Source organism: Lepidothrix coronata, unplaced genomic scaffold (genome assembly GCF_001604755.1).
Source record: "Lepidothrix coronata isolate B3197 unplaced genomic scaffold, Lepidothrix_coronata-1.0 Scaffold0, whole genome shotgun sequence".
NCBI lineage: Eukaryota > Metazoa > Chordata > Aves > Passeriformes > Pipridae > Lepidothrix > Lepidothrix coronata.
In genome coordinates, this window is record NW_016690180.1 from 6,507,845 (window position 1) to 6,579,933 (window position 72,089).

The window sequence follows — 72,089 nt, forward strand, 5'->3', positions numbered from 1 at the left end:
TTCTGCTTTGGTTACTGCTGCCTCACCTTGCTCTTCTGCTCTCTGAAACATTTCAAACTAATAAGTCTCCTTCTGGTTTAATGGGGAAAAAATTGGGGCCTTGGAAGAGTTATTAACCTCAGATAAGGTAACAAGGCAATGGTTCTCAAATTGCAAACTCCAGTTTGAGGAGGACTATTTTGCAAAGGTCTGACTGCTCTTGACAAGCAGCAGACAGAGTTCACGGGGCTAGTTTCCTGTGGAATCTCACTGGTACCAGTAATTATGTCCTGAAAGGCCCTGGAACCAAACAGGATAATAAGGAATTGGTGAAGTGCTGTCTTCAGCTGGGACAATCTCATATACTCCCAGGGAAAGATATATCACTACGTGAATCCAAGGCAACCTCTGCACCCTGGAAAGCCATCCTGCTGTCCCAGGAGAATGGACAAGTCTTCAAGATGACCTTACTCAGCTGTGCCTGAGATTCAGGAACTGGCTGTGGCCAGGTGGTTTGTCCAAGCCCTCCCTCACTGCTACATCCACATCTGTTGTGATAACCACTACCTGCACAGGATGAGCAAGGATAACTTGGGCAAAGAAGGTTAGTGTCACACTATATGTGCAGGTCAGGATATCATGCAAGTTGATTTCCACCAAAGTAAGCAAAGCCAGGACATGATAGGAGCTAAGGGCCTGGTTAAAATAAGTGGGAATTTTGCCTAAGTAAGGTTTGTAGCTCAGGCCTTTAATACAAACCAAGTCAAGAAAAATATATTTGAGTCAGCACTAGACTAGCTATTTAAAAGCTTTGAACAACACCTCTGATGTGAGTGACCTTGAAGAAATTTTGAATTCTTTCTAAGGCTTTGAAGGGTGGTTTCCTAGGAAATTTATAGCAGTAGTAGCAAAAGCAGCAAAAGCAATTCAGATAAGCAAATAAATAGATCCGGACCTGCATTTTTCAGTGGAAGTAAATTTTAGAGCCAGAAAAAGAGCAGAAAAATTCCGTTTTACCTAGAGTACTTATTTATAGGTAACATATCATTAACACATTTTTAATTCCTGAGGGACAATAGATAGTTCATAACTATAGTGTATAACAACCATAGCCACTTTTACTAATGAGCTTCCACTTGCCAGGAGGACAGATTAGATTAACGGCTGCTGTGTATTCTCTCCCTCTTGCCAGCACATTCTTGTAGGCTTTCTCCATTTCCTACAGTGATACAGGCTGCTGCCCTCCCTCCTGGCCTCTGCAGCCACCCACTCTCCCCCCACTCCACCACTCCTGCCACTGCAGGATTCGGGCTTTTCTGGTTCTGCTGCTCATCCCTTACCTCACTGTTCTGTTAATCAAGTCCCTGACATATCTTTCAAAATTATGAGTTAAACATACCTTTGTACAAAGAAGAGCAAAGAAATATTCAGGACTTGTTCCACCTCCAAAGCAATTTCAGAAAAAGCATCTGCAAACACTGGCAATGTCCCCCTCATGGGTTTCTTTATGGACTCATTGCCACCAATGTATTTATTCCAGTTACTCCTGCACGAAGGTGTCAAACTTTGGTAATGCCTTAGAAACCACAGGAAGATTTCTGAAGGTTTGCTTTGCCCCTGTCTCCCTCCTCTTCCTTCCGTGGCCATCCCTGGTGCCCTGTGAACCCTGGCACCTGTGGCCTCAGCACCAGTGCTGCCTGATGGACTGATAGGCAGTACAGGAAGTCCAGAGGGAGGCTGAGTTCATACTGATTCTGGGGCTTCTGGGTGCTTCAGATAACCCCACCACAAGTTCAAACTGATTTTTGCTGTGGTGGTGGCAATGCTCTGTGGTCCCCATCGCCCAGCTGTTTTCAGCACCGTTACTTGATCTGCAGGGTGATTTACGATCTGTGCTGTATTCAGCACGAGCAGCATGACTGATAAAAGGTCAGTGTCAAGGGTCTTTTAAAGAGACAGATTATCATAGCCCTGTGACAAAAGTCTGAAGACTTTGAAGACTCTGAGGTATCAGATATCATCCTAGGAACACACTGACCTAGTCATTTCAAGATACGCTGCCAAAGAAAATTAAATACCTAGTGCTTTTCCTTGTACAGTTCTGTAAATATTTCATATTTATGTTTCCATAGTTTCATATTTTCCTGTGACCACATATAGTTATGCCTCCTCAGCAGTATTAAATACATCACTTGTTGCAGTTACAGGGCCTCAGAGCATTATCCAAGACTGACATTTTGTTGATCTTCAAAATCCTCTAAGTTTTGGATATAGGATCTGTTTGTAGCATCCTTCAGTTTAATATGTCAAATGTGAGGTAGAAGGTAGAGACACTGACTGGAAACTGGAAACACAAATAACTGGGTGCCCCATTTCCCTTTTTAAGGAGGTTTAAAGACCTCTTGGTTTCTGCAGAAATTTAGGCACCACAACCTCTCTTTGCAAAACCTGAATGTGTCAGCATGCTTGCAAACGAGATAGTGTGCAGACTTCAGAGAGGGCCATTTTCTAGGGAGGCTCAGCTCATGCCCTACAACAGGGGAGCAAAGGGGCTCCTCTTCAGTATCCTTAATATTTTAGTGCTAGCTTTTGCATGCATTGTTCCCCATGGGTGCCATGGCCTCTCCTCTCACTGTAGCAGAGCCTGAGGGCCAGCACATCCCTGACGCCATGCTCAGGGATGTGACCAAAACCAGCCTGGATATCTTTGAGGGCAGGTATGCCCAACGCATGGGATGGAGAAAGCCAGGAGAAATGCCCAAGACACAGGCAGATTGAAATTCAGATACAGAGGCGGGTTAGATGAGGTTGAAAGCAAGACAGATGAATCATTAAATGAATAGCAGCACAGTGTCTCTCTTTTCATACCCTATTTACAAAACAATGTGATTTTCTAATGAGAAATCATGGGACAGACCAGAGTTGAGCCAACAAGTGACTTACATAATAAGCTCACATTAAAGGATGTGATGCCAAAACACCTTGTAGCAGGGATACTAAAGACAGTTTTAATAACATGTTCCAAACTTCCTGAGGTTGTTTATACCTTACTTCAGATTGATGAAATGCTTTTTCTTACATGTGGACTGGTGTGAAATACCTTTCAGCTAGTGCTAAAGAATCTGGGGATAGAACACAACACAGCACATACTTTCTCAGCTAAGGACAGAAGAGTTGCTTATGTACCTCAAGAAAAAAAAAACCAGTCACTTAATTAGAAGATTTGGAGTTTATTCCAAAACCTTTCCTTCTATAAATTAGCATCTCAACCAGGAGATTAACTGTTATTTTTAGAGTAATTTTACGGTGTATTTGTTATTCTGCAGCTTTTTCTTTCTCAGACGTTAGAAGGGTTCTGGGGATCGATGAAGAGCTGTTAAATGCCACATGAAAATAATTAGCCTGACCAGAAAGAGGACCAGATTCAGTTCTGCACCCAGATGCATGCTCTTGAAAACAGTATTGACAGTGGCACAAAGTTCAAGAGTTATAACCATGAATCAGACTCAAAGTCATTACAGATTGAAACTAGTTACTAATGAATGACTTATTTGGTGAGCCATATGAAAAAAGATGGTGTTTTCAGTACAGATCCTAGAAGACAGATGTCCACATTTCAGAAATTACTTCCAAACTGGCACTACTTGGCACTCTCAGAAGAGAGAAAAAAAAAATTAAAAGAACACTCTTCATCTAAAAGCGTATTTATGTCTGAACTATATTTACCCACTATGGCCTGTGAAATTTTGAAGGAAAGTCTCAGTTCTGCAGTTTTGTGTTGATTGGGCCAATCTTTAGACCTCAGAAATACTTGAATGAATCTCACCTGAACTGATAAATGCCAAAAAAGCATACAGTTATTCCTAGTCCTTCCACCCCTACAGGGTGTTGCAGCCCTTTACTCAAGGATCTCTCCACTTGTTTCCAGCTCTTCTGATTTACTGAATTTCCCTGAAATTGCCAGGTGAGAATCCTAGTATAAAGGATTTAAAATGTCCCCTGCAGGCTCAGGCTTCTTGAGCAATTTTCGTGGTCCTTTGCACAGCTCAAAAAAAAAATTTCCACACTCAAAGGGGAACTCCACAGAGTCTCAGGCTTGGCCCGTTTACAGAGTGAAGGAAAACCCAATTCTACTCTGCTTTTCTCTGTACAGGGAGATTCGTAACTGCATCCCTTCCCCAGGAGGCTGTCTTATCCTTGCAAACTGTCATGCAGACCGAAAGGCTTCATCAGTCTCTCCCCTTGTTGTGGTCTTACTTTGCACATTATATTGAGCATGAATTGCTCCAGAGGGTACATTACAGGGCAGTGATTAGGGCACCCAGGTGGCAGCTGGGACACACAGGACCATCATCACTAATAAATATTTAATCTTTGTATGCAAAGTGTAACAGCTTCAGCGAGAGAGACTCTACATCTGCCAGCACTGCTCAACCCAGAGCCTACTCAACCAAGGCTGCAGGAAGACGAGGCTTCAAGCAGATGGCAGAGTTGAACTTGGATCACCCAAACCATAAGCATGTGCTTTAGTCAATCTGCACGTTCAGCCCAATTAGTAAATAGTGCCAGATCTACAAAAGCCACATTTTTCTCACGCTAAACGATTGATCAAAACAAAAGAAAACATCTCACCCAGGCTCACCAGTCAGTCTTGCTGCTGATCACGGCCCCACAGGCAGTGCCAGTGTTTCACAACAGTCGCTTTCTTCAGCTGTCAGCCTGCATCCTTTAGACACCAGCAGGAAATAAAGCACGAAACCGGAGACAGGAAATTGTTTAATGACAGAAGCTGGCAAAGACAGGTGTAATCCTCAAGGCTCATTTTAGGAAATATGCAGGTATCATTTTGACAGCATGCCTTTAACAAAAAAAGGTAGATATTCCCATGGTAAGATGTGGTCTTCTTAGAGGACCCAGCCCTCATTCTGTTGGTAAATCGAGTGACAGCTTTATCACAGCTGGGATGGGAGTTTTTGTGAAATCAGTCTAGAAAAGGACATTTTAAATTCAGCTTTCAGTGCCATTTAATACTGTTGTTGAATGACAGCTATGGTGTGATACAGACTGAAGGAAGTCTATTAGTATCTGCCCTTGATTTCACAGCCTCTCTATAAATACCAATTTTGCCTCTGATATTGCCGTTTCCTCAGTTACAAACTGCTGCAAACTTTGAGTCAGGTTTAACTTTGGTTCATTTAATCTCTAGCACCTTCCCTGCCTGTGGACTTGTCTCTGCTCTTTTCCTGCCTCTTCATATTAGCCTAAGACACACATTTTTTCTTCTCAGTTCCCCATTCCTCATTATTGTGCTTTCCAAGAAGCAAAAAGTGAAAATAATTATACATCTAAAACCGCAGGAAGTACCAAATTTAAACCAGGGAGCTGATTTATGTCCTGAGAAGACTTCAAGGTCACACTCCTGTACTGCTCCTCCATTGCAACCAAGAGACCTGCAGCCTCCTTGACATCTTATGCACACACAGAGAGAGCAGCTGTAGGAAAAAAAAGGACAAACACCACCCCTCTCCAGCTGTGCCTTCACATACACAGACAAATCCTGCTAGGAAATGACAAGGAGCAGCTAAAGGAAATGGACTTCAGAGTTATGAAACGCTCATCACTGCTTCCCTCAGAATGGATAAGATGAAAGAGGAAGCATCAAATCCAAACCAGACCCTGCACTTACACCTGTGACTGTGTACACACAACCATCTGAACCTGCAAAGATGAAAAACAGATGAACAACTCAACTTGATAAGAGAATATAGGTATTTATGTTATTACATGCTAATGACTGCACATGAGCCTCTGCCTCTGTGGAAATGGGGGAGGTAAATAGAGGTTATTAATGGCTTTCTTACAGTTCTGCTTTATGGATGTGAATACTTGAGATTGAAGGTAGGACCTGGATCTCCTATTCAGTACAGCTCTTGAACTTTCAGTTCTATTCAGATTACTGCTAATTATTAAAGCTCAACAGACAAACTCGAGAAATATTTAGCAACAGATTCTGGGATTCTCATTTTTAAAAAGTTATTAGCAAAATGAAAAAGACAAGATGATGGATTTTTTTTCCTGCATAAACATGTAACTGATCCCAAAATACTACCTCATCAGCTGACTGCTGGTGGTTTTCCCAGAGAGCAAATTTCTGGAGGAACCCTATAATCTGTGAACTCCTGTGGATTTCTGTGCTGGCAGAAAGGAGAGTTGGACTGGTGATGTGCTGTATCAGATTACTCTTCCATGTCTTTATGTTGGATGGTGAAATCTCATCTGCTGTAATCACAGCTTCTTCCCTTTTATTTGTACACAGTGCATTGCTAGCTCTCATTGTTATAGGTAAACAGCGTCATGCAAAGCAAGCACAACTTGAAAGTCTATGAGTTGGAGCTGAAAGAACTCAGTGTCTTTTGTCTTGGTTTTAAATCTTGCCTTTGAGGATCGGATTATGAATCTGTTATTTGGTACAGCAATGCTTCAGGTTTTTTTCTTGAGCACCATCATCATTTTGCCTCCTAGACATCTACGGTCTTAAGCTCTGCCAGTGGAGATCTAGGCTGGATATTAGAAAGAAATTTTTTACAGAATAATCAGACATTGGAATGGGCTGCCCAGGGAGGTGGTGGATTCACCATTCCTGGAGGTTTTTAAGATGAGACTGGATGTAGCACTTAGTGCCATGGTGTTGGGTCAAGGTTTGGACCTGATGATCTCAGAGATCTTTTCCAACCCAGTTGATTCTATGATTCTATGACTCTGTGATTCTATAAGGTCAGCCACTGAGGAGCAGATTGCCCACTATGTGATCAAGACAGACTTTGAGTCAAAATCCTTCTACGTGAGTAGTAATATTTCCAGACTTGTACAAGAAGATGAATAGGGATGAAACAGCACAGGAGGACATTTATAATAACCCTTCGATAATATTTTGGAAGCAGAGATGGAAATGGACCTTCATTTACAAAGGATTGAAGAGTCATGAATTGAGGATCTGGAGATCATATTAGGACACTGGTGCATATTGTCCATTTATTGTTTTGATAATACTGTTTCTCTGCTTTTCTGTCTCTTCTCCAACTGGCAGCTCTTGCATCAAAGTGCACATTTTTTAAAGAGACAGTCTCACTGAGATCCTGCACAGTTACTTACATGTATGGCCCTTTGAAATCTGTAGGTTTTAAAGCAAAGACCAATCTGGGATTTGAAGTATTGCAGTCAGCATGGAGCAAAGTACCACAGCGACCACTGAGCAAAGCATTCATGTCCTCTAGAACAAGGTTCAGGCAAATGAGTCACAGCACCTGCAGGGAGGGAAGAAGGAGTCAAACTGATTTTCCAAGGTACTGACCACTGACATATCATGGGGGAATGGGGCCTAAAGGGAGAGAAAGGACAAGAAAGGACAATAGTGTTGCTAGTTTGTGACTTCCGTAATGATACGTTTGCAGACCTAAGAGGGAGGGAGGCAGGAAAGGCAAGGATTTATCAGTTACCACTTTCTGGTTGTTGCATGCTAAGGAACCGTTCTGCCAATTTTGTTGCAAAAAGAGCTGAGCTTGCTAAAACCTAACCTGGGGGAGTTATACTGGGACAGAACACATTGGCGACAGGGCACAGGCAAGCACAGCCATTTCACAGGTAGTTCCTGCTCCTCCTGCTCCCCTAGGACCCTCTCATTACCTAGCATCCTTTGTTTTCATTACTCCATGCAAAACAATAATTTCATTTTCATGCAAAGTGTTCTCTGCTTAGAAACCATGGCCTCTTTGAGTAGATGTATTTAACAGAATTTATTATACAAAATTACTGACAACTAAGATCATCTCCAAAGGTTGATAAGCTAAAACTGCATGTCTAGATTTGAGACAAAATTCAGCAAACCATTTTGATGTAGTCATGATAATATAATGAAAAGTTTGAAAGATGTATAACTTCTACAACAAACATTCACTTTTGCTTTGAATTGTTAGTACTTATGTGTAGACTTTGAGCACTTCCAATCACAGAGCTCCTAAAACCGTAAGAATTAAGATCATTAGCAAGAATGTTATGTCTTCAAGATGTGCCTGCTCTACTAAAAAGATTTGATCTCAGCCTAGGCTGTGGGTCACATAAGGTAGATAATCATTGATTTTCCATTGTTATTTTTAAAACTCATTATATAATTTTTAATTTTTATTTTTTGCTAATTTAAATAGCTTTTCATCTTGTTTTTTCCATTCATAAAAAAAAATGGAAAACTTGCAAAGATTCCCAAAACCTTCTTGTAGGTATTTTATGAAATTAAAAAAAAAAAAAGCAAAATGTGTATTTCTATTTCATGAAAAATACAAAGGATATATTTCAATGCACCAGGTGACTGACATTTGGAGTGTTTGACCACTCAAATAGAGAAGAAGGTGCGGTTATGTATATATATAAATATAGACAATTCAATCTCATGACATCAGATCAGGTTGAACAATATCATAATATAAAAATAATAATTTGACAGTATTTTAGATGCTGCATGGCTGCTTGATGTAAAAGTCTAGGTATAAAGAAGAATGGGTGGTTTGGGCAGTTGACAGAAGGACCGGTTGTCAGATGTTTAGATCTAGCCCAGGTTGCCAACAGCAATAGTGATAGTAATGGAACCACCTCTGCTATTACCTTCCAGCAGCTGTTTGCCTGAAGTAAAATGAAACAGTGGACTACTACCACCTTTTTAGGTTACTACCACCTTTTTAGGCCAAAAAAGCTCTCAGACCACACCTTAGAAGAGAGGTGCCAATGCACAAAAATGAGGGTATCTTGAGTGATGGTAAGAACATATAGAAGTAAGAAGCCTTACGCAGAATCACAACGTCCTCTGAGCCTTAAAAGAGCCTCCTTCAGTGCAGTGGCTGCTTTTATGGTTTTGTGATGGTCTCCTGGTGATTTTCTCAAGGCTAAGACCTTAATTGTCTCTCCTGGTGATCCCAGAGTGTCACACTTTTGGACTTACTGGTCTTGACCAGATTCTTTCTCAATATTCTTCTGTGAATGAGAACAGAGGTACTTTGTCCTGGGCATGGTGACAGGGTTTGATCCCTGCTAGGACTGTAAAGTGTGTTGTATGAGGACATTTACCCTGTCCTAGTGCTTATATGGTCCCGTTCCCTCTCCTACAACATAGTCAAACAGAGATCCTTCTACCTCCCCCACCAGTAGCAGATCCAGTACCACCTCCTGTTATTGGAGAGGTCTCCTGGGACACAGCTACTGTTCCCCCCACGGCACAAGTCAGACAGGTCTCAGCAGAAGGGCCAGCAGTATGTGTGTGACTGAGGGATCTCAGCAGGAGCCTGGGGAGAGCATGATGGACAAGCTGTTGGGGCCAGATATATGGTGCTGAAGGGAGGAGAAGACAGGAAGGCAGGTTTGCCATGAGCTACATCATCACTGCTTAGTAGCCACATAAGAAAATTCCTCTTTTCTGATGACTTAGTATTCTCACAAGCCTCCTGCTCACTCGTTGTTGCAGAAGATAACCTGAGCAGTGTTGTGACAAAATTCAGCACTGGCACAGCAGAGCCCCCCTGCCTGAGATAGTCTCAGGATTAGTGTGGGTCGCATTGGTGGTGTTTTTATGAGCCCTGTCCATGTGGCTGGCAAAACCCAGGCCGCACTGGCAGCATCTCTGATCAGCGTGAAGTTGCAAAGCCATGGTGGGACTCAGACTCCTCCTTAACGTTGCTCCTGGGACAAAAAGGTGAAGTCCCATGGGCAGGCAGCAGGCCAGCAGGTGGGCAGACCTGTGCCCTCACAGAACCATCGCTGTGTTCTCACTCCCACATGTGAGCCCTTGCCTCAGGAACACTCTCAGGAAAGAGGGCCCTCACGGGGTCCCAGAGCCAACTGCCACAGGGCAGAGCAAGGGAACAAAATGCATCTTTCTTGCCTGGGCATCCCTTACCCTGCAGCCTGAGCAACATCTGGCAAGGGCAGCTCTCATGCCCCTACCCTCTCCCAGCATCCATTTGGAACCTGCCAGGATAAGGAATCCCGATAAATACTATGTTGGAGTTGCAAGGGAACTTCTAACAGATCTTCCTATGAAAGGTCCCTGTATCATCTCAATCTCAGCCTCAGCACATGGGATGGAAAGGGTGAGTCCTTTTCAGCAAGGAGGTAAAAGCGGATTTCAACAGGATCAAAAAAAACCAAGAGCTTGGTTTTTACTCCGTACCAAAAATTGCACCTTCAGGAGAAAATTTGAATACCAAAATATTTGAGCCAAAAAAAATTTTTAATTTTTGGCAGCTCAGGACAGGTTTGGGCTGCTCAGTTTTTGACAGTAAAGTAACATATATTCTCACCATTTTTTTCCATCTTCTTTTACATTATGCTGACATTTTCAAATGCATTTTCTCTCAAAATACAGTTTCTCTTCAACATTTTCAACAACACTTTTTCACAGTATTTAGTTCTCAGGGTTTCTCACTGCCAGGGGAGCAGCCGAGGATCCAGAGAGGAGCTGTGGAAATGCATTAGCTATGCAGGCTCTCAAGAGTAGCTAGGAGCAGCACTGGATCCCTTTGACCCTGGCCTTTGGCAGTGGCTGGTGGTGTCCTATTCTGACGTGGGTCAGAGATGCAGCAGAGCTCTCAGCCCACTTCTGCAGGGGGGAAGATGAAAAGTGTGGGTGTGAGGAAAAAGGGCCAGGTCAAATGCAAGTCTTAGCAAGACAGCAGAAAAAGCAGAATATCTCGTGTCCCAGCAGTGTCTCACTACTTGTGCCAAGCCTTACAGTCAGAGATAGCATCTCCTGCCCAGCCCACGGCTGTAACAGAGCATGGAGAGTCCCCTCTGCTTGCAGCCAAAAGCAGTGTCTCAAACCTCCATGTTGCTACAGTACTTTGTAGTTGGAAATGGAATGAATGGTCCTCTATACTTTCCTGATTTTTCATACATAAAAGCCAAGTGAAAGTAGCCCTGACTGAAGCCCTGGAGGGGTTAGCAGTGGCACACCTCCTGCTCTGCTCAGAGCAATCTCCCTGGGTCATCCAGTGGGGAGACACAGATCAGAGAAGCACAGGAAATCTTGGGACAGATTGGGAAAACACATTTAACTAAATTCATCTATATTTTCTTACTGGATGGAAAAGTTATAACATTTCTTTTTGCCTACAGGCATCTTTCCTTCTTCAGGCCAGTCCACCTCCACTAACTTCCAGCCAGAGGAATTCCCATTTCATATGCAGAGCACCAGAGTATTGCATGCACATAACCAGAACTGCCACAGGCAGACACCAGGAACTACACTGAAAGTGTTTAAAACATGCTGATGTAATCTCACTCTCCTGCTCATCCAGCCCATTAGACTAGAAATGATATCTAACTGGGTTTCTGAGCTGCTCTGAGCAAACAGTGTGAAGATATAAGTCTTGGTTTGGTGCATGCCCAGAGTGTTGAACTAATAACACTTGCCTCATATGTGAGCAGCTGCAAAACCTGATATTTACACAAGGATTCACAAAGATGAGAAAAGACTGCTTTTTTTTTTTTTTTTTTTTTAGATGACAGGCTCTGATTCAAATAGGAATTGATTTGGGAAAACCCTCTGTTTATGTCATACAGCATGCCAGGTTAAATGACGACAGTAGATTATCTTTTTTTTTATAATTGAAGATTAACTTTAGAGCGTTGACATCTTTCCCACATCAATATAGGAGCATTTTTACCTACCAAAGCACCCATCATTTTGCATGTCAAATAGGTCATGAGCAAAGCAAAACTCTACCTTTAAAAGCACTCAATCAACAAGATCACAAATGCACTTGGTTTAAACACTGTTACACCCAAATACCCTTGTTAGTGGGACCCACTTTTTTGCAGTGCTGTCTCTGGGAACACACGCGTGCTTGCCTTACCTCTGACAAGGTGGCTCCAATTTCAAAGCTTAGAACTGCCTCTAATAGGCTTTTTCAAGACTCAGATATCAGCTGGCACGTGGTTCTGCTGGCAACACAAGGGCTGTTGTCTCAGCCACACAGAAATAATATGCAGAGATGGATTTTATGAGGCAAATTAGTAGAGCTGGAAAACACAACACAGTTTTTAGTTAAGAAGCCCTACCTCAAGACCTGACCTGAGTTGCTTTTTGTTGTTTTTTTTTAAATTTATCAGGTGGTCTAATTATATCCCCTTTCTTACAAATCTTGCATTACTTCTATGGAGAAATGATGAAGCAGGCGATGCTTCTGCTGGCAGAGCACAGCAGAACTAATGGCAGCATGGATACGGCAATGTATGATCTATCAGATTGCTACAGGGCTTGAAATAGCTTAAAAACTCAAGCTAACCCTCAAACCCACATGCCTCCTTGTAGTTAGAGTTTGGGGGCCTTGGTACCTACATTAGACTGGTTCCAACTATTTTTTTTTAATGTCATGAAGGTACATGAATCCAGCCCTCAGCTCAGGAGTGCTTCTGGCTCCTCATCTAACACCAGCACAACACTAAAGCAACAAAAGAATAAATGCAGAGGGACAGACAGTCTCAGCTGAGTTTGGGATATCTAAGGTCTCACTCTTCACCATATTTAAAGTTGTGTTTTATCCTAAATCCCTCCCTCTCTCTCTCTACAAGAATTAAGTTTTTTGAGGTAAAATGCGGAATGTCCTTCAGTGTCATCAGGGATAGCAAGGCAGTTGCCAGTCATCCTATGGAAAACTATGATTATCACAATAGGTTCTTCCAAATAAAACAGTTGGAGCTTATGGACACTATATGTACTTCCTATTGCTTTAAGAGCTCCAGCTGCTCTGCCTCCATAGTGACAGTACATATGTGCTGCTGTGGAACCAAAACCAGAAAAAGGATGAGGAAAAGAATGATTTCACATATTTTTGTCTGATGCTTCCATCTTGTGGCCAACTCAGAAAAGAAAAATTTGGCTTCTTATTTCAGTAAACGTATTATTAACAAATGAAAGGAAACTTTGGAACTTTAAAAGTGTCCTTAATTCTTACCTCCAGTTGTGTGGATGGGAATGAATTGGGGTTGGAAATTAGATGAGTTTTCCTTTTGAAAAGCATTGAACATCAATGCTAGCAGGGGAAGGGGATGGTGCCTCCTCTGCCACCCACTATGTTTTAGTCTCACACCAGCTGGCTGTGCCGAGGGGTGCAGGACAGAGACAGGGTCAGATGGACAAGCCCTAACCCTAACCCAACCCTTTATTTTGCTGTAGGCATCAGTGATGTGACTCCTATGGAGTATGGACTCTGCTTCAGTTGCTGGCTTGATGAGCTAGCCCAGATCCGTAAGATGACTTTCTTCTTTGTTTTTGAGCCCACGAAGGCTTTCCTTTGTTTCCCTCTCATCTTTCCTGAGGATTATGCCAGAAAATAGCTCTCATACCACAAAACCTCTAACAATGGGGATAAATTGATGGATTACAACCATTTTGCTGAGACAGTTGCAAAGGCACTGTGCCTCAGGTTTCCAGAGCTACTGGGAGCACCTCAAGGTGGCTGGATGACTTGTCTCTGGCTGGTCAACCTGCTACTTCCCTTTTGCACCATTCATAGCAATCCAGAAGCTTAGCCAAAGGTCTTTTTACCAGCATTAACTAAGGTCTCCTGCACAGGGCCCATGTGGAAAGCCATTCCTTACTTTTCCCTTCACATTCTAGCCAGAAGCCCACCCTTCTCTGCTACTCCAGACACAGTGCTAATCTTACCCAGCTCCACTCCCATGCAGACTGCCTCTGCCATGTGCCAGTGCACTCCCTTGACACATTTCCAGCCAAATACCTGCAGAGGCCTTGAGACAGGGGTCAAAATGATGAGTGGGACTCCTGTCAGACAGCCAGTCTGGGATTAACAGTGGAGCAAGGGCTAAGCTTTTGTCCAAAACTAATCTACTTCAGTAAGAGAGCGAGAAACTCACTATCCATGCTCCCCAGTATGGACAAACATGCTCACAGGCACATACACAACCATATCCTACACATGGGAGAATGCACCCAACTCCATAAAGGGGAAGAAGGGGATGGAGAACTGAATCTAAGGTTTGTAGCCAGAGAGTACCTCTATACTCTCTTGCACAGGGAGGGATTTAGGTACCCCCACCCTTTACCCCACATAGCAGGAAAAATGAATACATCAATCCGCATGTTTTACACAGATGCTGAACTTCAGGAAGAGCAGTTGCACAGCTGAGCAGGATGTAAGGTCACAAGCACTGCCATGACTCTTTCCCGACTCCCCGGGGTGGCAGGAAGTGTTGTGTGACCATGCAGTGTTACAAGATAAAGGCTCCTCTTCAGCAAGACACAAAGGAGAGACAACCTACTCTAATCCTTACCTAAGGCAAGGGCCAAGGATGCTGCACCCCATTTGAATGAGGAGGGGTTTTCCTTTGTGAGGAAGTGGTGAAGGAGGGGAAGAGGTTAGATGGAGCGTTCATTTCCCAGCATGTTCTAAGAACAGTGACCACCCGATGGACTGGTTGATAACTGGTCTATTCACAGGGCTTTCCCACAGCCAGCCTTGCCTGGCTCCCACTGGCAAACCATGCAGGAAGTGTAGCCAGTGCAGGAAGTGCAGCTGTCAAGTTTAACTCTGATTTCAGGTTGAAATCTTACAAATCTTCTCAAATTTACATTCAGTTACATCCACTGTGTAAAATTTATTACTGTGGGTGCACAGAACCATAGGAAAAATCTTGTTTGATTCATAAAGGAAGTGAGTTCAGCGTAGGTTTAAAAAACCCTGCAGCCAGAGGCCTTTCCTGAGTGTGCGCAGACCAGTAGGCATCAAATTCTTCAGCACACCTGGTGCCAAGGCCAAAAAGGATTTCATCTTGTGTGGGAAACCCAGTGCCCATCTCAGGGCACATATTCTGCTCTAGGCAGCAGTCACTGGAGCATCACACCTGCTGTGATTTGGGAGAAAACACGACTCGCTATAGATGTCACTTGCTACCCAGGTCATTTGCTGCCAGCACTCCCCCACTATGCCCGCTGGAAGGGCTCAAAGACCTGCTTGTCATTGCTGCCTGATGGCTTTGCAGAGAACTCAATTAACCAAAAACCTCTTAAAGGAAAAAACTCTGAGCAACACTGATTCTTTATAACCATTTTTCAATAAGTGAGTATAGAGCCCTCACATATCCTTAAATTATATATCATTTATTGAAATATAGAGATCTTAATTTACAAGAGTTTTTCAAAGACAAAATATCAACAGGGGCATTTTTGAAATACATTTTGTGCCTACCATCACTCAGGTCAGTTTACCTTCTTCAAACATTTCACAACAGCCATCATTTTGGAAACACTTCCTTTTTTATTATTCTAAAATATAACTTTTGGACATTCAAAGTGCAACAGTTAACGTGCCTGTGGAATATATCACAGTAAAAAAAATATAAACAAAGGCAGTGATATAGCTGTCATAAATGTTTTGGCAGTATTCTAGAAGTCTATATAAAAATACTTATATACATATTGATGTATAACATCACCATATCTCACGTCCTTCATCATGTAATAGGACCATTTTGTACAAGTTTCAGACCACGCCATAAAGGAATTGGTTGGCCATTCCAAATGAAAAGCTGCATTTCATAGGCTAACACTGATTGTCGTTATACAATTACCGTAGAAAAAGTTTTGGGAATATCTCTCCAGCGGCTTCTCAAAAATTAAGCCATAAAAAAAAATGTCTATAATACTCATAATATTGTAAAATCAAACAATTCATCCTCTCACACTTCTTTCTCTCTAGTAAATTCCTTCTCTTCCTCTGCTTCTCATTCCAGTTTCCAGGCCAGCTCATCTGATTCCAAGCCTGCAGTGAGCTGGCTTTGACTAGACCCCTGCCACAGATGCAGTTCATCTTCAAAATACCCATGACAAGATGGAGAACTAACATTACCATGGACCAGAAAGTGAGCCAGCTCTGGTTCACATCCACCATCTGAGTCTAGCCTGAGATGCGCTGTGAGATACAGAATGAAACTGGTGGGGAAAAGGCAAGACTGCGTGAAAATGTCCTTAGATTCCAGTAATTGATATAATAAAATGTGCTAGGGCTGATTTTCAAACCCCGAAGAACACTAGGCCATGTGCAAAAATGCAGGTGAAATTGCTTGCCTAATTTGAATGTGCAGATATAATGACTACACATGCAAATTAAGGCACATGTGGTCTCAATTGGCCATTCAGATATCTGGGATGTCCACAGACAACTTGTGTTTCCTCAATTTGTAGTTCGTAACTGGAGGGAGACCTTATATCATCTCACCAGTCCTGGCTATATCAAGAGTCTTGTGTTTCACAGTTGTCTCCATACAGAGCTCAGTGACGTGTTTGCCTAAAGCATGGATCCCAGGAAGACACTTGGTCCTGATCTGTTGAATACAAGAAATAGAGAATGCACCATCATTCACAGTTCTTTCTGATTGTCAGTTTCCATCAGGATTGAAAATGTAGGGGCTTGCTTCAGGTCCTGTTTTCACATCTGCTGTAGTTTGTACATGGCCTCAGCCTGGTGACAGTTTGAAACCCATACTCAGAATTATTTGCTCGTGTGGCATTCCACCCTGTAACATTGGCAATATTACATTTGCTTTCATTTAACCCACAACTGTCCACAACAAGTGAAACCAAGGGAACTTGTGGAGCTTTTCACAGGGCCATTCGAAGTTAAACTGTAGTTTAACATGCAGCATGTTCTGTCAGTAACTGCTGGTCCGTCTTTCACACTTCCTAGGAAAATACTGCAAGACAGGAATGAGTTTACACCGCATTTGCATTGGTTATGTCATGGCAGAGGCTGGGCACATCCTAGGAGGTGCTCCTCACACTGAATTAAGGCGAAGTTTGAAAGGTTGGGGCCTTTTGCAGTGAGGTACCTTTTTTCACATGTAAGTCTTCCAAGGCATCATAACTCAATAACACATTGTACAGTGATAGCAGTAATCATAATACTTTGTTCATATAAGTGGTGTCAAAAAACAACAATTGCAGGCTGAGAACAGGCTCGTTTTCATACACGTTCCTCCAAAATACACTCTTGGAAGTAATTACCTTTTGTAGTTACAGTCTGCAAAAATAAGAGAGCTTTCTGTTCCTGTTTAAACCTGAAAACTAAGAAAAGAATATTTGCTGCAGAATTATTTCTGCTTATTTAACTCGAGTTCCAGGCTGGGAGAGATATCTTAGTTCAAATATCAAATAAATTCTTCACAGCTAACCCCAGGATAAGATTTCTTTTGAGTACCCATGAAACATTAATAATGGGATATTGCTGGTGGTTTATCATAATCTTCTATTCTCCAGAATCTTGAAAAGCTGATATAATTTTTTTCAATTTAAATTTCTAGAACTTCGATCAGAGGACAATTAAATGCTTCTAGTACATGTGATTAGAAAAGCTACTCAGCTTATGAAAGAAAACAAAATCTTAACTTTTTTCTCCATGTTAAAGTAGTTTTAGCTAATCAGAACAATTACCATACTGTATAGATTAAAAAAAAATTGTCTCATAATAATTTTCAGGTGATAATTTTCTCCCCTGCACTTCAAAAAGCTTTTTGAAACTGTGCTTTTACTGAAGGACAATGAATAGTAAAATATACATTTAGTGTTACTGAAAACAGTAGTAGTATTATCTTGAAAACAGCTACCTTCTAGAGTTAATAAAGACTTACTAGGTTTCTAACACCTATTATAGACTGACTTTTAATTATTATTATTATCATTATTATTATTATGATTGTTATTCCCCTTTACTTGCATTAACGGTTAAAAGTAACTTGTTTTATAGTACCAGTCAGTCCCTCATGGTTTTAGACCTTTTTGGTCCAAAAGTGGTTTTCGCATGTTCTTTAATTCACATGGTAGTTCAACAGCAGCTGACATTGAAATTGAGAGAGGAAGTACACAAAATTCATGAGTGATCTCTTCTAAAATCCATGACATATGTTCAATGTGCACCCCAAAAGGTCCTTGAGTAGACAGTTATTTACATAATTACAATGGTGAAATATTGCTGCAGTGGAAATTTGATCCATCAAAGTCATATGAATGCCCTTGAAACACAAAACTGGTCTGTTTGTGGCCTTTCCCTTTGTCCCCCTACCAGTTCGAATGGCAAACAAAACTGAGATGCCACTGAAGTACTGCAAGAAGCAACACTAAAAAAATCCATCTTCAACATGTCTCTTTCATTCATACTCAGGCTGATTCCTCTGCTCATTACTGGGACTTCCTCTGTACAAATCCACCTCCTCTTTACATCCTTGATGTTTCAATAAAGTGGTTTTCTCTGTGGAGCAGAAGTCTGTAGATGACAAGGCAAGCTTCCCCCTATGCACAGCTGGAAGACGTCCATGGGGTTACAGGAAACTGTCCTCCACCAGGTCTGAGGAGTCAATTCCAATGTCATCCATCATGTCAATGTCCTCAATGGTCTCATCCTCTCTCTTGATGAAAGTAGAGCTACTGGAACCGGTTTCAATGGCACTTTCTTCAGATGTCTGTGAACTGGAAGAGACAAATATCTCAGAGATAAGATATGTAGCAAATGTGGCAGAACTGAACACTACCTCCCAGATGCTTTTTGACCCATGGCGCAATCTTAAGTGACTATGACCACCAGCTTCTTAGGTCATGACATATCTTGTATATCATTAGTGAAACACCTTAGAATTCAAAGGAGCGGTTGTTCATATGTTCCTCCAAACACTTTCAGTCAGAGACTTGTTAGAGAAACAGTTTTATGATAGTACTGTGACAATAGGTCGCTTAGGTAAATCTAGGGAGGTCAGGTGAAAATAAGATAGCAATAACAGAGATTAAGATAAGAATAACAGAGAGATGTAATAGATCCTAATCTGGATAGTTCTTCTTAGAGACTTCATTCTTCCCCCTCTTGAATATTGCACAAAAATATATTAAAAAAAAAAGCTTCTAGGTTGGTAATTCTATAAACTACGAATTAAATGCTGAATTAAATCTTGGCCATTCACAGTTAGGATTACACAGTGTTGTGTTGTAGTGGAATTGGTCATGCAAACTGACAAGAGAGAAGTAAAAAGTCCTGGATACCCTGCTGTCACAGAAAACTATACCAGAGAAGATATTCAAAACTTCTCCCAAATTTTTGAACTGGTCTCATGCAGAACAAATCAATCCTTTGAAAGCTCATATGAAGCTCCAAGATGCTGAGCTGCGGAGGCAAGACATGTTGCAAAATATACCCACAGAGCCACAAGACAGCCACTATGGCTTGGCCAAGCTAGTAAGGGAGTCCCAGAGACACACAGGAGCACCCTACTAGCAGTCCCCTTCCCGTGGCAATCATGTTGCCAGAGGAAAATTACATTTTTCCCATTGAAAACACTGTGGCCAGTCATACTACCATATTTACATGGGACTCCCCCAAAAGGTGTTTTCAGCAGAGCTAAGAAAACAATCTGCAGAGTAGGACGCTGAAGAATGTTAATGGAGATTGCCAAACATGACCCCAAATGGTGACTATGGGCTACAGGATCTGTAAACTGCACCTACCTGTGTCTGTTTCTTTTGCCAAGCTCATCTTCAGAAACGGGGTCAATGTCAGGCAGGGGGATGATGTATCCACTGTCAGCACTCAGCCTCTGCTCATCAAAACCACTCTCCCTGTCCTTTAGCTTGTCTTCATTCTTGTAGGTGACACCAATGTAAGCATTGTCACAGTCCCCTCTCATGCGTGTGACAGCTGGGTGATCACTTTTCAGGAAGTCCAAGTGAATCTTCTCGTAGCTCTGAAAATATTCATTTCAAACCCCTCATTAGTAGCTATTCACTGAGGCTGCCTTTCTTCAGATGGGCACCCGTGATTTGTTAGCCCAGCAAATATTCTACCCTATGAGCCATTGACACTGGATGGAGAAGCCCAGCATCTTCAATTACTTGAAGATGCTGTGACATCTTCACAGAAGTGACACGTAAGTTTCGGATGATGCAAGAGCAAATGTGGTAGCACAAAGCAGACTAGTAAATGTGAAAGAAGGGTAGGGAGAGGGAGAAGGGAGTTAAGGTAGGTGGGAAAATGAAACACTGAATGATGGGGCAGGGAGAGTGTGCCCAGAGCTATCAGAAGTATGGGGGAAAACTTGATGATGTAAGGGTACAAAGACAGAGACAGGGAGCTTATACACATGGGGCAAGTAGTCCCTTTTTTAGAATTATTTTACTGCCTAGAAAATCCCAAGAAAATATATAAAACCAATTCTCCAGTAGAAAAATTGAGTTGGTAGGATTTCATTAAGAATGGAGAGTTCTGCTTCCCAGCCAGTACTGCAGAACTGCTTCTCTCAGTAAGCTTGAATGAAGAAACCGAACGTGCAGTGTCCCCATCCTAATCACGTAATTCATGTAGGTTAGGATGTGCCAGTTCAGTGCTAATGGCTCTTGTCACTGGAACAACACTTATAATTCCCTCTGGAACAGTATACAGAAAACACAGAGAAAATTACAAAGAACAAACCTTTTTGTACTCTCCAGGCAACAAGTTCTCCACAATTTCACTCAAATGGTAGAAAGAAGGTCTTTTCTCTGGTTCACTGTTCCAGCACTTCACCATGATCTCATACCTGCAGATTAGATGGAAACCAATTTATCCAACTAGTAAAGAACATGAGTAACCAAACAGAAACTAAAGCCAAGTCTGGAGGCTGGCCAGGTGTGGAAAAGCCAAGTGCACACATACACTTCATTGGTAGCATGGTCAGGTTTGGCCATTCGGTATCCACTCTTGATCTTATTGTAGAAAGTAGAATCGACCATCATGCCAGGATATGGTGTGCCACCTGCAGATAAAAGAGAATTAAAAGTACTACTCTTTATTTGACTATCCATGCAAAGTTCCCAAATACTGCCTTACTGTTCATGTCAAAAAGTGCTAATGCCATAAATTGATATGGCATCAAAATGGTTCTTTCTCAGTCAGTGTTTCACTTCAGAACTACCATTTTGATGACATTAAGACCCAATGTGAAACATTGGCTAGGAAAGATTGAAGTAGGTACTACTTAGAAAAAAATATCTTTGAAGCGTTTATAGAATGTATTGGCTACAGAGATCAGATGATCCCTGTCATCAGCCATCATTTGGCATATCTGAGGCCATGACTCTGCCTTGCCACTGAATTTCTGTGAGATTTTAGCCAATACACTTGCTCTGTTTGGTATTATTGCCTTTGGCACCTGTACAACAGCTGAGAGTGACATGGCCTGAGTTACACACCCCATCCTGGCTTTGAGGGTGAAGCCTCAGTGTGAGTAAGTCCTCTCTATACCCACCTGGGCAGCTGGCTTTAGAACAACAGCTAACATGTCAGGTGCATGGATTGTTCAAAAGTTTGGACTTGGCCCCTGAGCTGACACAGTTAGCTGATAATTTGGGGCTGCAGCACACAGGAATCATTGCACTCATGCTCGTTTGATGCTGAAGTGAAGAAAGGGTCATTCAAGCAGAAGTCAGCATGGTAGCAAGATGTCAAAATTGACCTTGTTAACAAACACTGCTGAGGATATATTTTGCTTTCCAAGAAAGAAAACTTGCTCAGACAGAGGAGCCATACTATTACCCCAGAAATCTCAGCCCTTTCAAAAGAAGGATTTTTACCTAAAACTGGGCTTCAGAACCTTCTTTACAGGGCAGTGAAGTATAGGTGTGCTTCAGTTCCTGAGCAATGGCACTCACATGCCTCACAGGTATTCCAGAGAATGGATATTAAGGGGATCCTTTGATGCCCAGAGATTACAGATTACAGAGATACCATAAACAGTGGTGCAACTCTTGTTTTCTGAGAAGCAGCTATACGACAACTTATTCTAGAAAATAACATTAGGCTTGGGGTTGCTACGAGGCAGCAGTAGTTACCATACAGGCACAATTAATTCTGCTGACAGTAAATCTGGGCAACGCACACTTGCTGAAGGAGGCCAGTCACCTGTCCATGGGGCTAATTAATGAGGCTTAGGAAAGAGCCAGGCTGTTCCCAGACGGGAACTGTACGTTGTCCGTAACTGCTGTGTATTGTCATAACCACTTTACACTGCCATAAACCAACTGTGTGAACAGTGCTGACCTGGAAATGAGAAATCAGTGTCCCAGAAGATTGACATTTATTTTCATTCCATAATGGGACTAAGACATGCTCTTGTGAAACATATGAAGAGACTGTTTCAAACCAGCCACTAAGCTGGGCTGCAGCCCAGGCACCCCACAACAAGGGACAAACATGTTGCTTTTCATATTAGTTAGAAAATCAGTCCTGGTACATCACATCAATACTTTTGCACAAAAGATTTTCAATCAGTTTTTCAATTTTCTAGAAAAAGTAAAAAAAAGTATCTTGCAAAAAATCAAACAAACAAAAAAAACCCACCAACCCCCCCCAAAAAAACCCAAAAAAAACCCAAAAAAAAACCCAAACAAACAAACAAACAAAAAACCAAAACCAAAACCAAAAACCAAACCAACAAACAAACAAACAAAACAAAACAAACAAACAAACAAACAAAAAACCCAAAACAAAACAAAAAAAAAATAGAACTTTGGGAGAGTATGGACATTTCACTTCACACTGGAATCTGAAACCTCATACAGAAGAACAACTAATGGTGGATTTCACACGTGCATTTTTACTGTAGAATTTTAAATACTTCGTGTAGGACAGTTTGAACTGAAAAATCTTAATCACTAAACATAGGAAAAAATTCACTGTGCATACCAAGAGAAAATATTTCCCAGAGCAGAATGCCATAAGACCAGACATCACTTAATGTTGTGTATAGGTTGTCAAAAATGCTTTCAGGTGCCATCCATTTTACTGGGAGGAAAGTCTATAACAAAAAGAAAGAAACCCCAAACCACACAGATTAGTCATTAAAGAAATGCTTACCATTCCAACTGTTATTTGATAGCCAGGAATAACCTCTCTCTATAAGAAAAGTTGTGTTAACCTGACTAGTGTTTATTTTTCATGTCATTTAACACAGAGATACCAGGATTATAAGCAATGCTACTAGCTGCTCCCCACAAAAACTAATTAAGACATAAATGTATTCATTTTATCACTAGTAAATGACAAGGCTGATTAAAGGAATGATACAAAATCCAGCACTGCTGAACTAGATCTGATATGTCATTGTTTGATATGTCACTACTCTTTCCGTATCATACTGTCAGTTTCTTAATAATTTATGCAGTCACAAAACTTGCCAGTTTAAGAAAGTACTGTGAAGTACTGAATGCGGCCAAGTACTTTTTGGCTTTAAAACGGAGTTAGAAAATTTACAGGAATTAATGAACTGAAGAAAAATTGTTCTGAGGAGCATTCATCCCAATGGTCAATTAGTGTAAGCTACACTGAATGGCAAGAACATGAAACAGCATTTAAAACTGACACTTTTCATTTCAGTTAAAGCAGAGCTTTACTGATTAAGTACATACGCTGCCCTTGGAGACATAATTGGAATCATGCATGATGTCTCTAGCCAGCCCAAAGTCACAGATCTTCACAATTTTTCCTTGAGCCAGGAGGACATTACGAGCTGCCAAGTCACGGTGCACACACTGTATGGGGAGAAATAAAATTGTTCAAGGACATGCTAATTCCATGAGGACCGTTTCCCTTATAAAGATCCCTGAGAAGGGATTGATCTTCTGGGCACAGTCTTAACAAGACCTTCTACTGAACAAGTGCCTGTATTCCTTGAGAATAAGGACAGGGAGACACTGGCCCACAGAACTGGTGAGGTCTTATGCAGATAGATTGTAGTGGGGAGGAGACCAAAGTGATACCATCCTTTCCCATTCTGCCCATCCTGTCTATGCTTCTGACCATGCTGGTCTGTGGCTGTACAGACCCTTCACCCAGACCCTGCCTTGATTCTCCACCATCTCTGACACTGACTCCACTAATGTCACAGGCTGCAGCAGGAGAAGAGAACTGATTGCTGCTTTGATTTTTCCCACCATGGTGATCTCTGTTTCCAGGTAAATGAGAAATCTGTCTACACCTCCAAAAAGAATATTATAAATGAGAAATCTGTCTACACCTCCAGAAAGAATATTATATGGTGTCAAGTCTTCAAAATATAAATTGAAACCCATAGTTAGAGAAAAAGACATTTTTACACTTTCTTCCATTTTACTTACTTTTTTACTTACTTACATTTTTAGAAGCCAAGAATTCCATTCCTCGTGCAACTTGGTAGGTGAAGCTCAGCAAATCCAGTAGGCTGAGTCCCTCTGAGCCATCATCCGAAAGAAGGTTTTTGACTTCTGATTCTATTGAAAAGAAGAGAAAAACATGTTTGTTCTGTGGAGTGTGAAAGTATCATCCATCTTCCCCTACCTATCATGATTCTGAGCTGATGATTTTAGCAGAGTATCATGACCAAAACAGTCTTTTCGTAATAACTAACCACTTTTAATGTCTTCATCAGTCACTAGCACACGCTGCATTCTTAAAAACATGGAGTATTAAATAAAGGGTTTGAGTTTTCTCCTGTCTGTAATTTTTTCCCCTGGGAAAAAGTGAAGTTAAAAAGGCTCACTGTAATGTTACACAGGTTGTTTACTCGGTGTGTAGTACAAAACATTCATTTAGAGGTCTTGCCTTCATTAGTTTTTTGTGCATGCATGTACATTATTATCCATTTACTTTTGCTCAACACTGTTATGTTTCCCAGCAAGTATTCACTGGGACTAATCCAATACCAACAAAAAGGTTCAGGAATTCTATGGCAACAGTTCTTATTTCTTTTATGAAAGATATCAGCAAAAAACCAGTCAAAATTCAGTGATTCATTTACCCTGACTGTCCTAGAGAACAACATGGGTACATTAGTCTGCCATGTAAATCTGGGACTGGATATGATTCAGTTTCCGAGGCCTAGAGGCAGAAGTGACGGTGCCAATTTTTAAAGCAAAGCATATTTGGTTTCTGAGAACAGGGGTGGGGAATGGGATGTATTCATTATATTCATTACATAATCCAGGAAAGTGTTTAGGAGTGTTCTGTGTTTGTTTAAGTGTCAGTTAATGTGAAATGTAAGTGGAAACAGAGCAATATAAATTACTATTATTATTGACCATTGCTATTGCTCAAAATCTTGCAAACTACAAGAGTGACAAAATCACTGCCTCCAGAGATGCCTACAGCCCTGTTGCAGAGCATTCAGAACAGAAGCAAATACACAACTGGACCCCTTCTGCTCCAGCAACATGCACTCCTATCCCGAGAGCATAACGAAAGAATAAAAGCATAAGCTTTTAGCTTATACCTCATGCTCACACACTTGCTGAACAGAGCTGAGCAGTTTACATCTATTTAGAAGGCCAAAATAAGATATGTGTTTATGCAATATGCATTTATATTAATGATGTATGCAGAAGAGACAGTTCTACATTACCTGACATGGATTTTTTCTTATATGAAGCAGGTCTATCATACACAGATCTCTGAATATCAGAGTATTTAGATCCCTCCTTTCTTTCCAGCATAGGCACATACTGAGTGGTATCAGCTTGTTTCATGTCCATGTATTCTCCAGTGTTTTCAAATGATAATATCACATAACTGAAATTGGAAAAAAACATAGGTGTATCAGCTAGTACTTCCCAGGTGACTTCCCTGCCACAGCATCCTGCATATCTAATAGCTCTTTTATGGTGCACAATTGTAGTGCTGTAAGATATAAGAACTGGCTTCTTGATAGGGAATAGATAAAGATCATGTATTATAACATAACCATGCATCATGTATGTAATACAACCATCACTTATTAGTACATGTTACTGTGCATCACTGTAGTTAAACACAAGCTTTTTTCAATAGTCAGATATGTAAACATGTATTGCCTTAATTCCCAAAATCCCAATGAGCTCAAGTATCACTACCTATGGCTTTTAGTTCAAGGTATTCCAAATTATAAATGCCATTTATCCACCCAGACAGTTTGCGTCAAATCCAGTCTTGCTGAACAAACCCATGTCCAGATGCATAGTCCTGTTTGTACACAGCTACCAAGTCAGTTGATCTATTTGTCTGAGTGATTTTTGGAATTAATATCTCTCCACCTTCTAAATCCTGGCTAATTTTATGGCACTGTATTGTTGCTGAATGAATGATGACAAGCTTCCTCCACCATCATCTGGAAAAAGCTGTGGGATGTACAGTGACAATAAGGAAGCTATTGAGACTGGCTCAGCCGTTGGTAGATAAAGGAGAGTACTTGAGCTTGGAGAACAAGCTCTGCCAGGCTGGTAGAAGGGAAGGAGTTTTAGACTGGAAATTCCCCAAGAAGGGAAACAAGGAAACAGGTAGATGCACTTTACTTTTAAACTTGGGTGGATAGAGACAGTTTTTTTTACAGAGAGAAAAAAAACCCCGAACACTGGGCTGTGATTTATTAATGAAAGTCTTATTTGGGATTCAGAATGTTTATGGAGAACCGACAGTGGTCCTTGGACTGCAGGCATCTCTACATGCAGGAAACATGAAACTAGGACACATCAGAGAGACTGAACAAAAAGTGTTAAAACCTTTCCAGACCTAAGAAACTTGATAAATAAAAGTCTAATGAGAAAAAATAGGGAGGAGTTTAAACCAGTGGATGAGAGAAATGGAGTGTTAGTAACAACATTTCCTTAAGTCACAAGTCACTTTTTTTTTTTTCCTTTTTTTCACACCTTCTTGTGCTTTCATCAGCTGGGTTCATCCCAAAGATATCCAGATCTTTCTTTGGCTTCTCTGGGTGTCGGTTCAGGAAATTGTCCCTGTTCTTATGCAGGTAGTTCACCAAATCACCATAAAAGCAGTATTCAGTAATTATGTAAATAGGACCTGTTAAAATAAAGCATAATTATGCATTGATGAGTGGGGTCTTTGAAAAACAAACCCAGAAAACTCTACAGAAACAAACAAAAAAGGCTCTAAAAATAGTAGAAAATAGACTATAAAACATAAAAATTATTGTGAGTTAATAAATTTTATCTACTAAGTTATGACTGCAACTATTACCAAATAACAATCAGGTTTGTGAAACCTATATTTGTTTATATTTATTGTTAAATCCTTTACGTGAAATCTGTATGCTTGTTAAACAGTGAATGATGACCCTACAGCAAACCTTTGTCAGCCAAACTTACCTGATTTTGTAAAAACCTTTATTTTGTCAGCCAAACCCACCTGATTTTGTACAAGCTCCAAGCAGATTCACAATATTCAGGTGGGGGCCAAGATGTGTCATTATTTTCAGTTCAGACATGAGTGCCTGTTTTTCACTGGATCTAGCTGTAGCTGTTGAAAAAACACAGAAATTGTCTTTTTCAAATAACAAATGATTTCTCCTTGCTTGCCTCATTGGAGCACTGCTAGCATGGTTTCTTGGAGAAGACTATATCCTTTACTTGATATGTGTCTTTCTTAAGATTTGGAGAGGAGTCACAAATAATTAACAAAGGACTCATTTGATGCACCTTCAATAGCTGACCCAGCCTATTTTTCCCTCTTCAGTGGTACAGTGGCACAGAGGCACTCCACAAGCTGCTCATTTCAACACAAGCCAGCTTCCCGTGATTCCTCCAGAATCACTGCATCAGATTCTCAGCTTTCATGAACTAGAAAATCTTCAGTGAACTTAAGATTCTTACACAAGGCTTGCCTGCTTCTCCTTTGTTGTGTTGCTCTCATTTGCTCACAAACATTCATGGTTATTTTATCTTTTTCAATATTTGCTGAGTTATTGTGGCTGCTCAGCTAAACCCAAACTTTGGATGTTTTCAGAAGCCTGGGTACTTTCTGTCTTGAAATGTCATAAAGCAGCCTAAAGTATAATTTTAAATTTCAGTCATTCCACCACTCATTTTCTACTTCAGATAAGAAGAATTAATTTATACACAAGGAAGGTTTGAATAGCCCTGTGGAATGTGCCCTACCTTGCCCATCCCCTAGCTTGGGAAATGGAACTCCAACAACTTACGTTTCAGCATTTTCACAGCTACTTTCATCACTGGTTGCGAACGACTCAATCCATATGCAGTCCCTTCAACTACTTTTCCAAATGCACCAGAACCAAGGATTCGACCTGAATACAAGGGAGAACACTATTTATTTCAGAAAGGAACAGCAATTCAGCTCATTTCCTTCTGTCATTCCTCTATGAGTTGATTCTTGTGTGGAAAGAACAGATTCCCACAGCCAGATCACTGGTATTATTGTTATTGATGTTGTTGTTAAGCAGAAAAAGCAGATCTAAAATGCTGTCATTAAGTACAATTCTTAAGAACAAGAAAGCAAATATCAGTAGCACACCTGCACCTGGAAGCTCAACTCATTCAAATTTATCTGTTCCTGTGCCCTGTCATCTTCACTTTATCCTCTCTAATTGTCCTAGACTTAAGTTTACCTCTTTGCCTCAGTCAGCACCTGAATACAATACAGTCATGTTCCTGACTTAAAAATCTGAATTGGATCCCTCAGCTGTAGTTTCGGTCTATTATATAATGCTGGATGCACCTAAGCAGTAAGAAAAACTAAAGCACATCAACAGCACATTCAGAAACAGACAGGCAGGGCCATTTCAGATCTGCAAAAAGCTGAAATGCATGTTGAACACGTATGAGGGGAAACTTCCCTGAAATTTAATGTACAACTGTGTTTCATCTGCTGGAATAAATTGTATTGCAAATTTCCAAGTGTTGTAAGGAAACAGCTAATGTTTATACACGCTTTTCTCACAAATCAATTTAGACAAAAATTTTAGATTATCGTATCCTGTCTTCTAATACAGATACAGCCTGCAGAAGAATTGTGTACGGGTTGATTGAGATTTTAGAGAAATATGAATAAACATACTGTAAAACACTATATTTCATAGCTTCTACATTGAAGACCAAGTTTGTCAAGGCAACACTTACTCAGTGAACAAACCTGTATATGAGGTACAGATGCCAGGATATTATCGTATGCCTGACAAACTCTCTTTTTAATTTTATGTTACTTTTTAACTTTCAGCACAGAAAGAATAAGTAGTGACTTTTACTTCAGAGATATACAGCATTTTGTCTTTGATATTCATTTGCGGTTTGAAGTTGTCATCTTCTACACTTCTGAAAAGCGTTATCTGGCACGCAATGCCATGTTTCTGTTATCCTCTAGCTACAGCCCCCACTTTTATTGTATACACATTTTTAAAAGAGAATTTCCAGCCAAAAGATATTTGCATCATTAACAAGCATAAAAAATGGTTTAAGAATGCTTAGCTGAGTTAACACAGACAAACCTCTCCAAGATTATGACAGTGTAGTTTGTCATGCCCACAGAAACTATGTGATTTCAAGATTCCTGTGCTCCAAAGGTTATCCTTCCAAATCAGGATGTGAGAAAGCTTCCCACTAAATTTCAGACTAATTCAAAACACCTGAGTCTGAAATCTGGCCCCTGAAACTTTTCAGACTGAAGGTCTGGGAGCCATATGGCAGGATGCAGCCCTTCAGAATGTGATGGTATTTGTTGATGCTCCTTGGTCTTCTTGTCTTCGCAAGCCAATTCCTCCCCAAACCATATTGTTAGCTGAGCACAAGGCACATATCTCCCTCCTCATCACCTCTTCTGGGCCGGAGTGCACGTGGAGACAGTGAGAGCACTTCCTAAGTGGTAGGGAGTCATCACTGCTATTTCCCCTTTTCAACCCTCTCTGCAGATGTAGCCCAAGCCCCGTATCTTTTACATTGGAAATTTGGAACGTGGTGGGAGCTCAAGAACTGGAAGCATCTGTAATGCCATCACATTCTTGATGACTGCTTCAGTGAAGCTCAAAATTATAGCATGTGTTTACTTTTCTCAGTATACAGGCACAGCTGTGATCTGCTTTGCCACCACAGAGGGACTGTGCAGACACAGCAGCAGCTCAAGACCCTTCAAACTAGTGGAGGAACAGCAGCTATTTCAGCCTCTCTACCAATTCATAGAGCTTATCTGCTGTCACTGCCAAAAGAAGTGCTGCTTTTCTGCTCAGAGGACACAAATTCAAAGGTGAAGTCTGTGAATTTGTTCCAGATCCAGCCATCTCAACTGGATGCCTCTGGCTAAAATTGAACTGGGATGATCAGCCCACCTCAAATTAAATCGTTAAGTCTCTTGGCCTATATCAAAAGCCAAACAAGTGCCAAGCTTTACAATCTGAGTCAGTTTCTAGACTCATGAGGAATTAGGTATGACATCTCTAAGTGTCGTGTGACTTGAATCTTAACTTGCCTTTTGCAAATGGGCATAGGTCTGATTCTGTGTCAGACCAGCATTTCATTTTAACAAAGTCAACAGGAAAAATGAGTGGCTTGCTGGGAAGTGATGAGAGCAATTCTGCCATCTCTCTACAGCCACCCCAGGTTCCTGAGCAACAGAGCTAGGACTCTCAAAAGGCCCTGCTCTCTGCTGTATCAGCCAGAGGAGGAGGTACAGGTCCTGCTGGAACCTTGACATTTCTCAGCAGATCCAGGAGAAGGCAGTGCTGTTCAAGCAGCTCATGGCATTACTGCATTGTTCTTTCTGTTATGCATCTCCTAGGCTTGCACTGGCTGCTGAAAGCTTCAAACAGCAGTGCACTACATACACTGTGGAGCAGTGATTGCAAAGGGAAATTTGCAGTGTAACCCAAATTCATCAATTGAAGCTTCATCCAGTCAACATTCAAAGTTGGCGTTTAACACAGCACTGCACTCCAGGCACTATTGGCTAGAAAAAACAAATAAATGCCAGCTGGCTTACACAGTTAGGATGGGAAATGCTCATCTGGCTGAGGCAAAATGGGTTTGTAGCCTGCTTCAGAGCCTCCCTGAGGTAAAGGTGTAATAGCTTTGCTGTCATCTCCCACTCAGATAAGAGAAAACCCGCACAAAACAAGATTATCAGCCACAGAAACAAAGGAGGGTCTCCCCCATCAGCAAGCATTTAATATGGCAAAACTGTCAGCAGGTATAAATGTGAACTGTGTCAAGAAGAAGGCTTGTGCAATCCAGATTACTAAAAGGATATGTAGCATTGGTTTTTAGAGCACTGACTATCCTGAATATACTTGTAAACAAGAAGGCATTGAAGCAGGCTGGTGCTCATGAGTCAGAGGGAAACAAAGTCACAGTGGTGGCCTTTACCAACTCAGATCTGACAAATCCTATTTAGGCATATAATTAAAGTCTGGGTTGTAATAAAATAATTCCATTAAATATCCACCCTCCTCTAGTCTTCAATTAGCAACACGAATTTAATTAAAGGATATTGTTCCTGAACCAGAAATTTTTGTGCTGCTTCTTTCAAGAATTAACATCAACTGTTTCTCTGTAACGGGGAAGAAGAACTACACCAGGGGAGCACATTTCTTAAAATGTATCAAACAAAAAACATATTTCATCTTCTTCTCCTCTATTTTGTGATGCAACTTGGTGCAGAGATACCTCCAAGGGAGGGAAGCCTTGTATGTTTAAAGCACTATCTGTATAGAACATTAAAATTTTCTATAATCATTACATTTTCAATTGATATAAAAGACACATTGGGCCAGCCTCGAAGAAGTAATTATAACTGAATTCTGCATGAATTCCAATGAGGAATAACAAAGCAAGAAAGAAGAAGGAGAAGGAAGAAGGACAGTAGCCACAAAAATATGCAGTTATTGATATATGCTTGGCATGGATTAATAATTTAAAAAATATTTTTAATAAAACTACATAACTACTTGCAGATTTCCCTTGGCCTCTGTACATAAGCATATAAATGTGTTGCAAACAAAAAATACTGATGTTTTTCTTCTGGATGTATTAACCTGAGTGTTGAAGAGAGTAATTAATGCTGAGAGCATCCCCCTAAACTGCACGGAGGTGGGCACTACACATTGAGGGAGAGATGGAATGGAGGCACAGGAGACACTAACACAAGAACTTCAGGGTTGATGCCACTGTAGGAGAAGAGGATGAGGAAAGAGAACTGAGGAGAACAGACAGGCACAGAGACACTCTGGACTTTGTGACCATAACTTCCACTGTAAATCCCAGTAACACAGACCTCAGAGTTGTCCTTAATTGTCTTTATCCCTAGAGAATAATGAGGTTAGTCCCTTAGACAAAACTTACCAAGCACTAACCCATCTCGAGGAAACTCCCATCTGGAGTCATAGGGCAGTTGCATTGGGTCCACATAAATGTATTCGTGGCCATCAGGGCTGATAGATTCAATGACTCTCCATCTAATCTCGTACCTTGGCTTCTGCAGAGCACATTGAATGCAGACCCAACAATTAGTCCTGTGCTTGACTTCAGAGAAGATCAAAACCCAGCAGGGCTCAGCATCCAAACTGAAATGCTTTTCTACATTACCTGTTTCCATATGATGACTAGGACAATCAGTGAAATTATCACAATCACTAACAGCACTAGGACTGCAGCAGCCACCGTTAGCTCTGATCGTAAGGCTGTGGAGTAAAAAGACAGACAGTATTTTCCTCCTGAGCCATGAGGAACATGACACACACATAAGACATCCACCTCGCCTGTCATTGCAGTTCCTATGTCCTGCGGAAGTGGTAGGAGCAGTTCCTGAGGCTGGTGACTGTAAAGTCTTTCCAAGCCCAGAGCTGCTCTGCCTTCCTGTTTCAAAATCAAATACAGATTGTCTAGAAGAATGTCCCGATAGCCAGTGGCAGTAAAATGGTAAAATGAATCATGGAACCACATAATAAGCAAAAAACAGATGCACCATAAAGACCTGTAAAATGCTTCATCCTCAGATATCTCAGGGTGGAAGAAAAAATCCATTTTAATTAATTATGTACAACAATTCATGCTTTTACCCATTAAGATTGAACTGGGGTGTGTTAGAGTGGGGTCAAACTGACTGCTATAATTTCATAGAAGGAAAAAGAAAACTCACTAGGAGCCACAAGCTTCAGTTCTCGAGTAACGGCACCGAGGTCATTCCTTGCCACACATCGCACAGCCAGGGTTTCCTCTACCTTCTGGAAGGTCACCTGGCTTTCCACCACATTTTTCTCATCCAGGTGGGCTTCCATGTGTATATCAGAGATATTGTTAGTCAAAAGGGTCCATGAGGTGTCATTGCTGCACCTGCAGAGAAGAATAATGGGGGAAATGAGCATTGGCTGTAGGCACGGATAAATAAGAATGAACAGAACAAGAATTACCTTTCTCTGCAAATTTCTGCTAACAGCAATCCTTTTAAAAGACAGAAATTGTTAAGACTGCCTCTATAGAAAGCCTGCACCTTTGTTCCCTCATAATAATTATCCTTCTGATTCTCATTACTGCTTCTGACTGGAGGGCCCAACAATGCAGGTTTGGTAGAGATTGACCTTGGTGTCACTGTGTATCCCATGGAGTTATGGTACTAGATGGATTCCTATTTTTCCCAGAATCCTTAGTGCTGTACAAGGCTCCTGGGGATGGGGCTAGGAAGACAACTATCCCATCAGGCACTAAGAGGTTTTAGTAAAATGAGAGCAGAACACAGCTTGGAAGTGCCAAGGCCTCCTAGCCTTCTTCCATGCATGGTCTCTGTGTGGAGGGACAGCTACTTCTCAAGGTCCTTACTCAAACCAGGACTGTGAAATCCACAAACTTGGCTTATTGAACAAAAAGTTTTTGTGAGAGAAACCTGCTGAATTGATGCACTGTTTCTTCTCCTGTAAGATGTAATAGGAAAGACACTGGCAACCTCTCTTGAAATATAAGCAACATGCCTCTAAAAAGAAATAAAAATTATCTAAAACTTACTGGCTCTTGATGAGGAAAATGTGGTACCGTAACTAATTACATTAAGGTGATTGAGGATACACATAATATTTTAAGTAAGACAGCACCCACTCCTCTTACTTTTTAATGTCCTTGCAAACCAGCCATTCCACATCAGGAAGTGGGGTCCCCTCTGCCAAGCATCTCACTGTCTGCCCACCTGTAGTGCCATGGTGATCATCCACAAGGGCTGAGATCAGAGCTGGAACTGAGAAGGAGTCAGGAGTTAGTTAAAATATTTGTCAGCATTTACGAAAAAAACAACTTGAAATTCAAAGCAGGACAGGTGTTGTTTGGCCAACAACTTAGCAATAGCTAGAGACCCAGACTCAACCAGGAAGTGCTTGTCTCCCATAGGACAGCTTGGATCTTAGGCTAGAGCCATGAAAAAGAAGTCCTGCGGTTTTGCCACGTCCTCATGTCATACTGAATGAGCTATCGCCCTGCTGTCAGCTGGAATAACTTAGCTGGGAGAATAAAGTTTCTTTTTGGCTCAAGGCCAGTGCAGAAGTGAAAGCCAGGATCAGGGTAAAAGAGCTCAAGGGACCCAGCACACACACACCCTCCGCAGACCCTGGTTCATGCCTTTTTTATATCTATACTCCAGGCAATCCAGTGTGTAAGTGCATCAAGTCTTTGCTGTGTGGCATCAGTTATGGTGGGAAAGGCTGTGGGACTCCTTACCTTGTATTAGCAAGGAGAAGGTGTATCTTTTAATCTCGTCTTCATTTTCAGCAACCAAAGTATAGTATCCACTGTCTTCTTCCTTGGCCCTTATCAATTTTAATACACTCTGAAACCTGCAGAAATGCAAGTTTTGTTTGTACTTTTAAAGCAGGCATGAAAAATCACTTTGGTGAAACATATAATCTGGGTATGTTGAGATTATAACATAGTGGCATTTAGCATTTCTAGCATGCCTTTAAATGAAGTCATTACTCAAGTGGTAAATAACTACCAACATAAAACTGAGAAAGAAGTGGGATTAGTTATTTTCTGCAGGGACATGACAAAGCTCTGATTTTACTGGAAACAGCTAGAGATTATTGGTATGCAGACATGTTGAAGGGAATTAATAGGTTTAGTGCTCAGAGACCTTGAAGAGGTTGGTATTATGAAGAGAATAAGAAGAGGCAGATTACGCATTGCCCTTTAGAGTAGAAAACAAATAACTTATTTTTAAATGCCACTAAAGAAGAAGCAACAAACTGAGGTGGAAAGAGAGCAGGAGCAGTGACAGGTTTTTGGGGAGAAACTCAAGTCAACGTGGCAAAGTCAGAAGGTTTTTACCTTGTTTCCTGGACTCTGTTAGAACTAGTAACAATCTCAGTAAGATTTTCAATCAGAGTCACGTTATCCTTCAACCAGTACATTTTTGGTGCTGGGTAAGCCTGCACATCAACAACAAAGTTTTTGACTTCATGCAGGTTGACAGCTTCCAGAGGGCTAAACTGAGGCTCCAGGTGAACAAAGCCTTTGTCTGTAAAGGAAAAAGCCTTGCGTAAACAACACTGTGCAACATTTTTCAAGAATGGGGTTTTCCAATGCATTAGTAATTTGGGATACTAAAATCAAACTATACCATGAACTGTAATGACTACTTTCTTATTTTCCTTAACCTCCTTGGTTGCATGCCGAGCAGTACATTCATAGTCCCCTGTGTCTTTCACTGATGCCTCAGGAATGGTCAAGGTGTAAACCAGCTTCTGCGATGGGACTTTGATATCATCAAGTTTTATCAGACCTTTTTCTTTCTGTAGTTTGGAGAAAGAAAAAAAAACTTGCTTAAATAATTGAGCTGAAAACACATCATAATCTAACCAGATGCTAGATTCTACCTCCTCTCAAAACAAGAATAATTTATTGAAAAGAAGAAGACTCCTGTGAGTAAAAGGATGGTGAGAATGGCAGACTGTGTTATCATGAGAGGCGGGAACAAAAAATATTCCTGGGCTAGTTTTGAAAGGTGGCATATACCAGGGACTATGACGTGTAAGATGGAAAATGGAACAAAACTTTCTCAAATAATTTTTCCTCTTGGACTCATAACTTACTTAAATAAAACATGGGATTTGTGTTCACAACCAGGTACACTTCAATTACTCCATTTCTTCAGTGACCAGACTTTTTACATGGGATACTCTGAAATTGCCTGGGATGGGCTCTAACCAAGTTTCACTGAATAAAATTTTTCACTGCAAAAATATGTCACACCATTTTGAAAATTTTCAAGGTTCTCCAAAAGTTTTAAGATTTTCTTACTAGATGTTTCTCATTAGTTAATAATTACAGTGACTCTAAGAGTCGTTTCAGTTTATACCTGCATGATGAAGAACACTTAAGAATATATGATTCTTCATTGTCCTTTATTATGCCTGAGAACCAGAGTTTAAGAGAACCATTTTAGAGGTTCAGACCTTCAGTAGCAGAGCTCTACTGAGATGTCCAACACACCTAGATCTTTCCAATTTCACATTTCTTTTTTTGAAGCAGCACAAGACCTGAAAGACAGATCCTCAGAGGACAGACTGCTAGCCATACCTCACTTTCCTCTCATGCTTTGCATACTTACTAACAGCAAACTCTAACTTTTGGGATTGACTTTCCTTTATGATAACTTAAAATTCAAAGAGCTTACTTTGTTTTCCCTCCTCAGCTGTCCTCATTCAGATAAGAGAAGACTATATTACAACCCCACCCTCTTTTCCAGTAAGTATTCCCCAGAAATATTGAGGGAAAAAAGAAAAAGAAAGAGAGATTTACCACTTTCCCGGGATAATTCCACTGTAAATTAACCACCTCATTGTCAAAGACCACACAAGTTACTACGATGGTCTCGCCTGTTTTGTAGACAGTTTTAAGAGCTTCAATTTCAACTGGAAGCTGTGAAGTAGCTAAGAGAAGAGAGAGAGAGACCTCATTTAGTTTTAAAAAGAATACTCTTTTCACATGGTACAATTTCAGAGGGAGATTTCCATTTCACTTCTTCTACTGAGGAATTATCTGAAAAATTCAGTAAAATTACTGCTGATCTATACTGATATAAACAATTAATATTTAAAGGATGAAGTGTACAGGCATTAAGTTCAATCCCACAAAGAAATTATCCACTCATAAAGTTTCAATTAGAAGTTCCTATCTCAAATGCCCCTGTGAAAAGGCATTTAGTATAAAAGAAATCTCCCATTTTGCTGATCAGTGACTGTCTTTGAGAATCCCTTGCTGGCCAGGAAAAACATTTTCAAAGTAATTGAATCATGATGTTTTTCAGGCCACACAAGGTTCTAAAATTCAAAGCCACCAAGAAATGCCAGCCTTTTAAGTTATGTTTCAGCAAATAAGATGAAAATACATGGACTACAGAAGTCTTTTCTTGCAACCATTTAGGAGAGAGAGAGGAGATGGGAGAGGAGATAAAGTTAGGGACACCTTATTCTTATCAAAATTAAAATTAATTTTAAGTAAACTCACAACTAAGTAACTGGCAATACTGACAGAGGAGCAAGGAGCTCATCATTGGGGAAACATGATATAACCGTGTGTTGCTGGTGCTGATATGGCTCTTACAGTGTGAAGAAAGAACACAACTATTTTTTTTTATTTTAAACGAACAGAAATAGATACCTCTTATAATATAGACGAGAAACTCATCGGACTTGAACTCCACGCCTTTAACCACTGTTTTGCATGTGTATGAGCCCGCAGGAAAATTCCCTATGAAGCCTTGTTTGGTGTCATATAAAGCATACACAGCCTTGTCTAAGCTGTCAGTTAAAGTCACTTGAGCATCTGGGTCACTTGTCCGACAAGGGATAACTGTGGGATCACCTTCTTCTACTAGGATGAACTGGTCTTCTGGTATAGAAGGAACAAAAGGCATGTCTGGGTCTGTAAAAAAGGAGATGTAGTATTACACTGTCTTGTTTGTAGCAAGCCCACATACAAGAATTGGATGTCAGTGGCCACTTATAGGTCATAACTGAAATTTGTAAAGTTCATTATCCCAGTTTTTCAGAGATTGCAGGTAAGGCTTGCTAACTGAATGCAGCATCTCGTTTTAGCTATTTGATGTGACATGTAGTGAGAGATTTCTTCTAAGCACAAAACAAGAAAGGACTTGGGCTCCTTTGTGACAATTCAGGATGCAGGATGAAAAAGGCAAAAGATTCTCCCCCCAAAATGCTAAGTGTTATTAATCACAACTCACTCATTTTAAGTTAATTTTTTTTTTCCTATGGTATTGCTAGCTGTCTCCTAACCAATATATAAGCAGTGAAAAAAAAAATAGAAGTAAAATGAAAATCCAGCCACTTTCCAAGTCAAATAAAGTAGAAGTCAGTTTCATGTTGTTTATGTTGAACGCCACTAAAGCCACATTTCATCAAAAATAGTTCAAGGTACTTATCTTCATGTATTTCTAACATGTCCAACATTACAGTTATGAGACATAGTTAATTATGGTCACAGCATGTGGTTTTCAAAATATGGTATTCAACTAGGAAAAAAGCAAACAAACACCTGGTAGTTTTATTTCTTTTAAAGTCAACAAAAAGCATGCCAACTTTCCTACCCAGCCAATCCAAAGTCTGAGTTTAAAACATAATTGCATAACGTTATGCATAAAAAGCACAGCCCTCCATTTGGCCATTCAGAATAAACAAATAATCCCTGCTAGCCTGAAGCTTCTGTGCAAAGCTTTATAATAAAATTTAATAAATAGCAATCCAAATCCCTCCAACAATAGACTTTCTGCTGCACTGGCAGGCTCTTTGTAGCAATATTCCAAACACAGCGCTCCATTCCAAAGACACTGCCAACTCCATGTATTCATTTTCTCACTGTAATTTAAAACAGAAACAGGATTCACCTAGTTTGGTTCTCTGTGTGCTGTTAGTGAAAATAGGATATTGTGTGAAGTCTCAACGTAATCCTCCCTGGCTAAAGTGGGTTGCTACCACCCATTGCCCTCCTAATTCATTGCAGAAAAAACAATTGTAAAGACAAAGTTTAGAGTGGAAACAGAGACATCCTCTATAATTTGGAGAAAAGGATATGTTTTTGCATTTATGACATCTTGATGGTTAGAGAGTGGAAAAAATTACAGGGTGTCTCTGCCTGGCAATTCTGGTAGGCTGATGTCTAGAGGCTTTTGAAAACCAAACTAAAAAGCCCTCTTGAAGAAATCTTCAATCTCTTGCCTTTATATTCCTTCACTGTGTGAGTTACAAGACTACTTAACATAAAAAAACCTCTTCTGGTGATTTGGTTAGAGGTGTTTGGAAGTCAAGATACACGTGCTAAAGCTGGCAGCCTCTGCTGAAACATCTTGTTTCAAGAACAAATGCGAAGATTTTACATTTGTTGTGAGAAATGGAGAAAGTCTTGGAAGAATCATTATCCTTGAATCACACATCATGAACTGAAAAAACTTAATGCCACTGCAAAACAGCCTTTAAAACAGGTCCTGTTACTGCTTCCTGACTTTTTCCCCTTCCAGAGTCTCCTTTGCCATTATAGACATCATCTTCTTCAGAAAACACTGCAGTTTTGCAGGATGATTTGTAATCTTTTCTTCTCTCTTTTGTTTCCTATTATGAATATTTGCTGCAAATCAAGTGGCTTGATCTTTTCTGGCCCTACAGTATTGCCCCTCTCCCCCTGAACCCCGGACAATGCTGAGGAAACATCCAGAAAGGCCATCAGTCATGGCTCAGCCTCTGGTGCCTATCTCAGCTATGAAAATAATGATTTTCATCCGGTGGAGAGTGTGGAAAACATTTAAGCAGATTTCCAGTCTAAACAAGGGGGTGAAAGGGCAATGCTGGGAGTAGGCACTCCCAAAAAGAGGGGATGTCATTTCTTCTGAATGCAACAGGTTTTCCATCACTAAAGAGAAGTGTAGCACAGGGCCTGGGAAGGCTGTGTTTGCTTTGAAAATTACAGGGCACTGCATGGTAGCACCATGCTTTTAATCTTGCATCAGACCAACCAGCAAGCACACTTCTTTCCCGCCCTTCTGACAGTCACCCCCGAGACATCTCCGTTGCTTTATTATTCCCAGGCCCTGTGGACATCTGAGCTTTTTCTAGATCTCAGTTCAAGCCTAATTCAGGTTAAGAACAAGATATGGCCTTCCTCATCTGGCAACTGCTTTAGTATCATACATGGCACTGATTCAGTCACTACACATCCCAAAATATCCATCCAAGTCCTCCCTGAAAGGACTGGCATTTATGCTAATCCCCACCTGGGAGCCAGGCAAACCTGAAGGCTGGACACACTCATACAGCTGGGCTGACCTGGTCACCAAGGTCTAGTATCCAGCCCCTGGTGGTCAGAAGACCTCAGGTCTGAACTTGTGAGTTCATCATTGTTCTTGAGAACTAAAACTCTCACCAAAAAAGCCGAAACCCATAAAAACACAGAGGAACATATCCATAGATTCACAAGGGCTGGTCTTGATTTGTATGTTAGACTGTGGCCTTGGGGTCAATTTCTCTTCCTCTGAGACGAAAATTGCCACCAGCAATACACCTCTTCTGAACATCCACAGTTCACCTCTCCCATCCAAACCTCCAAGTACAGCCCTGGCACCCTGCACTTACCAGGCACATAGATGTAGATGTCCTTCCCATCCACTTCCCCATCCTCCACTTGTGTGTGGTTATAATAGCAAACATACAAGCCTGTATGAGCAGCTGAGGCATTTACTACTTCAAGCACTGTCACGAAGAAGCCACTGTTGTTTTCTTCATGTCTAATGTCTATCCTGTGACTTCCCTCGGTCACTGGGTACTGCCAGCTCACTTCACTGTCTCCAGAGCATTTGAGTGTGAAATTGGAATTCAGCTGTACCACCATTTCATTCCTATTGGGAACAATAGTCGGCAGAGGAAGCTGGCAAAATGTTAAGAATGGTCCTGCAAAAAGACACAAATAAATATCATATGAACACACAGAACAGCCTCAGCATGGGGACGTGAAAGAAAGCAGACAGGATCCAGAGCAGCTATTTTTCTGACTATTTCAGATCTGCTGATGTCCCAGGAAATTTGCCCTTGTCAAAAGGCAGAGCTTTGCCCAAGGGATGGCAAATGGCTTTCCTTTGAAATGTTAAGTGTTTGCTTGCTGACTTCTGTTTGTCAAATCAAGAGGTGAAAGACAGACAGAGGTTAAGTTAGAGATAGCTCCCAATTCACACATTAGCTTTCCAGCCCCAAAGGTGGGCAGGCTTTATTGCAGACCAGTGAATCCCACACCCTGGCTGTTTGTTACAGGTATCTCACAGCTTCTTACAGACTTGATCAGGAAGCCAGCAGTCCTCTTAGCCTTCGAGTAAGCTCACAGCTGAAAGTTAAATACCACTTCCCAAGACTAACACCTGCACTTTACATCTGATTTCTATTTGTGCAGAGGGCCAGAGCAGGGGCTTAGACTGAAAAGTTGTGCATTGGGTCTACCTCTAGCCAAAATGTACAGTTTTATAGCCAGATAAAACTGCAATCCACTGAACTAGATGTTGTAGATGGCACTGGTTTTCAGATGCAATCTCCAATTACAGGCTCAGGTTTGCAAGTCTAGGTAATTTGTAGGTGGGCTCATAACAGATCCAAATCCAAAAGGAAAATTACAGGATCTACATCCTAAAAGAATGGGGAATTCACCAAGCAAATACATTCGGTGTTTCAGTCTACCAAATGATCTGTACAAAACAGATAGGGTAGTCCATGATAAACAAGCACCTAGACTCACAGTGTGAAATTACCACTCAGCAATAAATCAGCATCAGGACTCCAGACTGTCTTTGAAACCATTTTCCACTCCTGCACAAAGTTACCTCAGTCTACAGGCCCTTTCTATATTTGGCAGCCTGTGGCAAAGCCTGCCCTCCCCTCCTATCACCATTCACTCGGCAGATGTTGGGAGCTGGGCAGGCGAGTGCGGTTCAGTGGTGCAGAGTGGGAGGATGCGGGGAGCCCACACAGGCAGCCCCGCCTGCACCATGCTGCTTGAGAAACCCCAGCAGGGCACTTGGGACAGCTGGAGGTAGGCAGGCTCACTTTCCCTGCACAGTCAGAAGAATTGGGTGGGAGGAGGTTACAGCAGCATAGGAGTGCCGAAGTGGCCAATCTGGGCCAGCAAAAGTACTGCCTTCTTAGTAGGTCTTGTCTTAGCTTACCTAAGGAAAAGGCAGAAAAACCATGTCTGTAGCCAGCTGGCAACCATTTGGTATTTGTTATTATGGGCAGAATAAAAGCAAGTTTAAATATAAATTTATTAAGAATTAGGGGTGGAGAGGCTTAGAGGACTGAGAAACATTACCTGTAAGAAAACATCCCAGGATCAGGAACATCCGTGGGGAAGTACCCATAGCTGCCAACAACTGAAACAGAAAGGAGAAGGAAAGAGAGCCAGTTAATGGACTGATAACTGCATAAGACTTAGCAGGATCCCTCTTCTGCAATGCCCAAGTACAGCTTCCCACCACTCCTCATGGTGCCACAAAGAGAAACGACCCAGGGACCCCAGCTCACACCCACAGCCCATTGAGACTCACACCACTGCCCATGAGATACATGTGGCCACAGACTACAGGCAGCTAAGGCACCATAACCCCTTCTTTCAACTGGCAGTGTAAGGAAACAAGTCCCAGTGTAAGGAACCAGGTCCCGGTATATCCCCTTTCAAATGACCTGCAAGCAGCTCTGCCTCCAAGACTGAGTCTACAGAAACACCTCTGCACAGAGACAGCTCTCTTGCAGGCATCAATGAGGATGCAACAGTTTCAGGCAGCAAGTTCTGACCTTTCAGCTGCAAGTGTTTTTTATGGGAGAAAAAACACATTTGAAAGCCACTCTTATTACAAATAATACAATCCCGAGTGATATTTCTGTTTTGCCATTGTACATATGTATATATATAGCTTACAGAATACAATGGTGCTTATTGCCTATTTAGCAGGAATTCCCTTGATCAAGCAACATGCTATTTAAAACATATGCTGAAATTTTCTAATGAAATAAATCCACAACAGACTGTAGGCCAGCACTGCTACTCATATAACATCTCTTCTCCCCAACAGTGTGGAGAGTCATAGATCACATGCAATTATTTCAGCTTTCAAACACATAATCCTAAGGCATCTCTCCTGTAGCAGCAACAACAGCAGTAAGCATCTATGTAATTTTTGTGCCAGCTAACAACATTTCTACATAAAACCCTTAAGCATCCTGCTAGGTAATTTCTAAAGGAGAAGTTCCTACAATCCCTACTCCCATTGGAATCAACAGGTGTTCTGTTGGTAACTTTAGTAGCAACTGGATTTGGCCAAAAGACAATATAAATTAAAAAAACACTGCATGGAAGAGCCCCTAACCTGAAACACAGACAGAAGTTAAATAAAGGATGATGTGCCAAGACAGAGGCTGCTTTTCAAAGGTTTTGGAGAGTTTCTGTTCTTCCTCTAGTATTCAGTTCCTGATGCTGAGACAGGAAAACATGTAGGTGCAACTAGTTGTTACAACTCTGGCATTGCCGTGTGGGAGTTAAATGCTTACAACATGCCGAGGAGTGTTTCTGAATTAGTCCTGCTTTCCTCCGTCAATGTATGGAGCAGACAGCACTCATTGCAAAGCAAAAGTATTTGATACTCAAATCAAACATAAAGGTCTCAGAAGCAGGATTACAAGACTTACAAATTGCAAGCCTCAAAAACATGTACAAACCATTTCTGAAATTCAGCTAAAAGTATTTCAGCAGAGACAAGGCCTTTTGCTTGATTCTTCAATTGACAATAATTGCCATGTGTTTATGTATCTGTGTCTCATTGATATTGATAACAGACTCTTGGATATCAAAGAATTCCCTCAGTTTCAGCTTCCTTACTCATTTTTAGCACATTCATATCCTGTAATTTTTTCTGATAAAGTAACCCACTGTAACTCTTTAAAGACTTACCATGGTCTGCTTAATTGATCTAACTACTAGCCTTCCAAGACCCATAAGATGATGTTACCTCACTGTCCGCCAAGTTCCCTCCCTTTTCTCTCTGAAAACACAGCATTCTCCCCCTTTTGTGTTGTTTTACCAGACTGTTCAGTGCAAGTGATGCAGTACAGGAGGAGAAAAAACAAAGCTAGCTTATCTTTTGCATACCAGAAGCTCTGCTGAAGTGGACTAGCATTGTTGCAGAGCTGTGTATGTAAGCGAGGACTGAAGCCCCATGACTTACTGGTGTAAGTAAGTAAACGTGATGGCATTTCCAAAGTGCTGTTTTGAACTTGCTGTCTTGGTTAGGCTGTTGCTGAAATCAAGGAGTGTCTCAACCTAGTTTAAAAACACAGTGACTTAACTAAATTTGCTTTCTCCATCTGGCTATTCTTTCACAACTCAGAGCTTTGATCTTTCCTCAATGACATGTTAATGTCATCAAGACCAAAGCAACACTTCCTCACTGTGAAAGACAGAATAATGTACTGAGGATTCACCCTCATCTGTATTCAAAATCTATTTTAACTGAATTTAGTTGTATCACGAATCTGACTTAAGCATGATGAAGACCCATCACCAGCATATCCTCACACATTCTTGCCAGACTCAAGGTTTAACATAGGCGCAATTTCACACTTTAGGGTGTGAGAGAGTTTGCTCATGCCCACAACACCAAGCAGGAACAGTTATCCTGGTTTTGTTTATTTACAATCGCATACATTTTTGTGCACACTTATTTAGTTTTTTACCTTCCTTATGGCAGATCAATTATCTTTGTCCTCAACTATCCAAATCTCAGCCCTGGATAAGCACATCAGGTTCAGTTCCTAACACTGGTCCATCAATCCATAACTTGGTGTAGCCTCACTGAAGCCTGTAGCTTTATGCAAGCTGAAACCCAGTATTAACAGAACATATACAATGTAAGTTTGAGCCAGCCTTAATTCTCTGCATACCTTGGACTTTGCTAGCTAATATATAAACATGGACACGTAGAGTAAAAGCTAAGTGATGCCATGAGAGCTTTGCCAAATTCTTTGCAGGGGATTGCCCAGGGTAAAAGAGTCATTGGATTTATATAAGTTTCCAAAGGATCTGACTGAAATCCTGGTATATCTCTTGTGCTCTTTAGTGATAAAAAACACCCCAAAACCAACCAACCAACCAAACACAAACCAAAAAAAAACCAGAAAAAATAACATCTGAAGAACTTATCAGCGAGGAGTCAGTTTTCCAAACACTAACTGTCAAGTGCTGGTTTAGTACCAAGTAAGGTTTCATTGACTGTACCACAGAAGAAAAGGTAAAATCAATGTCCAGAAAGCCAATGGAAATATGTGTTCAAAAAATTATTATATTCCTAGGTGATTGCTCTACATGACCTAAAGAGAAAGAAAGGAAGAGGAACCAGAAGAGCCAATGGTATACATTTTTTTCATACTGCTGTAAATTAACGGAAGACCTCTTTCAAGAGAGAAAACTAGTCCATCTACCAGAACACTGCAAACTACTGGGCTGATTTCCTGCCAGCTACCCAGTCACTACAGTTCATCCTCTTGGCCACATGATGGCAATGTTGATCCACAATAATGAGCCAAATTTCTTGTCCAATAGAGTGCAACGCTAGTCTCCAACGTACCAGATAGAATCTAAAAATCTAGGTCTCCTAGATCAACTTAAAATTCAAAATTCTTGCATTTTAATTTCATGTGATTAAAAAAAAATAAAATAAAACCAAACTGGTCCCATTTGCTCTATATTTACATAAGGGATAGAACAGTTGGGTTGCAGATCTTGGCATGTAATGATATGATTACCCTTGCTATAAGAGAGCTGGGTAATTTCAGTGGTGATTTTGTCAGAGTGGCAGTCTGTCCTTCTGGGAAAACTGATCTTTTCCAGGAAAAGTTAAGGGAAACCTAAGAAAAGAAAGAAATATTTCCATCTTGCGGTGTTTGTCAGCATCTGAATGTAAATGTTCAGTCAGGACCTCCTGAAACGTTTCTTGGTTCTCAATTCCCAGATTGCAAACTCAGCTGTCTGCAAGAGCAGCACTGCCCTGCAGCAGTAACATGGGGCTCTGAAGGTTTCACTGGCAAAAGGTTTAAACAACAAAAGAAAAAGTCTTCAGTGAAAAAGACTGGTATAAACATTCTCCAAAAATGAGGTTTGTTCCTCATTCCTTTACAAGTGTTTGAATCCAGCATAGCCTGTACATAGGAAAAACTATGCATCAAGAAAAGCCCAAGAAATAAGTATGCATCAAGAATAGTCCAGTGCTGGGCTCCTACATACGGCAGTGGTTGCCCTCTAGTCAGCCCCAATTCTTCAGCCTAACCCTCAAGGAAAGAGTCCCTCAGTCTAGAAGCTAAAGGTGGGAGGGGAAATTGCAAAGTCTAAATTTTCCCACTTGATCCAAAGAGGATTTTCCAGACTGTCTCAGCAAACAGAAAAGAAAACAAACAAAAAATAAATCAAACCAAAACAAACAAACAAACCCACCAACACCAAAACTGTCACTTCCAAGGAGTACACCTTACTTGTGTTCTCAGAATCAAAGAACACGTCAGATCCCAACTCATGTGTTAAGAAGCATTGTGTGGAAAAAACTATCCATATCTGTTGACCACAAGAGCTAGGAAGCCTAGTTGTTGTAAACTATTCCCTTGGGTGCCCATGTAAAGCCTTATTATCTTGAAAGAAATGAGTCAAGCAGGAGAGCAAGGCAAGAGGGAGAGAAAGGACAGCTTGCTTTGTGGTTCGGGGATTTTTTTTAAATTATCAGCAATTCTAGCCTACCACCAAGAAAAATCACCTCTCAGAAGTCATTCTTGTGTCTTTAAGTCTTTAAAAGAAGCAAAGAAAACATCTTCTATTAAAAATTTTAGTGTTCACGTGCGAAAGTGCCATTGTGGTCATGATGAACTAAGAACGAAAGCAAGGCAAGGATTATATCAATTTATACATTTAAGCCTCATTCTTTAGACCAACTGGTATAGCTGGAAATAACCAGCGAGGTCTGCACTATGCAAGACTTCTTCTGTCTATATTCATTGTGCTTGAATCCTAGCTCGATGCTGCAGTACAGAAGAGAGGTATTTTATTAAAATATTTATTACTTCCTGCTTTCTTGAAACCTAATACTTATATATTACCCTCAGAGCCGCATGAAGATTTCCCATACATTAACAAGCTATCAACAGTAAAGATAGCCCCAATGCCCGATGGCAACTGGACTGGCACACCTCCTGCTCTTCAGTGCCTGGAGAAGAGTACCAGAACAAGGGATCTCTTTTAGAAGCAGTGAGACAGTGCCTGCAGACTGACAGAGTTGGTTTACTTGTGGACTCCTAAATCCCAGTGTTTTGTGAGGTCTCATTTTTCTTCAAACTTTTTTTTTCCAAGCTTTGAGGTTGGCTGAACTGCTGTTTAGCTGAGGCCGTTCTAAAATGCTTATTGTTAACTAGAAGCTAAACCCGAAGTCCCTTGCTGGGAGATCTTTCTAGATCATTTCTAGACCCAGAGTTAAAAGTCGGATCTCCACAGTTCAGATTTTGATCAGCCGATGACAGAGGAATCTTTGATGCCTGTCTCCTTGTTTTGATCCTGTCTCTTGCCCCATCCAAGGACACAGAGTTTAGTCAGCTGAGCTGGGAACCCAGCTGGGCTCTGCATCGGCCCTGGGAGATGCCAAGAGCATAACAAGCCACCCCGCTTTCCTGTGTGTCCCGTCGGGGAGACAGCGGCCTTCTACAGTCAGCCGGGACTGGGGTGTGGATGGTGGTGGTGGGGTTACGTTCACACCCTCAAGCCCCCATCAGGCTGCAGGCACTTGACAGACCCTGTCTGCCCGCGGGGAACCCAGGCAGCAGCCCCCAGGGAGAGGGGAAACGGCACTGCCGCGACTCCTGTTCGGTCCGCCGCCCCTCGGCGGGCCCGACGGCTGGAGCCGCTGCAGATCAAAGGCTGCCCAAGACACCGAGCAAACCTAGCAGAGATGGCAGCTCCCAGACACTTCGCTGTTTGTCTGAGAAACAATAGGAAAGCCTTTGCCAAGTTGGAGAGACTTTTTTTTTTTCTAATGCGAGGTAGCCAGGAAAAGTACGGGAGACGGAGAGGAGCAGAGCAAAGACGTGTCTCCCTACGGAGCTACGACCCGGCGCTTCTTCTCCAGCCCTCTCCCTCAGGTGAAGCACGAACCCCGAGGGCGCGGGGCCTGGAGAGGGTGCGGAGTGGGACAGACGTGGTGCCACACCTGGGAGCTGAGGGACCAAGAGAGAGAGATGTGTCTGCAGCCCCGGGAACGGGTCCGTCGGTCCCCGTAAGGGCCGAGGCGATGCCCAGCCCTCCCCGGGCATGCAGCCTTGGGCCCCGGAGGAGCGCTAGGAAACCGGAGGTTTGCAAGAGACGCGCCGAAAATGCCGTCGATGGGGCGCTGGAAACATGCTCCCGGCGCGGGTGGGGGCCAGGGCATCGCCCCCGCCTCTGCTTCGCAGCCTCCTCCCCGACGGGGTGCGGGCGAGCCCCGGGGGCTGGCGGCTGCGCCCCGGGACTGCTGCTGCCTCCCTAGATCTGTCGCTGCTGGCTCCAGAAAAAGCTGTCCAAGTCCTGTTGTCTGGAACGGCTCCTGAGCTGCGGGATCCGCGTCCAAAAATGTTGAGCAATACCGCGGACAGCCAAAAAGCCATTTCCTACTTGCTCCTAGGACTTTTCCAGGGGACTCCAGCCTGGCAGAGGCTGGCAAGTTTGCAACTCCGCGCTTAACAAAATCCTAAAGTTGGCCGCGAAGACTTTGCCCTCCCCCGGGGTAGGAGGCAGTGCGGTCCAGCAATCCGGCGGGACATGCGGCAGGGCTGGCGCTCCCGTTGCGAGAGGGACTGTAAGCTGGAAAATCTCCAGGTACCAGCCCTGCCTAAATTCAGCATCTTCCCTGTTGCTGAGACATATAAAAAAAAGACGGGGCTCGCAGGGATGGAGATCGGGTCGCCTTGGGGGTGTTGTGTACGTGCTCGGGACCTCGGGGCATTTTAGGCTACTGGGTCAGGGGGAATGAGGTGAGAAAGGGGGTCTGAAGAGGGGAAGGTAGTGAAAAACAAAGGGTGGGGGAAGGGACGGGTGAGCAGCGGGGTGAAGGAAGCGAGGGATGCGAGAAGAGAGGGAGCCGCTTACTTTGTCGGTGCGCTTTCCCACTTTCCCCCCCACGGGGCGGACACCGCCGCTGCCCACGGAGCCCCGGCAGGTCGCTCCCACCCCCGCGGTAGGAATGCCGCGCGGTGGCCCCCGCCGTCCCAATGTGTTTGTCATTAGCGCTGCCCGCGCTCCTCGCCGCCGCACCCCGACGGCCGGCGCAGCGCCGGCTCCCCGCTCCCCTCCACGGGGCCGCCAGCGCCCGCCGACTGCGCCCTGCGGGAAGAAACCCCACGCCTATCTCAGAGCATCGAGGGGGGAAAAAAAGGAAAAAAAAAAAAAAAAAAAAAAAGATACCCCCCTGACAAATCAATAAAGAAAAAATAGCAAGATAAATCAGGAAAAAAACGTGAGAGTAAAGGTGTAAAAAAGAAAAAGGTGGGGAAACTGCTAGTCACCTCTTACCTTCTCCTTTACAATCCGCAGCCCCAATCCTGCAGATTGTAAAACATCCAAAATATGTCCACGTCTTTTGTGACTTTCCCCGCTCAGCCGCGCTCTTTCCCTCCCGCTTGCCCTCCCTCCCGATCTGACTGTAATGGTCTCACAAACCGCGTTCCGTAATTGATTCAATGTTATAGTCCATCCTTCCAAAACTAATCATTTGCTTTAAGTAAATAGCTGTCAGGAAATGAAGCCCCCCTCAGGCCCCTTCAGAATAAGAGCTGTCCTGGCTCGCCCGGCGCCCCCAGCCCCGCGGCCGGAGGCGGGCGCGCCGGCGGGAGGCTCTTACGCAGGCAGGGGGGCCAGTCTCTGCCTCCAGATTTCACCAGGCTCGCAGGGGAGGGGGAGGTTAGCCATATGGCAGGGGCGAGGGGGAGGAAAGGGGGAAGCGGGGAGTTTTTGCGCTGCAGGGGGAGAAAAAAAAAAAAAAAAAAAAAACACCAACCCAAAAAACTTTTATGAAAACTCAGAGAGCTCCCAGTTTCATGAATGAGCCTCAGACCCTCCAGGACGGTGGGTCTGGTGCCGAGCTCGATGTCCACGGTCACAGTGCGAGTTTATGGACGGGGAGTTTGATCTGGAAACGAATTCGCGGCTTCCTCCTGTCCTTTGTACACCGCTGAGCTCGGGCTTGGGCTAGAGAGACGGATGGACGGCCGTGAGCCAGCCAGGAGCAGGAAGCACTGAGAGAGAGAGGGAGAGACGAATTACTAACATTTATGAATGAAAGACACAACGAAAGGTAACCTTCAGCAGGAGCCAGCCCCCCCAAACCCCGCAGCTCCGACGGGACCGAGAACGCTCTTCTCTTCGTCTCTGCCTTCGCTTTTCCCAGCGCAAACAGACCCTAGTAATAACCAAATCAGGGGCACGGCAAGGGCCAGAGGTGCCGGCGGAGGCGCGGGCAGCGCACGTCCGAGCCCGTCCTGTTTGAACACGCTCCAGACGGAGCTTTGATCCCCACCGGGGAATCAGCGCTGAGTATCTCTGCTTTGTTGGCCGTCGCTATCTGCTGGCGATAAGGGGTGGCCGAGGGAGCTGCCGGGGAGCTGCCCTTGCCGTCCTCCTGCTGTAGGCTCCGTGCGGAGCGAGGCGAGCGCGGCCGGCGGGACGAGGCGATGCGGCGGCCGCGGGAAAGGGGGCAGTGCAGCCCCAGGAACGGAGCGGAGCGGAGCGGAGCGGGTCCCTGCGCGCCGCCTGCCTCCTGGGGAGGGTACCGGCCCCAGATCTGCGCCCCAGGGCTTCTCCTGCTTCCTCCCCTCCCCAGTCTGGCATCACCACCACCCGCATCTCTTTTTCCCTTTTAATATTAAACAAAAGAAAAGTTTGTTCTCAATGTCAAGAGCCAGGATCCAGTGGTTTTTCTCTTTACTGAGTGAAGCAGAATTAAGCCTCTGAAGCGAAGATGCCCCGGAGGGAATGGGTACAGAAACGAGAACCGACTCCCATGGAACCGCGCTCACACTGGGGTACCCTTGTCTGGGCTCGCAGGGTCCCCGGTGGCGCTCCCGGCCCTTTGCACGCCCTCCACTAGTGCATCCACGGCTCGGGTGAGTGCACAACCCCGCTATTGCTTCCACATGTTCCTCCAGGAAATCATCGGAGTCAGAACTGTGAGCAGCCCCTGGTCGGAATGCTAACAGGATACCGTAATGCTTGTGAATAAACAACAGGCTCCCAAGTGAGTCAAAAGTATGGCAAAAAAAAAAAAAAATCCCCCGAAACCAAAACAAAGTAAACCAAAATCCAACACTAAACAACCAAAAAACAACACGGGGGGGAAAAACTCACACTGCACCCTGGAACTCTGCATCTGGGAGGGCGAGCGTACCTAGTAGCCTGAACCCCTTAATTTGTGGAGGGAAATGTTCTATCATGACTTGGATCAGAGCTGTGAGGTCTCGCAAATATAAACCCCGCGAAGATGAGCGTCAACTGTCTGTGCGCCCCGAGGCGATCTTGCAGGATTCGGTCCTTGATGTATCGGTGTGAGCGTGTCTGGTTTAACGTGCGGGGCAGAGGTGGTGATTCCTGGCGAAGTATCATCAGGATGGGATGCAATGCGAGAGTTACTCTTGCGAAAAGAAAGGAGCAAAATGAAAGGGGAGGAGGCGCCTTCTGGTTGCAATTACCTGGCTCATTTGAATAATGCCTTTGTCGTGATCGTTATCGAGAGGTCGTTAACGGCTTCCACGTGGGATCTCACAAGACCCAACGTAAAATAAAAATTACAAACTGAGGGACTGGCAGAGCTGCCTGCCAGGCCAGGCTGGCGCTGCAGGCGGGGGCCCGACGGCTTTGTGAGGACAGAGACGGCGGTGTCCCGTCGCCCAGACCCCCTTCTGGGGAGCGGTGATACTTTTCCCTTCCCTACGCTAAGGGCCCGGCTGCGCCGACCCCATGCCCGCCGCCCCGACAAGGACCGAGCCGGTGGGAGGTGGGCTCTGCCGGTTCTCGTCGTTGGGCCGAACCCCCTCCTCAGTATCGGTGGTGTCTGTGGATTGGTTCCGCGCAGAGGAGGTGGTAGTTAAAATAAACCCTCCGGGACGTCTGCTGAGCTCTCCCCCCCGCTCTGTGTGGTGCAGGGGGGTCCCGTCCAGAGAGGCGTGGGGGACGTGGGGTTAGCTAGAGGACAAGCTGGGGGTGGGGGAACTTTTTACCATTGCGGCCCCCTCTCCTCTCCCCTCTCCTCCCGCCTTCCCCTTTCCTGAAGGGCTGGAGCATAAAGTATCCCGCTAGCCTATGTTTATGTGGCAACAGATGGAAGCTGCACACGTCTTAAACAAAACTGCGGTGCCCGAGCTAGAGCTAGCTCTCGACTGTTTATGCTCCCAGCCTACCCCCCGGCCTGGATGGGTGGGTGTATGTCCCGTTCCCGGGCCCGCGGCGCCAGCAGAAGCCGGGTATCGCGGGCACTGACGGGGCGGGTTATTGCAGGGCGGCTCACTCGGCTCTAGGAGGCTTCCGAGGGGCTGGTAACTTTCGAGCCGCTCTGCTCAGCATTCTCCTCCCTGGGGAAATCCCAATTTGTTGCAAGTAATAAGCTCTTTCCTGCGGCTCTCTCCCAAGGGTGAACCGTGAAGCGGTTGGCTGGCTGAGCCTATTGGACAATGCAATGGGTGGCTCATGTGAGGTCCGAGCGGCCACCGGCGGGACGGTGCAGGCGAGAGGGTCCCGCGGGAAGGCCTGCCGTGGGGCCGCAGCCTTTTGACTGGATGGGAAAACATGTCTGGGTTTGATTATCGTTACCCACGTTCAGCGACGCACGGAATGGGAGTCACCCTTTTTACCTTTTAGAGCAGGAACCCTCGCCTGGTGAAGAGCAGCTACAGTGTGGAGCAGAGAGCCCTCAAACCCCTGAGACAGAGAGAAAACAGAGCGACCTATCATAACTTGTCGCTATAAATCCGTGCTCACATCTGTCGCGGGGGCAGGCGAACTCAGCGGCGAGGGCTTCCTGAAATAGACGGGAACCTAGTCAGGCGACCGCCAAGGCCCCTCCGAGAGATGTGCTCTGCTGGCGGGAGGGCCCTGTGTACATTTGCAGTCCTACCAGGTTTTTATTTCTTTTCGTATTTCCACAAATACAGATTCCCTCATTTTGTTTGTTCAACAGAATTTGGCTCTGAATAGCAGGGGTCCCGTGTCACCGGGAAGACAGGGAGCCAGACAAAAGAAATAACTTTGCCCAGCCTGCCCTCTCTAGCCTTTATTTTTATTCCCCACATGGTTGGTTATGGTAGTTCCCCATGCCCGTCGTTTTCCCACTGAGGCCGCTGCTGCAACGACGTCGAGCTGTTTTCCTCTTATTGTTGCGTTTGGCTCTTGACGTTAAAAGATGCCAGAACAGCCGTGGAAGCCTTATTCTTTGAAAAGCAGGCTTTGTTTTTCCTTTTGCTCCCGCCCTGACGTTTTTTTCACTGCGGCAGAACAGATAGACCGTTTTGGTCCAGAAGCAGCCTGAACCAAGTTTAGGGGTGAGGTAAAGCAAGGCGTTACCCCTCTTAGCCTTTCGCCGGCGCCTGGCTCCGCGCTCCTCTCCACTCCGGCCCCCCAGCCCCCAGGTGGGGAGCCCCAAGCCCCGATGCTGCTCCGACGGGCGGGAAGGCAGAGCCGAGGCAGAGTCGAGGCTGCGGGCGCCTGCGGGGTGCGTTCGCCGCCGGTCGAGGGGGTCGGTGCCGCCGCCCGCGACACTAGAGGGCACCGGAGCCCGCGGGAGCAGCCAGCCCAGCCGGGCCTGGCAGGGGCACTGCACCCCGCCGGCCGCTGCTGCCTCTGCGGTTCATTGAGCGATCGACCGGCTTTGGAGAGAACGTTGAAGGGAGGCCGTTCTCTCACTCCCGGCAGTCTAAGGGCTCCAGCCCTGTAGGTCCAGCCCCGCAGGTCCAGCCAGGCCCCGAGCCGGGCTCAGCAGCTGGGAGTATGTGGCATGTTGTAAGCAAAGCAGAGAGATAAATTCCTCCTGTGACACAAATGAAAAATTTTCTCTCTGAAATCAAAGCATCTCTTCTGCTGATTCAGCCCAGGTTTCACTTCGGTTCATGACTCCCGAGACCATTATCTCTACCTTTGTTCTTTCTAGCTGTAGCAATTAATGTATTACAGCAGTACAAAACCACAGCCAGACAAGACTGCTTTCGTTCTGCAACTATTTACTATTAGTACCAGCTTTGCCCCCTTGGGCTACTGTGCTTGGGAACCCAGCCCTGAGCTCTGCATGGTGGAGCTGGCTGGTGTGGAGGCCACCCCGGGCGTCGTGGTCATGGTCATCCTTGACACGGTGGGCATGGGCCAACTCTGTGTCAATATCAGTCCCCTGGGCTGACCACTCTGCCATACCTTCCCCCCACGTGCACAGAAGAAACAAAATAGGGTGAGCATTACCAAGTGCCAAACTCAGGAGAGATACAACATGTCTGTTTACTGACCACCCTGAATTGCTCATGCTCCGAACATGGGATATAATTTTTCTGTTTCATGCCACAGTAGGTTTTCTTCTGATGCTTAGTGATTAACACACACCTTTGGCATGACTTGCTGTGGAATATCTGGAGCTGTGGCCAAGGTTTCTAAGTTGTAATTTTCAGTCTGTATCTCATCTAATTCTGCAGAGAGCATCTTCTGCCTCAGTTACATGATCGCTTGCCTGTCTTTTGTTGACAATCCTGGACAGTACTCAGTTATATACACTCCTCTGGAGCGAGGTGGTTGCAGAGAGAGAAATGACAAAGTGAGATGAGAGGAAAATGCAGCTATAGGTCCCTGCAGCCACAGATGTAAAGCTACAGTTCAGACTTAGTTTAGTCATGTAAGTTCTAATGTGGCTTGAGAACAGGGGATACAGCAGCATGTAGTTACATTTTGGTCCTTAGATTGCTTGCTCTTCTAGTCAGATATTCTGTTTTTTAATTTGAACTACTTTTTGAGAAAGAGACTAGTGTGGAAACTGGGACAGATTCTGCTTTGTGTAAACCTGGTGTAAATCTAACTTCAAGGGAAATATTCCAGATTGAATCTGGTATAATTAAGACTAAAATTTGGCTCTGGAAGACTTTTCTTTGGCAGTAAAGTTAGAGAAGTACTGAGAAGAAAAATAATTAAAACCAGGACTTTGTGCTCTTTTAAATAACATATGCTATAGGCTCTTTGAACGCATTTGTTCTCCATGACAGCAGTATTTTAAAACTTTCACTTTGGTTCCACTAACCAAGTTAACCCTTGACAACCAATTGTGTTTAAAATACGTTATGTACAGAAACCTATAATTTTGCAGGACATTGTCCAAATAACAAACAAATTCCATTAAAATGATACGATTACTGCTGTGGCAGTAGCAAGCTTCCACTTGCTGGTGAAGTCATGAATTTCCCTGTCCTAGCCACAACATTGGCATTGAAATCAATCTGAGTTTATACCTTATTTGTCAACATGGTTTTTTTACATGGTGCAAACCTTGTTATCTGACTGCTAAACTCAACAGACTGAGGAGCAATTGTCAAAAGGTTGTTGTTTTTTTATCCCTGGGAAGTAAACTCTGAAAGGAGTTCCTAAAGGAACACTGAAAAGCTGTATATTACTACACATTTTTCTATAAGACAACAAGATGTCATCTAACAGTTTCTGTGTTCAATATCACTTTATTTGTTAGGCCCATGCCCCTAACAGAAAATATCTCACCATAATTTGATTGCCATTGGTGAGAAGATGCTGGCCAATTCTTGCCAGGTCTGGCTTTTATCCCCAGTGAAATCACAAGGACATCTGTCATTCTCTTGAGTGGTCCCAGATTTTCACCATGGGTTAATCAGATCTTTCTTTAGGGTATGTAGAAAAAGGAGGGGGGAAGGGGAAAGAATCATTTATCTTTGATTCTTTGTGATATATGAAGAATATGGATTTAGAAAACATGTTTTGCTGTTTTTAAATGGGGTTGGCATGTAAGAGGAGTCAAATCTTGTTTGTTATTTCAAAATACAAGAATATCAAGCCTTGTCAGCCTTCTTTTTTGGTAGAGGATCCTTGCTGGATCAGTGAAAAAAGTCATCAAAGCTGACTCTTTCACAGAGTAATCTTTTAATCTCTTTATTGAGTAGGTTTGTAGAATTAGGGAGCAGTCAGACACACATCATGCCCAAAGTCCTGCTGCAATGAGTTTATCCACCATCCTTCCTCCACCCTGCATGGGTGCCTCAGAGGAAAGCAGGTAGTAAATGTGGGAGGAGAGCCCAGACTGCATCTCTGAAAGAACCTGTGCTGCAAGAGCCAGGAAGATGGGGCCGATTCTGATTTTACACATTTGAGTGTTTTTTTCAAAGAAAGCGAATTGTGGAGTAATCCCTCACCTTCCCGGCCCCTATTTCTATCCATGTTTTGCTTCCTTTGTCCCACATTAACAGGCTGAGTACTGAAGGAATAGCAGTAAGTGTGCAAAAAAAATGCCCAGTTCAGAACAATGCTCTTTTTTTGATCAGTCAGGGACACCACAAAGAAAGAATAAGAACAGCTCACTTCATTCCTATTTTTTATTTTATAGTCAAAGGGAATAGAAGTGTGCTCTCCTTATTGTCAAGAAAGTACAGAATTTTCTTTCCATCTCTCTTTGTGATGGAAGAAAACATTTGTAAAGCCAAAGTAAATCTAAATAAATTCTTGCAATTCCTTGCAAACTTACATTTTTCTATTTTTAGTTATTTTTCTCCCAATGTGCTTTATACTACTATAAGAAGAAGGTATTATTGAAATCTACGCCTCTATGAAACTTTGTTGGGAATTTATTGCTAAGCAAGCTGCAAGAAGAGTCTCTGATGGTCTGAATCAATTTATGAAGGCTGCTCCGATTATCCTTTTCCAAAACACTGTAGGATTTAGTCAACTTGACAAGATGAAGGCCTTGAGAAAATGCTTTACTCCAGAAACATCAGCAGTTGTAGAGCTGGGGGCTGATCAAAACAGTGCTCAGAAGTATACCTGTAGCCTCTGCTGCTAACAGGGATGTTGGAGGCACACAGCTCTGCTTAGGGGAGGTTAAAATATATAGGTAGTTAGACAGTTGAAGTGGATAAAAGCCATTGCAAATATCTGAGGAATCTAGTGCTTTTTTTTCTTGCTGGGAGACAAATGGTCCCGTAGCCCACTTAGCACCTGCCAGTGCCTCTCTACTGCCCTTTGCCCTGTAGGGCTGCTTGTTCTGACAGCTTCTGAAGCTCTCTGGGCTTCAAATTCCTTCTCCGTATGTTGGCTTTTTTCATTGCTGCCTATCCCAATATTGATTTAGGAAAGAAGGAGAGTTAAAAATAGCAGGTTTCAGTACTGTCCACAGACCTTCTGCCTAGGTTTGCTTTAGGCCTGTGAATCACAAACATTGGTTTAAACCATCATTAGCATCTGAATGAAGATAAAGGGGACAAGAGGAGCTAGGATGGGCTGTCACCTTGTGTAAATATCCTTCTCAATTATGTTGAAGAGCAGGAGAGAAGCAGATCACCCTGGAGGATGTTTGCATCCCATTTCAGCAGTGGGGATTATTTGGAATTAAGGATGTAACAAATTGACTCTCAAAAAACCATGTTGGATCTCTCAAAGAGTCCACTGGAGCCTGAGTGAAACCTGCTGTCATTCTTGGGTAGCTTTATTTCCTTCTTTCTCCTTGCTGCCATCATTGCCTCTAAACTGCTCTACCTGCTGAAACACATGGAGAAGCAAGGGTGAAGTCCCAGGTCACAGGGGTATGCAGTGTGAAGAGGGATGTGTTTGACGGGGGAGTAGGCAGTCATACTGCAGTGGGTTGCACGGTTTTATGAAGGTCAATAAACCTCGGCTCCATCAGACCTCCGGAGAGAGTGGCTTTCCCAGCTGGAATCATTCAAACATGTGGCCCTGCACTAAAAAACACCCCAGCTCCAGTCTCCAGGAATGAATTTCTGCCATGGTTAGTAAAAGTGTCCCAGAATATCTCAGAGTCACAGTGTTAGACAAGAAGAGAGCCAGACTCTGAGAGAGACACATTCAAATTGGGATTAAAACCAACTGCTGGCTTCCCACCCAGAAGCAAAAATAAAACGAGCGTTGGCTGTAAACACAGGCACCACAGGCTCCCCCCCCCCAGCTCCACAGCTTTGCCAGCTCTGCAACTCCTGCAGCATCTACAGAAGCCACAACAGAAAGGAGACACCACAAAAGTCAAAAACAGAGTAGTCTGTGGTGAGGTGTCTTTCAGGGAGGAAAGCTTTCAGATCTCTACAGAGGTTAAAATGTGCCAGGAGTGGCAGGTTTGAACCTGTTTGGGTCAAAAAATACCTATTATTCTGAGAGCAGGTGGTGAATCCAAAATACCTCAGCACTGTGGTTTTCTTTAGTAAGAAGTCAGTGCTGAAAAATATGATGTTATCCTGTCAGCTTGAATGTACATTGGTATGGCAATGCAATGACTAACCCATGTGGACTAGTGTCTCTACCATTTGCTAAGGAGACCCAAGCATCAGTCCCACCACACAATGAGCCTGCAGAGGAAGCCAGAGGGGCAGGAGAGTAACATGCTGGATGACAGGCTTTCTATTGGGAAAGATCTGGACACAGTCTGATCTACTGACACAGTAGATCTACTGATCTACTGGACACAGTCTGGGCTACTGAGTCCAGGAATTATGCTGAGACCTGGAAGCAGAACAGGACCACAGTGCACGAAATGCTACATGCAGAGGGTACAGGCAGAGTAAGTCCTAATCTTTAAAGTGGTGATGACAGGTGTCCAGGCATATTGAAATGCATTGATGCCAGCCTTTAAATCCTCCATTCTGATAGGAAGTGTTTTTGCTGATGATTAGTGCCAACACAGTGATTAGGACCACAGGAGTTTGTCTGGTGCGAGAAAAACCTAGGGTAGACAGGACAGCTAAGCCTGTGGAGAAAGCATAGGCAGAGGCTTGTGTCCTCTTGCTGGGATTTAAATTAATTATTCACTTAGCATTCACTAAAGCAGCTACACGGTTACAAAGTTGAAAGTTTAGATTGCTTATAATTTCTGTTCATGTTAGCTTGGAAAACTTTAGGCCCACATGTACCAACACATGTAACTCTCCCTTTGGAGTTACAGTCTAGAAGAGTGGGTTTGACCAAGTAAATTAAACAGATCAGCTTGCATTTAGCACTAGTTTTACAGGTCACTTCATAGTTACAGTGACTTCACCAGTGTAAATCAGGGATAACTGTTGAAATCCATGAAGTTACAGTGAGCGAAGTTACAGTGAGCAACGTTACAGTGATCATTCATGATGTTTTTCGCTTTTGGAAAACCAAAATGGTGAATCAGAAAATCTGTAAGGACAACATTATATGTAACAAGCTGTACCTACAGGGTACAGGTCTGTTAGATGTATCTCAGAAAAATCAGTATCCTAAAGGTGGGGTTCTAAGAAAAGTTTCTAGTGTTTTTGTTAAGAATATCACCAAAAGGATTTTGTTTTGGAAACATATGAAAAACAGAGCCAACTTTCCACTTCCAGCATCTCCCATTCAGAAGGAATGTGCAGAAGACCTTGATATGATATGAATTAAAAGGATTCTGCCTCTGCCAGCCCTAAATTCCAGGAAGTGAGACGCAGCATCCTCATCTGCTCTTACAGGCAACATTTGTTTTTACTCTAGCCTAAATACCACACTGTTTCCTAAATCTCAAGAAGTTGACCGTTCACTTAGATTCCTCAACCTCTCACAGCAGAGCAGCAAGCTCTACATAGGCATTTCAAGTGCTCTTGCATGACGTCCAAAACTGACTCCTGCCCCTAGAGATTTAGAGGCACCTCTGGAAGAAACACAGTGGATTCCGGTGTGTGCAGAGCTACTGGGACAGAGCTGATAGGTCACACAGGCTGCCTAGAGCCCCCTTGATAGCAATGCCTGGAGTGATGGGGCTACAAGATCTTTTCCTACCTGAAGCCAGGCTAAAACACCAGCCCATGATCCTGCAGGGGAGTAGATTTCATAATGTATATTCAGAGCTTCATGAAATCCTTCCATAGCCCTGTAGGGGCTACTTTCAGATTTTGCTTCTTTCCTTCCTCTCTATAGCATCTCCCATTATTCTACTTGCTGTGCACAGGCAGCAAGCATCCTACTTGTCTTGCACACATACTTCCAAAAATGTGAAGAAATCCTCTGGTCTTGGATTCTGAACTGGCAGATATTACCGAGCCAGTCCCTCACTCCCTACAGAGCAACTGGCCTGATGTTCTCTGAGTGAGGAGTGCATTGTGCTAGCAACATCTGACACTCTTCAAGGAGGTTGTGCACTGTATCTGATGGAGTCACTGGATTTGCTGCTATCATGTAGAGGAAGGATGCAGATAAAGAGGCTTCTGCAATCACCAGACAGCTACTAAAATTTAGAGGTCCTGATCCTGAAGGACAACTGCGTCAATAAAAATCTTATATTTGTTGGGATGCCTATGCCTGCTGTAGGCTGGTAAAACACCACCCTCTCACCTCCCCCTCCTCTCACCAATTCTACTGACAGTGGCATCCCAGAAGCACAGTACTGGTGCGGCAGAATAAATAGTTAAGTATGCTGAAGTGGGTTTTCTCCTGATTTCCCCTATCTCCTTACACTGGTGTAAGTTAATTAAAAAAAAAATCATAAAAAAAAGCTGTAGCATACAAAATATTTTGCTAAGTATTTTCTGAGGTTGCTGAGGTATTTAAGTAGTGAGCAACATTACTCAGTGGTAGTATAGTTGCTTTTCATCTCAAAAAATAATTAATTAGACACAACAGAATATTTTGTCAAGCCTTGCTCTTTCCCAAACATTAAAAAAATTATCTTTGTAATAACTACATAAGAATTAATAAGGGACTCCATAAGCATTTGGTTATACTACCTGAGGCCTGGGTTGAGATTAGTGTTCCTGAAACTCACTATGAAATGATTAATAAACTTCAACAAGCTATACCCATATGTATATCTCCTCATGTCAGAGGTTCTCTTTCAGCATCACTAAGGAATAAACTCAAAACATTGAATGTAGCTCAGTAGGATGTCTTCTATCTCAAATCCCTCTATGGCAAATCACTGATCCAAATGGGCTTCTGGCAGTCGTTAACACAAAGCAAAAAGCTTCAACAAGCCAAAACAGATCACTACTTTTTCTGGAAAATTTTAACAGACTCTTGTGGAAGTTTTTAATTTTTCTCTGAGAAATCTCTTCTTTTTTGACAAAATTAAGAAGACTCAAATTGTATCCTAGATAAAAAACTATTCAAAACACTGTCAAGTTCTCATTTTCCACATCTTTATGAGTTTCATTTTTCCTTTTTTTTTTTCCCTTAAGCATATAGAAAAAAAATAAAAGGAGAATGGGAAAGATCTCTGCTGCATGGTGACCTTCCTCAGCTTGAAAGCTGACACGGAACACTTGGGTTATCCCAACTTCATACTCCTTGGGCTTGTTTACTCCTTTGTGCAATGATGAAGTCGTGCTGGCTCATTTTCAAGCTATTGCAACAGTCACATACTGAGACTCTTCCTCCATCTGTCTGTCTTCAGATTGTAGCACATTCCCATTTGCTGAACTGGGAACAGATAAAAACTGGGACAAGAGAAAGACAGGTTGTTTGCCCCTTTGTGGCAAAACCAGTGGCAAGACTCTAAACTGTGCTGGTGGCACAAGCAAAGTGGATGCTTGCTGCAGTTATGGACTCAGTCAGAAGATACCTGAGAGAGAAGGAAATTGTGATGGATTTGGTCAATCTGGAGATGCAAGACTTCTCTAAATAATTCTGAGAACAGGAAGTGGTGAAAAACAGGGACAGGATCAAAGAAATACGCAGTTCCTTTCCAGCTCCTTCTGCCTCCAGCATCATCTTGTTATAGTTGATGTGACTGCTACAGGCTGAACAGACAGTGTGGCTGCAGTCCTAAGTGTTCCTATGGTACATCAAAAGACAGGAAACTTTAAAGAAATGCATAATTTCATGAAAATATTAATAAATGTTTGGTGTGCTGCCTCAAGAAAATGAGATATGTTGCATTTGCAGTAATGCAGATAACATTCATGCAAGAAAAATCTAGAAGAATGTGACTGCACACAATATTTAGGCTAATTTTTACTTTATTTGACAACTGCTTTGAGAGGAAAACAGCATTTTAGAAAGATTTTTTGTTTCCTATACTCATATCATAGGGATTTTGAAGTGCAAAGGTCACTCATTTTTCTAAAGAGTGTGGTGACACAGATCAAAAAGTTATATCATGGCATTAAATTATCTTCATTACAAACTTTGATCACTATCAGGTTGTTATGATTCTTACTGGAGAAAAACTAAAAAAAAATCAAGTCCCACTAGCACAGTTTTGAAATGCTATCTCTAGTATTTCTTTTGAAATGCCTTTGAAATATTTTTGTCACATTATTTGTTCTTAGTAGTTTGTTTTCCTAATCTTTGAGTTTTATATTTTCACAAGGGTCTTTTTATTAAAAAAAAAAACCTGAATAGCTCCCTCATGAGAGAAAAAGAGACGCCAAGTTTGTTTAGTATATTACATATCGCTTGCCACTTTGATAGTTACCTAATTTGCAGTCATGGGCATAATTTCAAGTTGGCAGTGCCACCTTAAACTTTGATTTCAAGAATGCTGTTTTATTAACATGATCTGACAGAGTCCCATAAACCAGCAAAGTTGTGCAATGCTTCTTCCGTGTTTTCATCTCTTAGCACAGACTTGTTATTTTCAGAAAAGAATGACATTGCACCATTTCTGGAGCAGTGTAGATAACTTCAAAAATCACCTCTTCTAGAAAATGATTACTATAATCTATTATTTAATCCTCTAACTAATGCAGGAACTATCAAAACCAGATTGATTACTATCTAGAATAAATGAATGGAAAAAATAAAACATAGGGAAACATATGAATAAACTATATACAGATGCACTTTTTTATCATACTTTTCTATGTACTTATATATGCAAGCATACTTCTACCTGGTAGTTTTCTTAATTCATCTACATTTCCCCTTCACACTTGAGTTTGTTTTCAACAGTCATTTACTTGATTTTTTTTTTTGCAGAAAGTAATCAGATAAGATCAGAACTCTGCCATGTTCAATGCTTTATACACATATATAGCTATAAATGGATATATATAAATACATGTAAGGCCCAGAGTGTGCAGTGACATGAGTGTGACAGAGCAAGTGTGACAGTCCTTGTCCCTAGCAAAGGCTGCAGCTGCTCTCCAAAAGCCTCTCCAGAGCAGCACAGCAAGGAAGATTCTGCCAATAAAGTCTATTGGAACCAAGCTGGGAAGCATCCTTGGCAGGCAAGAGGACAGCAGTCAAGAAAGAAGTTAAGGACCAAAGTGAGAGAAGTGAGACGAAACCTGGTGTGAGAAAGTGCAAGTTCATGTACCAAAAAGTTACAAACAGTTTTTGCTGTGAATATAAGAAAGATTAGTAGACAGATGGGATAATTTTGAGCTCCCAGACATTTAATGATCAAAATAAAATATATCAAAAAAAAAAAGAAAAAGAAAAACAGATAACAGAAAGTATCAGGATAGGAATTGACATAAAAGACATCAGAGAATAAATGCCATTCTACAAGGCACTAGGTATTACCCTGTTTAGCTGTATTCAAGCATATCCAGGAAAAGGAAATCCTAGGTTCAGGAGAAGGGTTATCTTGAAAAGGGTAAGATAAGAGGACACATAGGGAGCCTGGCTATGTCAGTCTGTCAAACTGAAAACTGAAAAAGAGTAAGTGTCTTCAAAATGTATCAACAGAGTAAATACCAGAAGAGAGAATATTCATTTAAGAAAAAGTAAAAGAACAAATATGCTAAAAGATAATGGTAAATAATGTATCAGTAAAGAAGTAAATGTTGATCATGAACATGTTTACAATGATAACAAAATGTTTCCAAGCACCAGAGTGATGAGTTTAGAGACAGTCCTCTAAAATGATGGGCTGGTCATCAAGAGCACTGCAGCAATCTAAGAGGTGAAAGACCCCCCATGGCTCCAGTCTCAGAGGACCAGGCTCTGTATAATCCTGAAGACCATTTGTTTTGCCAGAAGGATGAGACAGCAAAGGCAAGTGGGCATCAAAACTGTTCCATCCCCAGCTTGGGGAACCAAGCTATGAAGCAGTGGCTCCTATTATGGGAAGGAGGTATCTCCTTCACCTCCACTACTATAGTAACCTCCACTATACACATACCAATTCATCCCTTGCTGGTGGCTGCAGTAACTGTAGTCTGATTTTCCAGAGCTTTTAGGTACATAGAAGAGGCTGAGCTTTGTCCATGCTGAGAATTAGTGCTGAATTATGACACTCTACAAACTACTGCAGTGCAGAAAGGAATAAATCTCTTTATTATGATTTTTAAATGTTCTAAATAAAAGGATAGTTATTACTTGGCTTGTTAGAAGCTCAGTGGTTGCTCAGGATTTCCTGAGCAGGTTACTGGGCAGGTCATAAGACAGATTACACTTTTCTGAAGCTTGCAGTAACTAGCTGCTAGCTATGGTTACTCTCCAGTATTGAATTAAAATGCTGGGGTAGGAGGTAGAAAAAAGACCAGGAATGGAATCAAAGCTGCAACCTGTTAACTTCACTGAGACCTGGCACACTCCTCTGAGAGCAGCTCAGCACGTTGTTAGTGCATCAGTTTTTGAAGGCTCCCTTCTCACCACACAGCCCTTCAGAAGTTGGCTAGGGAAGACAGCATATCACGAAATACCTTGGCGGTGTGCTGGATTCTCTTATTACACCACCACAAGTAAAGGAACACTATTAAGTCAGGCATAGCTGGAAGTTGTATTTGCAGAGTGATCTGGACCTCATGTTATTTGTATCTGTAAAACGATTAACCCTTGCACTCTTCTTTCAACACTCTGTTCTATTTTCTTTTCAAAATGATAAAGGGAATGAAGTTTGTGGGTAATTCCTAAGTAAATCTGCGCTCAGTTGCCATCATTGCTTGGTCTTAGGGGTTTCTCTCTCTTCAGGACTCACATCTAAGTTTATTCAAATAATGGTATACAGGGCCTGATGCTGTGCCAGCCTCTTCTCATTTTCATATACTTGTTGCTTCTTAGTTGCTCAAAGACACAGAACGAAGATTTCGCCAAGGTGGAGAGAAATATTTCCTTCTGCTAGCTCAGGCTCATAGGGCAAATGCCACCCTTGCTTTTTGAGTTTTCTTGTCATCTCTCCATCTCCCCTTCTTCTTTTCTACTTCCAGAAACAACAGTATTTTGTCTTGAAGCAAACTTTCTGCATTCCACTTGCTATTTTTGTCAGTGGTATAAGGCATGCGCCTGCTTTTCATTACTCTAGCAATCAGCCAGATATCTTTCTCACAAAGCTTCAGAAATACTTGTTTGAATAGGGATGCCAGTATACCTCTATGGATGTGGCTCACCCTTTACCTCTGGGGACATCACCTGTAACTCAGAGGGCAGAGGTCTGTATTTTGAAGCTGAAGGACAATACTTCTGTTTCTATGTTCACAGCTCATTGAGTTTTAGAAATAATTTGTCAACTGCATCCTGAGTCTGTGCCACATGGCTCCACTAACATATCCACAAAATCTGTCAGAAAAATACACTAGTTGACTGCATTCAGTGAAAATGTTGCATGTTTCCTGGAGAGTGACAAATTCCAGCATTAAAATGAGGTCTCTGTATCAGCACACATGGAGGCAGAAGGGGATTAGAGTCCTTTCAATAATCAAAAATGTATAAAGTTGAGGCTTGATTCATACCCTGAATCACAACTCATTGAATTTTCTGGAGTAAGTCCAGAGGCTGCAGTAGGCTTTGGATCACTTCCAGCCTCCAAAAAAATAAATAGCTGAAATTTAATATCCTGATATATATATGGGAGTCCATGTTAGATGAGCTAATAATTTCATTTTGGACTTTAACTCTGTGCATCTTGTCAAGTCTGAGGCTTTTTTGGCCTTTTAAAAGCAGCTGTAGCATGAATTGTCTCAAGGAAACACAAAGTAGATGTCTACACTGCACAGCAGGGTATTCTACAGAGATCCCAGAGCCACTGCTGACTGTACATTGTCCCCTCAGCTGCATGGCACCGTGCCCAGGCTAATAAGACCTGCTGAATGACATAGTTTGTTAGTGTCATAGCAGCTTGGATTTTAGAGCTTCCGATCTCCTCTGTTCCTTGCACCCATCCCCACATGGAAACTCCACCAGTTTCTGTCCTTTCCACTCAGCTTCTTATAGGATTGTTCCCCGATATGTTTCTCACAAAATGGCTCAGGTTAGCAAAAGTCATCTCTTTAATCCAATTAACTTAACGTGGTCCATCTCTGTTGGCTATAAAAAAGGAATGGCTTTATAGGAGCCTCTCTGTTGGCAGATACAAGCGGCATGGAGCTGCTGGGACTGTAAGGATAAACAGCTGTGCTGGGACATCTTCTATCACCCAGCTGCCACCAAAAAATTCATCCCAAAGATTTTACCCCAGAAATATTACCATGGTCTGTCATCTAAAAGTGTCTGTGTCTTTTTCTCTTTTAAAAACAATGCACCAAGTCCTAAAACATCTTATCCCAGGCAATGCTTGCAGCCTTCTACACTGACACAACTGTTTTGTTCTTGAGCAAAGATGTAGCTCAGCATTCAGTCAGGAATTTGGGATTCAGCATTAAATGCAAGTAGAACAATTACAAACAAAAAAAAATCCTTTACTGATTTCTTTGGTTACACTTCAGTTCTTACAGGAGAGAAATCAAATGTAAAAAGGAGAATGGTATTGCTCCATCTGCTACGAGTTTCAAAGCAGAAAAATTTTCCTATCGTCCTAAACACACAAAAACGAACATGATAATATTTTTCCCAGACTTTTAAGTCTTATTCCCTCTTAAGACCATTGATTATGCTTCTCTGTGAGAAGAAAGACTATAATTGCAGGTTTCTCTCTAAATATTAAAAGGCAGCAGTGGTAATTTTGCTGAAAGGAGATGTGACACACAACATTTTCGCATTATGCTTTAAAGTTGCTTTTAAAGTAGAGTGAATCAGCACTGTTTTCCAAATTCCAGGAAGGCACTAATAACTCTTATGAAGGAGGAATGGAAGTAACAGTTGGTCATTTTACTGCAAAAAGTAGTATTACTCTAATAATGAATCATTTGAAACCTTCACATGGTCCATTATAACAATATTTTAAATCAAACTGTAAGAGACTTAACCCCATAAATCTGAAAATGGCCTAAACCCTCTGGGAATGACAATACTTTCTTGACAGGCCAGATTCTTTCTGAAATCAAGAAAGATTTTTACTTTCCTGGGAAAAGATATGAGACATTCATGTTGTCAAAACTCAGCCCACTGTTTTAAATGACAGCAACGCCAACTGACCATCCTGCGCGCTGTATTATAGGCATTTTCTCTCATCAAAATATTTTCCTGAGCAGTTTAACAAAATGTTCATCAGTTCAACATAAAGAGATCCCACTCTTGCCTACATAGGTCCAAATCATGAGGAATCCAATTGAACTAACACCATACCACTGCACATCTGATATATGAAAGGAGAATCAGGCAAGAGAATGAAGCAGGTATATGCTAACTGCCATTTAATATAAACTTCTCAAACTAAGCACCTGTTAACATTAAGTTATACAGCTGTATCACGCAGATTTGTGGAAAAAAAATCTTTATACATATGTGTTTGTATTTCAAAATCTAGTTTCTTTTCCATTTAAAAAAGCATCAGTCTTTCTCACCCACCACAAGAAAGGTTCTTTCATCGTCTCAGACCCAATTTCTGATGTACGGTAAGGGTTTCCCAACCTTGTTGTACTGTAGAAGTGAATTAGCAGCATTTAGGAAGAGGAAGCAAAGAATGCCAAGAAATCCTCCCAATCTGGACAATATACAAGCAAGGTAAATCTGGGACCCAATAGAGAAACTTATAAAGATGAACTGAAACTGAGGTCAACATCAAAATAAAGAAGCAATGTCATTAATAAAAGTGCATGTAATATTTTGTGTTGTATGTGCTCTCTGTATCTGGAACTACTCTATATCATGTGCAAAGGTGCTTCTAACTAAAACCTGAAAAAAGTTAACGTATAGTTACTAATATTATATAATTCTGGTACTACCCTCTCTTTTTCTTATAAAGTTGTCAAAATAGCACAGTAGATATCAATCTCTTTGGTTTTTGCCCAATCTCTGCCTCTTTACCAAGGCTGCATGAGTAGCATTCCCTCAATAGCTCTTGACTTCATGATGGCGAGAGCAGAAAATTCCAATCACTATTCTTTTGTGATGTGCATCCCATACAGCAACTAAGCATGAGCTGCTCTATGAGCTCCCTCCGAAGCACACCCCATGCTCTGACAGTCACGGTACAGGTTGGATGGGGATGGAGGAACTGGGAGGAGCAAGGGGCTTGACCTCAATTATTCCACATTTGTTTGCCAGTCGGTTTGATTTCTTGCCTACCAAAGGGCTAATGTCTAGTTACTAAGCCAGACTGCCTATGCAGTCTGCTCATAATTGCTATTCCTAAGTCATTTCAGATTTCCTGATTCAAAACAAAACCCCTTTGAGATGCTACTAGTCACTCTAAGGAGTAACCTTCCCCAGGAAGAACCATAAAAACTTCACAAAGGTGAAGACATGGAGTGTGGAGAGAGCAGGACTGGAAATAGACCTCTCATCCACATAAAAAAACCCACACCAGAGAAATCCTCCCACCCCTTTCTACATCATCACCCTGTGCCCAAATAAAACAGGAAAAATGTAGGAAAATGTAGAAAACGTTTCTGAGGAGGCAGGAAATACATTCACAAATGCTTTTCTCCTAAACATTAAGGATTAACATTTAGTGATAAGAAAGCAAATGGGAGGGTCAGACAAACCTGTAAGCAGAAGACATCCCCTGAAGAAGCCTACTACAACCTTCAGAGCTATAGCACAGTGAGCACCAGAATTCCCTCAAGAGAGTGTAGTGCTTGTTTGAATGAGGTTTATCTGCCATAAGACAGATCTGGAGAGGAAAACACTGGTTGATGGAGTTTGACATATGGGATCTGAAAATGAAACACTGTCCACCCTTCTTTTACAGCTTTATCCACCAAGAAGGATCTTAGAGCAGCCAGTTCTAGACATCTATGCAGGTACCCAGGCTGAGCCAGTTGCCTTTCTGTATTCACAGAAAGAGAGGTTCTCCAGAGAGTGGTTCAAGAAAGCACTTACACATACTTAACCTTTGAAGTGTGCTTGAACAATATTGAATTCTCCGATTAAAAGAGGACATTTCTAATGTATAGCCATAGTCATGAGAGGTGAATAAATGGAGACAAAATACTAACAGCATCAATCCACTGTTCCCTCTAGTTACAAACTGTTTTCAAGATTTCTCTTTAGAGCACACGCCTGCAGTGTCTTTAGCTAAGCTGGCCTGTTGCAGAAGTGGAAGCAGGACTAGGTCTATTAAGAAATCATCAAATAAGAAAACCTTCTGATTCAAAGGCCTCTTGGACTTGGTTCCCAAGGAGAAATCCCTGGGAAAACAGTTACACTGATGAGTAAGATTAACAATAACACTGTCAACTCATCTTGTAAATCCACCACGGTATTTCTAAAATGGTTCACTCAAAACACTATAAACCAGACAGTTTTTGTGCTCAAAGCAACAGAAGTGTTTGCTTATAGCAAAGTGTACATGTATCTCCCTCTGACGCTCTTCGGGTATTTCAAGCTAAAATCCTCTATGCAGTATAATGACTGTTTCCCAAAGAACTCGAACACACTGCTGAATATTTTAGGCATATTGAAATAAAAATATTCCCTTGACAATGTTGTATGCTCAACTTCAGCACCAAAAAAAATAAAAGAAAGTACGTATGTAAATGCAGAGGCATATTTACAACATTTTATAATCATTACTTAGAGCAGAGAGTGGGTGGTTGTCTTGTCTTTGACAGTTCTCACATTTTTGCAGTCTGAGTAAATGTGGAACAACAGGAAGCTCTGACACCCTGTAAAACATATAGCACAGCCAACTCTTGTACTTCTGTTTTCTTCCAGCCAGTGAGGGTTCCTTTTTTCTTGCTTCGGGCATTCAGTTTAAGAGTTTGTTTAAGCAGGCCAGAATACAGCCCATGAAGGAAAATAAGTGTGCTGAAGTGGCTTGAGTCTGTATTTTTTACATGTGATTTTATTTTTTCTTGAGTTGTCATGCTTAAAGTAAAATTGTTTTCAAATATGTGCTTTAATCATTATTATTATTCAGTATTAACAGAAAATAACCTCTGTACACATTTCCACTTGAAAGAAAAAAAACAAAACAAAACAAGACAACAATGATGTTTCCACCCAAGGAGTCTTACTGCATGCAAGATTTTTTTTGTATTTGTATTTCCTATTTTTGAATTAATAGCTTGTTATAGTACCTCACCATCTTCAGAGCAAAGGCTGCAAGTTTTCATACTGAATACTAGTATTTTGTTTATCTCTCAAAATTTGCAGTAAAGCTTTGGTAGTGTACCTGGATATCAAAGCCAGTGGTCTTTTGGCCACAAAATGACAGTAAAACCTAGTGTGCACAGTAATTCAATGAAAAAATTCTCTCCCTGAGTATTTAATAAAGCATATTCTTTGTTGTTGTTGTTGCTTGAAAATATGGATGTTTGAGGAATAATGTATGACTGAATGCATAGAAGAATATCATAGGAAAGCTGTCATGTGTTACGTTACAATCCAGGGTTTTTGTATGTTCAAAGTTCTTATGTCAGTCAATATTATCTTAGGAACTGGCCCTGCAGTCAATAAAATCAAAGAGCAGTTTGTCACTGATTTCACAAAACATGATGTAAAAGAGTAGGCATTTCTCAAAGTGAAACACTTCCTTCTTCCAAACCTTTTAGGTAACCTATAGGAAGATGTAGAAGACTGGAATGACTACCTGTTGAATGCAAAAGGGGAGATGGCTGAAGGGTACAAACAAATGCACCAGCACTCACCAGCACTCCTTGATATTGGCTGATCTTGAGTAGTGAGTAACATAGCCAACAGCATTTCCAAAATTTGGTCTTTGGTTTTGTCTCTGATCCTGTACACTTTGCGGTGCATTATTTTCATCCTCCTCACTCAACGTAAGAAGAAATGTCAGTAATTGTTCTCAAAGAAATGGACCAGGGAAAGCTCCAACAAACAATACTTTCCGCTATTGTAAGAAACTGAGAAACTTAAATAAATAAATAAAATCCGTTAAATCAGTGTTAAGGCAGTCACAGCTTTCCATTCAATTTTAGCAGAGAGCTATTTTGAATCGAGGTACAGTACTGCTCTAAGTGTTTGCACTGCATAGTGAATGCAGCAAAGTAGTTTGATTCACTGAGGCTTAATATTGGACTAAAAAAATATTAGAAGAATAGAAAAAGAAAGCTGATCAAAAATCTCCTGCATTGCTGTTACTTTTGGGTTGCCCTGAGCATGCTGCAGTGACTCTACAAAGCCATTAGCTTCTTTTCCTGTAGATATCTAAATGCAGTACCACCATCAGTCTCTTCAGGTTTGCATCTGAATATAAACCTTCAGAGAGAATACATTTCATTTAGACAACACATTAGCACCTCCTACCATTTTATAACCTGCACATGTGGAAAATTATTTTGCCCTCATGCTGCTGAGATGCATGAATGCATTGTGATCCTTTCAGCATACCACTTCCAGTCTTCTCCTGTTGTTCAAAATCTATTCCTTTGACTCAGAATGCTGATAACAAATTTGAGATCAGTGACTATACATACATGGTGGGTAACTTCCAAATACCACATTAACAGAAGGACGATAGGAGCACTTTTAGATTATTAAGTACCAGAAAGTATTGAAAAATGCAAACGAGGAAAAATAGCTAATTTCCCCGGCATGGATAATTAAAACAGAAATACGCAAACACTTTTTGTATTAGATAGAAAACCTAATTCAGCCCTAACTATAAAGCCATCACCTATCTCGTCTTCTTACCTCTACTATGTATTTAAAAAAAAAAAAAATAAATGTGAATTTACATTATAAACTTGACCTGAGTATATTTTCCCCCCATAGGTATATCTCAAAATTGTCATTTATTTGTTAAAAGATGCAAAATGTTGGATTAACTGAGTGTTCT

General features: G+C 42.2%; 1 protein-coding gene across 6 annotated transcripts; it reads right to left on the minus strand.

The window, feature by feature from the left end:
- Positions 1–15,123: 15,123 nt before the first annotated feature.
- Positions 15,124–52,175, minus strand: PDGFRA (platelet derived growth factor receptor alpha). Of its 6 annotated transcripts, none has more exons than XM_017804880.1 (24): positions 51,571–52,175; positions 49,884–50,121; positions 42,140–42,200; positions 40,423–40,737; positions 37,442–37,705; positions 36,581–36,711; positions 35,400–35,571; positions 35,108–35,297; positions 34,502–34,617; positions 33,899–34,025; positions 32,940–33,133; positions 32,387–32,481; positions 32,144–32,276; positions 28,000–28,104; positions 27,207–27,317; positions 26,708–26,861; positions 25,429–25,595; positions 24,186–24,301; positions 23,462–23,584; positions 22,740–22,851; positions 20,712–20,811; positions 20,490–20,595; positions 19,529–19,764; positions 15,124–18,502 (listed from the first exon to the last, which is right to left on the minus strand). In XM_017804880.1, exons 3-24 carry the CDS (start codon positions 42,186–42,188, stop codon positions 18,355–18,357), a joined length of 3,264 nt encoding a protein of 1,087 aa, XP_017660369.1. In that variant the 5' UTR covers positions 42,189–42,200; positions 49,884–50,121; positions 51,571–52,175; the 3' UTR covers positions 15,124–18,354. The 6 variants fall into 6 exon arrangements, with proteins under 6 accessions (XP_017660369.1, XP_017660388.1, XP_017660396.1 ...); XM_017804899.1 differs by lacking the exon at positions 51,571–52,175 and adding an exon at positions 51,270–51,383; XM_017804907.1 differs by lacking the exon at positions 51,571–52,175 and adding an exon at positions 50,285–50,454.
- Positions 52,176–72,089: the final 19,914 nt, after the last annotated feature.

Excerpts from the sequence above, each read along its gene's own strand:
- PDGFRA (XM_017804880.1), bottom strand. The coding sequence starts at position 42,188 with ATGGGTACTTCCCCACGGATGTTCCTGATCCTGGGATGTTTTCTTACA. Across the intron at positions 25,596-26,707 it reads GCTGATGAAAGCACAAGAAG|TTATGTGATATTATCATTTG; the intron begins GTGTGAAAAAAA and ends TTCCAATTTCAG. Across the intron at positions 19,765-20,489 it reads TGCCTGGAGAGTACAAAAAG|AGCTACGAGAAGATTCACTT; the intron begins GTTTGTTCTTTG and ends GAATATTTTCAG.